Source organism: Lytechinus variegatus, chromosome 8 (genome assembly GCF_018143015.1).
Source record: "Lytechinus variegatus isolate NC3 chromosome 8, Lvar_3.0, whole genome shotgun sequence".
NCBI lineage: Eukaryota > Metazoa > Echinodermata > Echinoidea > Temnopleuroida > Toxopneustidae > Lytechinus > Lytechinus variegatus.
The window spans coordinates 21,107,246-21,179,334 of NC_054747.1; the positions used below are offsets into that span (position 1 = coordinate 21,107,246).

Genomic DNA, 72,089 nt, shown 5'->3' on the forward strand with positions numbered 1-72,089 from the left:
TGCATCTTTGTGATTTTTATCTCATCATCGTCATCATTATCATTATTTACACTGTTCAATTATCATATTTTGATACTTACAGAAAAAGGAAACAACAGGAGCTATCACAATGACTTGGTAAGGCGATTCATCTTGTTGAATCAATCTGACTGACGTCGAACTGTTGCCATCCGCTCCTGGAATCCCAAATGCAACGCATGTGTAAAGGCTTTTACTTATATGCCCTACAATTGATACACTCTTATTTTTTGTCCCGTCTGTGTTGTTCCAAGTTTGCGTCTGAAGAGTTTTAACCATACCTGATCCATGCTTAAAGTAAAGCCCAATATCTGGATAATATCCATTTGCTTCACATGTTATAGTTTTTGATGAATCTATGGTAAAAATGCAGTTGCTGTAGTCTTCAGTTGTCGAGCATCCCCCAATAGTTGGAAATGGTTTCAGTGGTTGCGCTGGTTTGTAGAGAAAACGAAAACCCAAAAATGCCACATGCCTAAAAATGTCTATTTTAAAAACAACGGGAAGGGTTATTGATTCAACTCAGGTAAGGTACTCTAAAATAATAATAATAATGTTGATATTCAGCTTGACATTTTTTTGCGAATCTCGAGCAACTTGTTGAGACTTGTGACGGCGGACCTAAAATATTTGATGGTGTCAACAATCAAACACAGAGACTTTGATAATTGCTTCTGCATAATATGGCACGCTCAAATGGCCTCAGCTGCAAACCTCTTAAAAATTAAGAAAACATGATACAAGAGGCAATATTTAATTATGAAACTTTGTAAGCGGTCGCAAAAGTAGTACTATATTCAATATAGAATACTAACTGTGGCATTAAACATTTAATCAAATCAATCAGTAGTGATATATTGATTTGACACGATAAATTGTAAAAAAGGCTTTCGACACCATAAAAGTAGAGTTTGTGAGTGTGCTCCCTAATTATATAGTAAATTATAGAAAACATTAGAACAAAAATATTGATTACAAACACATTTGCAATGATAAACTAGAGAGCTTTGAGATAACTGTCTCCATTCCTTGAAATAAACTATATAGCAGTCTTCAGGTTCCTAACTGTGGAAACGAAAGTACGTACTTACCAAACACACTGATGTTGGTGGCACTCTGAAAAGATGCGTAAGTATAAGCCTCAAACACCACGCAGAAATACTCCCCTCTGTCTTCTAAATCAACATTTGTAATATGGAGAGAGTAGTCGGTGGTAATGTTAAACCGTCCTTCTTCGTTACCAGGTCCCCATGATTTATCATGGTATTGGCCAACCCCTATTAAATGTACCGAAGAAGAATCAACAGATGCCTTCCTCCAGGATACAGCTTTGGGCCTTATATTCACCTTGCAAGGTATTGCACCAGCAATTCCTTTCTCCAGATTGATATGAGCCTCCGTTTCCAATGCATGTTCTGGTTGGAAAATGAATTAGTAAATTGACTACATTACGTTTCTATATGAAGTGCTAGTTGTAGATAAAATGTCTTTATATAAAAATGGTTTCAAGAAGTAGGCCTACAGGGGTCATAGATGTTATTATCATTATTATTATTATGACGCCCAATTCTAGCTATTAGATATGCCTTACTGTATCAAACATTGTGTCGAAAACTTTATAAATCATTTCTGTCAAATTTTCGTGAATGTTTGTATGAAAGAAAATTCTGTATCTAACATGTCTAAGAAGGATTCGCGCATCTGTACATGTACAGTATTTTTTGTATATTTTCTATTTTTTTATTGAAATTTTCATTTTCTTTAAATTTAGAGCCAACAAGTTCCTCAGACATATAAACAATTCACTGCCGATTTCACAACATCGCAGGGGATGCGATATGCGCGAGGTACCGGGTCTGGTCAGAGCTCGGACCCTCGCGCAAGCGATGTTTTGAAATCGGCAGCGAATTATTTATACGTGTGATGAACTTCATGTTGGCTCTAAATCACCAGTTTTGAGACTGATAGAAGCACTTTGTGTAAAGTAAGAATATTAGTTTTAATTGTTTTTAAAGGTCGTGATGTTGGATGAATTTTATATCCCCCATTAAATCACACCTTTGTCACTCGAAATAGAGATCGAGTTCACGGTCTCGAAGTTCGGGTAAGTGGAGCATAGTAAAGTGGAGTGGAGCCTGCACGAACTTCGCCCGAGGGCTCGAGATACTATCTGCCTTGCCCTGGACCAATTCGACAGCACCTCGTCCAGCGGGTTACAGGAAATCCCAACACTAAGCGGCTTAGAATTGGGTTTGTGTCTACCCCTGCACTATTAGTAAAGTTGATCCTTTCTACCTTCCGGTGGCATCAGCAGTAGCACAAAAGCTCAGCTGCAAACTCTTATTTTTTACTTCTTATGCAAACTTCACTTCACTTTAATTTAGTCTCCTTGGAACTGGGCCCTCTGGTCGGTGCCGATGATCTCTGAGCTTAGCGAATGAAGAATACTACATAAATAGGTGGATCTGAGCTTCATGCAAGCAGTTCAACATTGCTGTGAAGAAAGGCACGCTGGAGCAACCAATAATCGTCATTGGAACTGAGAACGTTTTCACAACTTAGCTCCGACATGAGGTATTACCATTTCTCCTTGTGGAGAGGTTCCAACGATGGCATCAGCAGAATATTCGTACTGGAGATTGTCCTGATTATGTCAAGGTACCTATGGAAGGAAACCTGTAAGATTGGTTCTGCAGTTAGTTACCATTGCTTCGGAGATGTTGACTTAGTACAATGGTGGCACTCTATGTGGGGTTAATCTTGTACCTCCATTCTTTTACTCAAATGTAATGTGAAATATCTGCTGAAGCTCCATGGGCTTGTAGCAACGGAGTGCGATATGAACGGCAAAGGTTAGGACATGCATTAGATCATACAGATTGTTGATCTTACAATCAATATAATGCTACCTTAGACATGAAGTTTATTGATGTTCAGTGTATACATCATAAGGGAAAAGTACTCCTCCTTTCCTAAATCTTTGAAGAATGGGGGAGGAGGGGCCTACATGTACATCTACGTCATGCTCCCGGAGCCCCGTGCTTGAGCAGCCGTGGTAGAAATCGGCAACTGTTGGTACCAGCACTGGGATGGACGGGTCACTGCTATCTTGGAGAGGAGACCATGTTCTTGATGTGGGCAAACCATGTTGAATACTTTCTTGGCATCAAGTCGAGCTGTGTAAAGAGGTTGGTTGGATGACTTGTAAAATTAAATGGCAAGGTCTAGTTATTCTAGTTATTTTCCTCAAAGCGTACTGCAGGATCTTTCTTGATGGAATCTGTATTGCAGAGGGTCTGGAATTAGGTGATGCTGCACGTGTTGAAAAAAAAATGGCTCGACCAGCAACTCTAACAGATTCCCTAAGACAGGACTTAGAGTGATGCTTCTATAATTTCCTAGGTATGTTGGATCTTTGTTCTCACCTTTGAAAAGAGGCATGATGAGACCATCTTAGAGACTTGGATGGACGTACTTCAGATATAACATCCAGTTCATCGCCATAAGGATAAGAATCCGAGTGGTATCGCCTTTGAATTTTTGGTGTTATGAAGAGATATTGTCCTGACCGGCAGCTTTGCCAGGCTTTAAAGTAGAAATTGCTGAAGACAGCTCCTTCGAGGTAAAGAGATGCTCAAGCCCTTGTGCATGGTATTGTTAATGGGGGAGCAGGTTCACAAGATAAGCTGGATTTAGAGCTTGCGCAATTCCATAATCAGAGGGGGTGGCGAGATCCTCGAAGTGTTTATTCCAGCCCTGGATGATATCAGGCCCAGAATACCTGTATGAGAGAGCTCCAAGATTGAGTTGGTGTACTCTAGTGCTAGGATCTCGTTCTTTACTCGTTAAAACAGCTGTTCGTCCTGCTCATGGGCTTCCTCAATTTTTGACAGAAGACTATTCCTGCAGGCAGTTCATGCCAGCCTAAGCTTGGCTCGGAATGCTTTCTTCAGATTCTTTAAGCAGATAACACATTAATTCCATTACTCCTGTCTTCTCTAAATCTTTTTATACATTTCAGCCTTTTTTTAGTTTTGTTTTTATATTCATTTCCCTTGTGTTCTTCCTCCCCCATCCCTTCCCCCTCAACAACCCATTCCACCATCCCCGCCCCAAACCCACCAAACCACCACCCATTAGCCCCTCTCTCTATCTGCATTCAGAAGTTTTGGTGCTTCAGGGTTTCAGCATAAACAAAATGTTTGCTACATTGGTGTTTTGAAGACTTTTGCATTACGCTAGTTGTACAACATGTACAATTCAGACTTATTGAGATTCATGAATTATTTTGTTGCGTCTGGCGGCTACCCCAAACCACCAAAATTGTCTGGCACTATTTCTTTTTCAACGACCCTAATGCTAAGCAAGAAAAATATCCCTCCGATTTCAGGAAGTTTCCTTTTCTGCAAGGTAGCCTAATTTTTGGAAGTCCTTTCCAAGGCCCTCCTGACCACACCAACCACTAACGACCAGCGATGCAGAGGCACCATGTGAACTCTTTAAGAATGTCCGATTAGGCAATGACAGGTTGCGAAACTACAAATACATGTATTCCGCGCCTTGTCATGATGTTGTTTAGTCATAGTAAACGCCTGGTTTGAAGATGATAATGCTCGACAACAATAACTGGACCTTCATATGAGGTCAAAGGACCTATATTGAGGTTTTCAAAAGACATGTCCGTTGTAGTTTTGACCATGATCGCAATCATGTTCGAATGATGTAGGCCTATATGCAGATGTTATGATTGTAATATTACTTCACACATTGAATCAACATAGTCTATGTAATGTATAAATTCACTTACTAAAGAGAGTAACGTCAGTATGGTTGTATATCAAAATTCCTCGCTGATTAGAAACCCGGCAGATGTAACGCCCCTTGTCGGTATCCTTGACATTCTTGATTATCAAGGAATAATTGCTGTCTATGTCATAAGTACCATCGTCGTATCTCGGACCAGATTTGGTACCCTCGTACCATATTACTAGATGATATGCTTCCTCGGGAACATTTCCCTTCAGCCAAAAGACTGCAATAGGATCTTTATCGAAACGGCAAGTTAATACTCCAAGTCTTCCGATAACTAGGTTTCGTTTTTTGTCCGTGTAAACCTTCCCATCAGGTACTGCCAGGGATCTAGTATCTCGGCCTATTGAAGTATAAAAATAAACAACAGACAGAACGCTAGGATTCCGATAGCTACTAAGGAAGTGTTAAGGGAGAATGAGACGTAAACACTTTGAAATCCCAAAACACTTTATCTGAATCTGATAAAGTTTAACATCACATATTCCTAAAACAAATTGATATGCTGACTTGGTAACCTAGTCGATTTCGATTCATTTCAATTTAATAATTTTCTGTCAGTCTTATTACTTGCTTTTTTATGAGAGCTGCTGTTTTCATCTAATCATGATTTTATCGTACTTCATGACCATTGGCTGGTATAATTGCATGACCACTTCTTCTAGTCCACTCATTTTAAATTTTCACTTGGAAAAATATCCAACGTGGTACAATACTCCTTTTTATTTAGGGGGCTATTACCACTAGCGTACCTAACGAGCCACAATCCATGCAAAGGATTTATTTAATGCCCCCCCCCCCCCCCCGACGAGCTTGAAGACCTTTTTTTTTGCTTGTCAATATTTGTTGGCTGACGGTTTTGCCTCCCCTGTGGAAAATCCTAGGTACGCCACTGGCTATTACTTTTATCTTCTTACTTAAAATATTAAAAGGAAGTGTTTGGGTAGTAAATTAAACTTGCGGAGAGTTCTATGGGTTTTCTTGTCATGTATAAAATTATTGGATTTCGGATTAAACTTGAAGGGAAGTAAATTCAAAAATTTAATTCTCACCTTTCAGATAAATCTTTGGCCCTTTTTATATTTGTTCTTATGCCAATGGCATTATTCCTTTCATTCATGCCAAAATCTTGATAATTCAACATAAAATACCCATACTACATAAATAAAAAGAAAAAGGGAGAAAACTTCCCGGTCAAGGTATTTCTGACAAAAGCATCACTTTTAATAGATAGGTACCACGCGTCATAACTTATAACAATGAACCAGACCGTTGTATTGTAGGTGAGGAGGGATATATTGTTTTTTTCCTCTCCCTTTTTCAATGAACATCCTGCATCTGCTGAAGGATAATTGATTTCTGTAATAACTGTAAAGAAAGTACCAATGGGTCCCCAACCTAGTGGTTTTGAAAGTAAGTGTATCAAACAAAACTACGAAAACTACACAACTAGCAGAAAAAGAGGCGTCGATAGGGAAGTACATGTATGTGGTTGTGCAAAAACTCGAACGAAACTGGTCTACGGGTTTGCATTAATGAAAACGAAATACACGAAGATCTAATTTGCAAACATATGAGTCGATTATCCAGAACGAAGAAAATGAAAGAGGTAGCAGTGCAGAGTCATGTTCATGTCGGTCGCTCTTGAAGGTGGTAAGACTAGTGCACGCCCCAGCGTCTCCCCCCTCCCAAGACCTACTTACCGATATTTATTGAGCAGCTAATAGAGAATACCCCTACAAGCGAAAACAATATAACCTGTCGTAATCCAGTCATTCTGTCACTTCTTCAGATCAAAAGAAGAAAATAAGAGTAATGGATGGTGATATTGTATCAGTTCAAATCGGAAACTGTACACTTGGTAAAGTTACCCCTCGAACTTATCGCCAAACCATTAGACGCGAAATGTCATATAAAACGCTTTCGGGTTGAAGTACGGACGTATATTGCAGCAATGGACTAGATTATATGGATTTATAATGATAAGCAATTGCACGACGGTGCAAAAATTCTGCACGTAATCATAAATGTATTTATATTCATGTATATTGGATTTTAACTATCAAAAAAAAATGAAACCTTAAGCAGTGCAAAGACTGAAGTATGCGCTTTTTCACAAAAAAAAATATCTACAAGACCTTGTCACGTGTAGCATATGGTGCACGAGCTTTCTCCGCATCAGCACCTTCTCTCTGGAATAATTTGCCGTTAAATCTAAGAATTATACAATCACTGGAGACCTTCAAATCCAAACTGAAATCTTATCTTTTCTAACAGTATTAGTTATTGGCACTTTGACACTCATCCAAACTTTCTCATTTTTTTCCTATTCTTGTGCGCCTCGGAATATAATATTCCTAGATAGATGGCGCTATATAAATGCCTATTATTATTACAAAATAGAATCACAAAAAATAAATATCATGAATAAATATTAAAACACAGTACATAAAGCAATTAAGAAAATGTATCATAAATGCATAATAATTAAGGAATTGGGAAAATAGAACAAAGGTAAGAGTGGTGGGGAGGCAACCAGACCCCAAAACTGACCATTGGAAAGAATCCCAAATCATTCCAAAGAAATCAAAACCACGCACAAATCTAAAAATGCTTTAATTGACAAGTCACCAAGGACACAGTACCGCCTTCGCTCAGGAATTTGAACTCAAATCACGTGTGAATGGTACGATGATTCTATGTACGTATTGTAATTATCGTTACAATGATGATTCTAGATTCTCGTCTTAAAAAGGCCCACAGTTCGGCAGCCAAGGGGGTAAGGCTGCATTGGAATGTCATATTTAAAAAAACAAACTAATTTTGACTGGTCAGACCTTCTATTTGAACAATCTACACGCTGGAGCTTTGTCAGCATTGAGCAATTCGAGCTAATATATGCGAAAATCCAAAATGGCCGCCTAGAATCCCCAAAATCTGGAATATAAAGATTTCAGGGGGTAGAGAATCCAAACCTAAGGTTATTTCTGGCATATGACCATACTTTGGTGTCAAAATATACAAAAAGTGGCCATTTTCCTAGATGGCCGCCATAAAACATGCACTATACTGTTTACTTACTTTATGACATATAGCTAGAATTTTCAAAACATGGAATATAATGGTTTTAGAGGCCGGAAAGTCCAAATATGAGATGATTTTAAGGGATACAGTACGTCAATGCTTTGATGTCGAAATATAAAATAACGGCCATCATTCAAGATGGCTGCCTTAGAATATTATATTGTTTATAAACTTCATGATAAAGCATACAATTCCATAATGTAAGTAAACAATATAATATAATCTATGGCGGTCATCTTGGAAAATGGCAGCTATTTGTATATTTCAACATCAAAGCATAGTCATATCCCCCAAAAAACATCAGATTCGGATTTTCCACCCCTGAAACCTATATATTCCAAACTTTGAAAATTCTAGGTATGCTAAAGTGAGTTAACAGAAAATCCAAGATGGCCGCCGGTGGCCATTTTGGATTTTCGCGTAGATCTCAAATTGCTTAATACTGACAAAACTCCTGCATGTAAATTATTCAATTAGAAGGTCTGATCAGACAAAATAAGTTAAAAAATATGGCATTCCAATTCAACCCTAACCTCCATATCAGGGTTTATCCTGAACATCCCCGCCAGGTCTCGATGATTTGCCCAAATACTTCGTGTGTCTCCTGTGGCTTCCTACGTCGTGCTCTCAGCTGTGCTAGAAATACATCAGCCTTCCCTGAAGGACCGAAGCGATGTTTAAGTCTGTTGACCAACTCCTGATATGGCAGCTCCATCTCATTATGCTCCGCCAAAATTTTCAGTGCCGGACCCCTAAAGCTAGCTAACAGGAAATGTGACGCCTGTCTATCGGTCCACTTGATGACGGCACATGACTAAAAATGCTCCAAGTAATTAAGGATTGGAGCTTTCCCGACGAAGCAATCTAGTATCATGTATTATTTTGTACTAATGTCATCCGTTGGTCCATTAAATGATGGTCGATTATTAGATAGACCATGGTAGTCGTCAATTCGGCCTGGAAGTTGATAGTGTGCTTAGGCAGTTTCATCCCTTTCTGAAAACCGTTGGTACATATGATGACTAGATGACTCAGGAAAGGAAGGCCGGGGATGGGGCGCATTGTCTCGAGGGCTCTGCCGAATTCTATCTTCTGTGTGGACAGATGTCTTAGGCAGGTTGTCAAATGCTTGGTGGAAGTTTCCTATTGGTGGCATGTGTAGATAACTGCCCGAAGTTGCTGAGTCACCCACAGTGCTTTGCGCAATCTCTGCCTGAGGTATGGTTGTCCTCCTAATCAGTCTTCTCGGTTGAAGAGATGGTTCTGTTTCTAGCACTCAGTCATCCATAGCCGATGTCCTAACACCAGTGGAAGGCATGATAGCCATTCCTGTATTACCAAAATGTTGAAAGACCGAAATACTCTGCTGTGAGTGACAGCGTAGCAGTGGAGGCGCAGATGTTCGTTGCAAATCAGTGAGTTGTTCGTTTATTTAGTAATATGGTATACAACTTGTGGGATCAGCTCCGCAGGTTTCAAATGATAAGCAGGATTCACCTGTATTGCTTCATGTTCAACAGCTTAGACAATGACTCAGACAATGGTGCTCGTCAACTGTTGTAAGCCCACCAGTAATTCTCCAACCAGCTTTGAACTAACCAGTCCTTCTCCAACAAGTTCTGCATCAACAAGTACCTCGCCAACCAGTTCTGCACCAACCAGTCCTTCTCCAACCAGTTCTGCACCAACCAGTCCTTCTCCAGCTAGTTCTGCACCAACCAGTCCTCCAACCAGTTCTGCATCAACGCGCCATTTACTATAAATCAGTTCTACACCAACCAGTCCTTCGCCAACCAGTCCTTCACTTCCAGTCCTTCTCCAATCAGCGGCAATTCCACTCCTGAAATCACGCTTGACGGCCTCGGATCGAACTTTCAGCTGACTCGGTTTTCTTGTCAGGATGCCACGGTGGCTGACTGTCGGTTGCATTCGTTTGGTAAAAATATATGATCGTTGCTGATGGTTTATAGAAAAGACTGAGTACCAACTATCACCAACCGTCGACGCTTGCTTGGTTTAATTCTCCAGTCAGATCAGATCATCCGCCGACTGCAGTCGATTACCTTTCACGTCTCACTTCAGTCAATCGACTTCCGTCGACCATTCATTCATCAGCATTCGTTCCATACACCAATCACTTGCACACTTTCCAGCACTCCAAATAACGTACTCCAGAGTGAAAGATAAAGTCTGATCTCTACCTTTAATTTCTCAAAGATCAATCAGCGTACAGAACAAATTTAGACCCAAGAAAGGAAGGGTGCAATATGTGCAATGGGCAATGTCTTAGAACAGTATCCTACCAAACGATTGAGATTTCTCACATTTACCCATTTACTAATACTGGATTAAAAACAGTTACTAAAATGACTCCAATAGCTACAATAACTTAACTAACTTTTCTAATTAGCCTGCTTTCACAAATAAAACAACTGTATTATACTAAGACAACTATTCTGACAAATAAATCAATAAAACAATCCATGACAACTCCAACATGTTCATAAAATATGTATTTTTTTGTTAATTTACAAAACGCCTACACTTACGATTTCCGTATAATCTACGTTTACAGACTCAATAAGCTCTCTATGACATTAAGATAGAAACACGGTTCGTTACAATACAATCACTGCTTTTGCTTGCATAGCTATGGCATTTATTTATTATATTTATTGCATAACTGTTTGCAATATAGTATTTTCTTCTTTTTTCTTATTTAATTCGTGTTTTAGTTCACAACACTGAAATGGAGTATATACAAGGCAATGTATTTTGTAACGTCATGACTAACTCATAAAGTTGCATTTACGTAGTTGTTATCTTTTCAATCACAATGTTATACGAGTGTCTGTATATTGTAAATTTAATTTGCAACTTGTTTTTTCATTTGAAATGGAATGTAATGAAATGAAAATAAAATGGAAATCTATAATTTATTGTTCGAAATAGAACTATACGAATAGAAATGTTCCGAAAATTCAATTTGAACAATTGATGGTGGGCCCGGCAGCCACTGTGCAGCGTCAGACTTACGAGGCTCTATTCTTTAATGTTGAACGCCAAACAGGTTAGCAACTTCCATCTTTTTTACATCTTTTGGTCTTTGCCCATTAAGACACTGGTATCCAGTTCACTCTGAACTTTTTTGGAGTACTCTGTGGGCTTTTAAGGAAAATGTTTGAGAACCCCTCTTATATACCATACAGGCATAATGTAGATCTAATAAACATCTTTGGAAAATCATATATTTTGATTGCAATTTATTTGGTTTATTTCAGTTCTATCTATACAAATAAGATTAACCTTTATACAAATAACTGTATAAATCAATACTAGTCAATCATAAACAAGAAAATGACCTTACACTTTCAATTGGTAATAGCAATACAGACAATATACAATAAACAAATATTGTACAGAAATTACATACATATACATGTACGTATGTATGTATATATTATATATATATAAACCTCTCAAAAGAGTTTGAAAATCTGTGTTTGGCCATTAATTTCTACCTACTTCCAATGGTAAACAATGCATTTGTTACATCATTCGAAAGATAATTTAATGTTCTTTAAAATGATACCATGCTTGTTATGATCATTTCATCACGAAAAAAGCAGGATTCAGATGTGTTGGATGAGGTCTGAATTGTAAAGATGCAAAACCAGCAAAAAGGGTTTGGAAATCTGAGTTTAACTACTCCTTCCTCCCAACTCCCAATTTTCACACAATGCATATTTGATATCATTCAAAAGATAATTTAATTCACTTTAAGATGATACCATGCTTGTTATGATCATGTCATGAAAACAGCAGGATTCAAAAGTTCTGGATGAGGTATGAATTGACAAGCTGCAAAACGAGCAAACATAGTCATGAAGGGTCAATACAGAACATGGTTCTTTTATCTGTGTCAATAGAGATGAAAATCCATTCAAATCAAGCCCCTGCTTCTGTAGTGATGGTTCTGTGAGATAACATAGTTTGAGTCGTGGTTTGAAATACCCATGCATGTCTGTTTGTTATGTTTTCCTTGTGCAGAGGTGTGTTTGATTCCATGCTAATGTTGATGTTATGGTGCATGAAAACAATTAAAATAAATTACTGAGAAACTCACTCATCACCACGGAAAAAGAACAGTGACTTTCAATATTGCGCCATTTTGCAATTTTTGAATTTTGACCTTGCCCCACATTTCAAGGCACTGCACCTCCATGTGAATGGTAATTATATCATATAGGGTATCATTTGAAAGAAAATTAAATGATTTATTCATTGATATTAATTACACATTGATATTTACTAAAAACCCATGAGGAATTATCGGTCAAATAAAAAAAAAAGCCGCTGAGACACTCAACTCATCACCACGGAAAAAACAGTGACTTTCAATATTGTGTCATTTTGCAGCTTTTGAATTTTGACCTTGCCACACATTTCAAGGCACTGCACCTCCATGTGAGCCATAATCATATCATGTAGGTTATCATCTTAAAAAGAATTAAATGATCTTTTCATTGATATCAATAACACATTGATATTTAATAAAACCAAAGAGGGATTATCGATCAAATTCAGATTTCCAAACTTTTTTTGAGGAGTTTAGTGTGTGTATCATATAGGCCTACTGTTCAGTAATTTTTTATAGGCGACACAATTTAACACGAATTACTGTGCAGTGATAAATCCATAAGTGAGAAGAAAAATAGATAAATCGAGGCGGGGCAGGGGAGAGAAAGGGGGAAAAACAAGAGAAATATAGATATGAAGAGAGCGCACAAGATATCTTACACTTACATTAAAGGACAAACAATGTTATACTGCCACTTAATATTCACTATGCACATGATAAATGAACGGATTAAACTAAAACAACAAGATGGTTCGTGAACCGATTATCGCGTGATTTCGCAATTAAGTAAATATGAAATGTGATCTTTTGGCCCCTAGATGACCTTTTGAACTTAACGTCTTCATGAACACACACGTGGTATTACCCTAGGATTATTTTTTTATCAAGGGTTAATACAGCCGATGCAGAAATAAAGAAATGAGAGCATGTTGAAAAAAAAAAATGGAAACAGGGTTTGACATGAACTCATATCATTTGGCGTATTGCCCGCTAGATGACGTTTTACCCCCATCATCCTCATGGACATAAAAGTAGTAGTACCAAAGTATCAAATGTACAACATGTAAACACACATGTTTTTTGATACACAAATAAACAACTGAGAAAAAGATGAACAAGAACTCGACCTTTCGACCCATAATTGACACAGAAAAAAAGAGAAGAAAGTTAAGTATGACCCGTCGACCCCTAGATGAGCTTTGACCCATCATCTCAACAACACACATGTGGTATTACCCAATTATCGAAATTGAACAAATGGGAGTTAATTGAAGAAAAGCTTAAAGCAAGGATAGACGTGACCTCATCTGAGTTGACTTTTTGATCGGCATATCACCGTTGAACCCATCATCTTCATAGAAGTATGTGTGGCATTACTCAAGGTGGTATTACATAATGGACGAGGTGTAAACATTATTGATGCAGAAAGTAAGACACGAGAGCAAGTTGAACATACTAACATAAGTGATCACTAGGTCTCTGCCAAAGTTCGTTGAGGCGAGCCAATAAGTGTTATAATGTAATCGTGAATATATTTAAATACATGTTAAAACTTGATTGAAAATTTACAATAAGAAAATCAAAATGAATGTAGCTCATAACACATAATTGCATTTCATTTTGTTGTGTGTGTGGCCCAGACGTTATCAAGAACCAATTGAAACAATCAATTTTTTCCAAGCAGCAACGTGGTAGCTTTGGGCATTACTATTGACAGATATGAAATATATCTCGCTACATTTACATTTTAAAATGTGCGTTCTTCTAAATTTGATGGTTAGAATAAAGGACAGAACAGTTAAATTAAATGCTTTAATTCATAAATCATATTCGTATTTTCCTACATTGTAGAACATTTACTACTATCATTACTACCTCTTAAGATTTCTCTTAGAACTATGAACTTTTCTTCGGTGTTAATCATTGCGAGAAGGCGTGCAGTTCCTGTATGCTCATCCTCTATGGCTTGATGTCTACGATCATATGTATTCAGTTCACTCGTGTCCATCCCAAGCTCCTTAGCAAAAGGTTCGATGTCCATCATTAGGAGATCATATGCCGTATCCTCGATTTTCATTAGAGCAAGTGCCTTGATCTCTTTAGCATCGAGATTTGTATATGCTTCAGAAAGAAAATAAATTGGATAAGAAAAATGAGGTTGAAAGAAATAGAAAAAACATCAATATTAAGTGGTCAGCGACTTTGCGGTATTTCATTTATTAAACACCACGTTGACACTCACAACTCAGTAATGTGTTGGAAATGACCGTCAAATCGTATTGAACAGGCGTGATTGGCATTTCGAGGAACCCATATGGAATGTCACATATATATTCTATTGATTGTATAACATTCCAAACTCTAATTCCATCTTTAACTTTAATGAATATTAACAGTGTCATTTAACCCACGAGTCTATGAGAAGTGTTTTACAGAATCACGTGAACTCTTGTGACTCTTAAGGTCAACATGAAATTTTATTTTGGGGTGGGTTTCATTTTTTGTAAAAAATATTAGAAAAGTAATATTTTAATTCAAATAATAATAATACATGAGTTTTGCATAGCGCACTTTCCATCTTTATTAGATGCTCAAGGCGTTTCAAACACTAACAAAAAGATATTTACGTAATAATACATGTCTGAACAATAAGTCAATGTCTATCAAAATGAACTCTTTATACCCCTTTTCCACTAGGGCCAGGACAGCGTCAGGACAAGGCGCGGAATGTAAAAATTACAATCCGCGACCCTTCCGCAACCTGTCCGGACATTCCTAGGAGTGTCCGCTCGCTGTCCTAAACCCTTCCTGGTGTTCGGGAAATCAAAATTTGTCCGCATCCAAATTTTGGTCGAAACCAAAATTTGGACGCGGATATTGAATTCCTGACACCTTCGGGACCCTGTCCTGACGATGTCCTGATGATGTCCTGCCCTTCCTAAACCCTTCCGCGTCTTCCGGAAACCAACCGCAATCAGGTCAGCTTCAAGAAGGAAAGAAGAAGCCATGCGGAATGTTTCAGGAACACGCGGATTGGATTAAGAAGGCAAGCGGACAGTTTCAGGAACGTGCGGACAGGAATAAGAAGGCAAGCGGACTGTTTCAGGAACGTTCGGACTGGAATAGGAAGGAAAGCGGAATGATTCAGGAATGTGTGGATCCAATGCTAATATGTATGGAACGAGTACAAAAGTAGCAAAAACCATTTGCAAAAGCACTAGATGGGGGCAACGGGATAATACAAGACAAGAAAATTACACAAAGTAAAGAAGTACGGGGTCAAGGGGCCTAATTAGTATTTACTAAACAAACCTGAGAACCTAATATTACAAGCAGTGTTTTAAACATAATTACGCGAGCGCAAAGCACGAGTTGATTTTTTCTTTTTCTTTTTTTTTTTTGGGGGGGGGGGGGGGTTACAGACTTGAAGGAGGAATATTTCAAGCATTTACTACTGATTTGAAAAGTGGACTTCAAATATTTCTTGCAATAGTTATAAGCTGGCAATGATGCGAGCAGATTAATTTGTTCTGTACTGAACATAAAAAGATGTTTCATGCAATGTTTGATTATGAACTAGATTATTTTAATGTACTCGACTGAAAAAGGACCGTATAGGCAGCGCTTGACTTTACAAATAGGACAAATATCATAACAAAATTAATAATACAGGTGCAGATTTCAAACTGAAATTCAAGTTTATGTTCCTATTACATTTTAAGCACTTTGTTTGATCATATATGAGGTGTCATTAATAAGAAATGATAATAATAAATGAGAGCAAGTTTATAAATATCGCTTTTCTCAGAACGGCTCAAAACGATTTACCCCAGGATTCATTTCAATCCCACATGAAAAGTGCACAGTTTCCACACCCTGGGAAGCATTCCTTGCATTCATCCCAGCCTAAAAATGGCGCTGGCAAATTCAAGCATACAATAACTTTCGCTTCCAACCGGGTACCCATTTAGCACCTGGGTGGAGAGTGGCAAGGTATGGAATACGTCTTGCCAAAGGACAGTTTAGCCCGCGGTGAGAATCGAACACACAACTCTCCGTTTACAAGGCGGGAGTCAGAACCACTACACCACGACTCTTTACAAGAAAATGGGCCTTCCTGAAAAAAAGTCGTGCACAGAGCATGTTTCTCATAAACATAGAATATGAGCGCGAAGCGCGAACTTACTTCTTTCAAACATCAAGGACGAAAAAAAGACGAAAAGACCTAAGTATTTTTCGTAAAAAAATGAACAGCGTGCACAATCTTCTTATGATTAAACTATTGAAAGTATGAAGCGCGAAATGGACCATCATTTTTTTACAAATTGAACTAGCTCCCCCCCCCCCGTCTGCAGGTCTGTCAATTTCTTCACTCTTCTTCCTTTTTCCCCTCTTCTTTGGTTACTCCATTTTTCCTGTTTTTACGCAGTCAATAGGGCGTAGCGATCGCATTCGGCCTCCTGGAATTGCCCATTTACATTTTCTTTCTTAGTCTATTTCAATTGGTACAAGAGGAGGCAAAGGCGATTAGACACTGGATTCACATTTTCGTCTAAAAATTAAAACTGATATTTCTAATCTTACACTTTCATAATATCGACCAATTATTTTCTGCTCATTATCGCGATTTTCTTTTCCTCGATTCTATTTCACCTTATTTCATTCATCTCCTTCGTTTATTCCTATTTCTATTGTGCTGTTTGTATATCTCTTTAATACTGGGAGGGGTAAGCCAGCAGCAGGGAGAGGAGGGCCGTATCACCACGACACCCCCTTTTTCTTTTCCATAATATCATTTTTTAAGTTTCCCTTTCCATTTCACTTATTTTTCTTCTTTTTGTACTTTTTTAAAGGGTGAGCAAGACCACCTCACCCCTTGATCCGCATGTGCCTGTCGAATGCAATTTGCATCCTAACTTCCTGTTTTCTTCCTCTGTTGTAATATATGATTATGTATTAATTTGTAGAAAAATTATAAGTAATGTTATAAAGAGAGCCCCGACTTTGCTATGAACATTTTAAAGAACTTTTTATAAAGTTTCCTTAGTTGAAAAAAATCAAGATCCGAGATAATTTATTGTTATGTATAAAAATGCACAAAATCTGCTTTCAAAAAGTGAAAACTACATTACACCGCTAACACACTTTCCTTTATCCTACATATTTCAACTATCAAATAATGCGAGCGCGAAGCGCGAGCTGAACAGTTTTTTACATTCCGACCTAAATACTGGTCATTCTAAGCACCTTTTAAAAAGCATGAACAGGAAAGGAGTATGACTATACATTTGATGTGAGCCCGAAGCGCGAGCCGAAACGAAATTCGACATCTCACGTTTTGTAAATCAGGAAAAGGATGGATAATATTCCTACATTAATAATAATATTTGGTAATCTGATCTGAAACTGGCACAAGATTCGTATCTAAATAAACATGCGTGCGTGTGTATAGATCCAGACCTAGAATCTGGACATTCTAATTACATTCTTCATTATACTGTTAGAAAATTTATCCTTAAAATAAAAGAAGTTCCTGCAGCAGAGTCTCGAGAACACCTGTAATCTTAGCGAATTGCGTAATCTTACAGGAAATTGGTATTTGGTGTATGCAAACTTACATATTTCCTTGAATAAAACACCCTTTTTCCTCTTTTTAAACAGACCTGTTCTGTTGAATTGCAGAAAAGTTCCTGTTTAATGAATTTACAGAATGATTGTGTTATCGCTTTCTGCATAATCTTCTGTTTATTTTCTGTAAAATCACGTTTTTTTTAAACAGTGTATAATATCAATAATAACAGCGCGATGAGCGAGTTAAAGATATTTGAATTTCCGATCTAAAAAAAAAAGAATTTAAGCGCAGTTACGAATTGGATATGGATCTCGCTTGATTAATGATGCGAGTGCGAAGCTCAAGTTTATATTTTTATCATTATCATCATTATTTTATCATTACATATATTTTGAGTTGCGACCGGGACATTTTGAGGACATTTTTTGTCTTCATATGACTATGATGACTATCTTCCTAGGCGAGGGATGAAACTTGTCGATATTCCATTCTGAAAAAACGGACAATGATTATTAGGAAATCATGAAAATATTGTTACATTACTTATTAATCTAATGAGGGCGCGAAATTGATATTAAGGTCAGATAAATGGACATTTTGTAACCAGGAATAAGATGCATGGGTTGATATATTTTTAACCAAAATAATGCGGGCGCAAATTGCGAGCCGAAAATTTTGATAAACTCTCATGAAAGAGGAATTTAAAATAATTTGTTACTATTGATATACATAACTCCCCAATCAAAATGCAAGCGAGCAGCTTTAGCTGATACTATTCACAATCAGACCATCCTAAAAAGGGATATTTTTCAAAAAAATATGGAATACACGAAGAGAATAGTTATTTGACAAATCAAATAATGCTAGCGCGCAGCGCGAGCGGAAAATGTTCATATTTAGACCATAAAATATAGTTATTTTACAGAAAACTAAAAAATGTATTTGTAAATCAAACAAATTGAAAACTTAATGTCCGAGAAATGTTTTGTATATTTACTTCAAAACTTGATATTTTAAGCTCAATATAAGTCTATTGAGCAAGTTATAGATTAGGCAATGCGAGCACAAAGCGTGAGCAAAAATTTAACATAGTGACATGACCCCCCCCCTTATTTAATTTACTCGTCTTTCTCCTCTTGTTTTTCCTCTTCATTTTCTCTTCTCTTTTCCCTTCTGGTTCTTTTCCCTCTCTTTCCATTTTTTTCATTTTTTGCTCGTTCCAAATATTGGGGAGGGGGGCATTTGATATCAAATGCCCCCTCCTTTCCAAAAAGTGAGGGGACGCGTCGCCCCTGTCCCCCTGGGATGTCCACCAATGTATACAATTTGATTTGAAATAAAAGAAAATCCTATATAGTCTTTGTAGTCGAAGAAAACCCAAATAACACCCCTAAATCCATTTTTAAAAAATACATGAACGATAATTTTCATGGAGTATTCGCAAGTTGTCCTATTGTCCTAGTCCGTGATTTTACCACTCGTGACGTTGTCCTAAATGTCTCCGGTTCTGTCCCAATACGATCTGCATGCTGTCCGCACCGAACGCCGACAAATTTATTTAGATAAGCTTGTCCTAGGACAGTCCCAGGAAAGTCCTACGACAATACTCAGACGGTCCTGGTCGTGTCCGAGGACAAGATCATTTGCATAATCTTTTACGGAATTTGGTTGCGGACAGCATGCCGAAATGACAAAAGTTGCTTCCGCAACCCTTCCTGGTCTTGTCCGCGCCCTAGTGGAAAACCTCCTTTAACAGGAATGTGTTCAGGTTGCCCTTGGAGGTGATCACTGAAGTCTGGGTTTTCCAAACTCTGTGGAAGAGAATTCCTCAATATTGGTTGTGTTTTTTTTCTTCATATTTTGGTTCTGTCTCTCATCTACTTTGACTGGTTCGGAAACATGCAAAATAAGGTACAAATATTAGTTAAAGAGATTACAAAACAAAAGCTGAAATTTATGCAGATCTTCCACCTATCTCCTCTACCGTAATAAAATGTAAGGATTCGCTTGTCACTGTTTTCGTAATTGGAAAAAGAGTACTTTTGATGGACTTTCGTTAAGCCTTCCACATACTGTGTGGATATATATATATATATATAAAACTATACAATTTTATTCATACGGCATTTTTTCCAAATCAATTGTGACTATACATCACACGGGTCGTGTGGTCCAGTGGTTCCAGCGTTGAACTCATATTCAAAAGGTTCTGAGTTCAAATCCTCACTCTGCCATTGTCTTTACTTTGATAACAAAAAGGCCGAAGAATAACATCTGTCATCTTGAAGGTCAGCCACTGTGACTGATTAACCTATATAGACAGTGGCGTACCGTGGGTCACGGCATGGGGGGGGGGCACCAGCAAAAATTTTGAGTCACTTAGTTGCCAGGTAGATGCCAGGTATACTGACCTAATAGAAACATTTTAAGGACAGTGCCATTAAACGGATATCTATCTCACTGGTCAAGTAATGCGAGCGCGAAGCGCGAGCTTAAAATATTTGATATTCAGACTTAAAACCCATTATAATCAATCTTTTGTAATCATGATACGAACCTGTCTAAATGATGCGAGCGCGAAGCGTGAGCTGAAATTTTTGTAAACATTGACCCCAAACAGGAAGATTTTAAGGACTATATTTTAGGAATCCATAGAGTATACACATCTCATCATAGTCAACTCATGCGAGTGCCAATAAGCGTTTGCTGATTTTGTTAGAATTACATCTAAACATGCACACAAAGCACTTGTAATCATGATTAACATACCCATCTCACTAATCAAATCTTGCGAGCGCTAAGCGCGAGCTGAAAATTTATGAAATTCAGACCTGAAGAGGGGGATTTTAAGGCTTGTTTGTAGGAATTCACGAAGACCATACGTAGTTCGCTAACCAAATGATGCGAGCGCGAAGCGCGAGCTGAAAAATTTTGATATTCAGATCAGAAAAAGGGACATTTTAAGGACTGATTCTAGGAATTCATGGAGAGCAGACATATTTCACCAATCCACTACTGCAAACGTAAGCACGGACAGGAAATGTTTTATATTAAGACCTTAAAATGGGCCAATCACTTTAAGTAGTCATGAAAAAGAAGCATACTATTGTACATAAAACAATAATAACTCGAAGTACGAGGAAATATATTTGGCAGTTTGGTGTATATTGACTTGAAAACGGGAGGATTTAGTATAACAGGATTATATATCTCGGTAAACAGACAATGCGAGCACCAGGAGCAATGAAGACATAGGCCCTGAGCAAATTATGTTTCACAAAGTTATGAAAAAAATGTTCCTTATGTAATATAACATTACTTGATATGATATAATATAACATTATAATGAACAATAATGTCTTCTTTCCCACTACGTTTCTTTTCCTTTCTCCCTCGTTTTCTCCTTTTCCCCGTTTTTTTACGTAAAATGTTTCCTAGGTAATTGGTTCATATACCAGCTTGGCGTTTACCAGCAAAACGCGGTCCTACTGAGTTTCTACGGTAGTTACAAAACAGTAACAGATATATAGATACATGTATAATGTACTTATTAACGACCTGCCGAATGTAATAAAGAATGGTCAAGTTACAATGTATGCCGACGACACAACATTATTTTTATCAGGATGTGATATAGATAGTATGAAATTGGCTTTACAAGAAGATGTAAATGCTTTAAACCAATGGTTAAAATTAAATAAACTGATTCTCAATGTTGAAAAGACAAATATGATGATTCTGGGATCAAGACAAAGAATGAACAAACATAATAATTCAGATTCAGATATCTCTATCACGTTTGATGGTAAAGTAATAAATAAGGTTCACTCCACTAAGTGTTTAGGTGTCATAATAGACGATAAACTTCTTTGGCATGATCATGTAGAACACGTTAGTAAAAAAGTATGTGCTGCTCTCGCCATACTGAAAAGGGCTAATCCATTCATTGATGTTACCACTGCTAAACTAATCTATAACTGTTTAATCCAAAGTCAAATTGACTATTGTTGTGAGGTATGGGGTTTAAGATTTATCACACAAACAAATCAAATAATAAAACTTCAGAAACGTGCTGCCAGAATAATACTCAAAGCAAACGTCCTCACCCCTTCTGATCAGTTATTTAAAACACTTGAATGGTTCTCCTATCCCCAAAGAGTAATGTATTTTCGATGTATATGTATATTTAAGAGCTTAAATAATTTATCTTCCGACTTTTTTAATGAAAATTTTAAATTAGTATCCGAAAAACATAACGTAAATACAAGATCCGCCTCCAATCTACTACTCGATGTCCCAAAATGCAATACTGAATACTATAAATGCTCATTCATTATTTCCTCAATATCAATGTTCAATTCCTTGCCCCTTCATTTAAAAACCCTATCCACACTCTCTAGTTTTAAAAAAGAACTGAAATCATATATAATGTCCAGCAAATGTTAAAATGTCAATGATTCTTGTACCACAAATATTTTAGTGATTTAATTTTTCATGCCTTTGTGTCTTCTAATAATTATGTACGATTTATATGTTTTTACCTTGTTTTACATTGTATGTTTTACCACTTGTATATACATGTACTGTTTTTATGCTTTTAGGGCCCCTCTTGATACCAGCTTTTGCTGAAAGGGCACCCTATTGAAATATTGTTTAATAAATAAATACATAACCCATGAAGACGAAACATATTTCAACAATCAATGAAAACCCAAAGCGATAGCGGAAAATGTATGACATACCGTTTTAAAATTGAACATTCTAAGAACGTTTAAAGTACACAACCGAAGAATCAAAAGTATTTTATAATGACTTTTTGTGGTCATCATTGTAAAGGGGAAGTATTACTAATCAGATATATAACTTCACTTTTTAAAATAGTGATTAGAGTTTGCAGAAATCAGCTCTCAAAAATGACTTATTTTCATGGCATATTTCTGCCTTCGTCCGTCCTCTGGCGAGCTCCAGCTGAGTGACGTCACACCAAGAGCAGTGAGCAGCTGAGCTGACAGCAGCCCATTGAAGACGATCTTTCCAATCAGCCTTTTTTGCTCTTAGAACTGTTTATTCCTCTCAAGATTGGTCTTATTACATAGATAAAAGTTTGAATTTTCTGAACAGTAAAATGAAATGCACATTTAACATATTTTGGTAACCGATAATTAGCTTAGAAAAAATTATTTGTTTTCAAGAAATATACGTGAATAAACAAAGCATATTTTCACTTAGAAATCATGCTTGCATCACATTGATATTATTATGAATATAAAGCATAGAAATTCGTCTTTACGACTGAATAAAAATTATGAAATTTAATTACGTAGCAAGTTCAGGAACCACAAAAAAACACGGCAATATCCATCGCGAAATGATTGGAATTGCAGTTGGATTGCCGAAGCATTGCGAGGCAACAGCAGCGAACGCACTTTGTTTATATATTATTATGAACCCGGCAGAGATAAAGACATGGTCTATGGACAAATCTGTACGCACGTAGGTTTTTCTTTTTTAATGAGTGCAGTGATCCTGGTTCGAAACTCGTTGATTATTTTTTTTTTTTTTTTCAAAATTATATCCCTTCCCCGTTCCTACCAGCTCTTTTTTCTTTTTATTTTCATGTGAGATTCTATTCAGTCCTGTATTTATTAAATCTTACTTCTTAATTGCTGCTTTTGATTTTCAAGTTCTTGATTAGACTCACTCACTGACTGGAGTGGAGCAACACAATGACGACTGCAGTGGACAAAATCGGTCTTTACAGTCCACAATTCAATAAAAACGGGCAAAGGAACACAGTTCTGATTCAAGTTTGGTCTGAAGTTGTCGAAAACAGAAATTGAATATCACATTACATGAATAAGACGGTAAATTCGGAAGATATTGAACAGGTCAGTAAGGTGATTCAGTGCATGATGCACAGAGAGATGATGAGCTCGTCGATTGTGTGACGTCATTATTCTCGACCGTTTTCGGCTGCGTGATTGTCGGTCTGGGGGGCTGAGAAGGGTGTCTAATAAATTTCATTTCTTGCATTTCCACGACATCTATAAGACTTTTTAGTGACATATTTGTGTATAAAAAGACAATACCTTTCCATCCATATATAATTTGTCTATAATCATCACTTTCGTGAATTTTCTTCGTGTGTATACTTTAACTCTTACTGTGCCAGGTCCAATACCCCTCTAGTGCCAGGGATATTCGAGGAATCCTAAATTGACCGAAACGTAAGCAAAGTCTGATTTTAAAACGGTCATAACTCTTTACCCGTACGTTGTATAACGAAACCTTCTACACATGAAATGATGCATGGTTCATGGACTTTATGATCATGTTATGACCTTTCAAATTTGCGTTTGGAAAAATTGAGAAAAGATGAAATATTTTACACCGTTTTTTTCAATAAGTAAAACCTAGAAAATTATGATTTCATGAACATTTCAAAGAGTAAATAACCCAAGGAATTGTAGAGATACCAAGAAATTAAGAAAATGATATGAAAGTTCAATGTTTACCCTTTCAAATGACGTATCTATTGATGTAACTGAACAAACAAAAATGTGAAAAATAATGCTCTTTTGAATGAAATACTATTTTGCTATTCAAGTTATTTCCTCTGAAATACGAGAGGGTTTATACACACACAATTGAAACCATCCTTTTCCAAAAAAGGGCATTGTCGTCGATCAAGTGACCAATCACAGCACAGCTGCGATCCCCACGCAAACACACACAATAATATATTAGAGCCATGTATCTTCACAGTGCAGCCAACCGTACCCTTACATTCGTGTAGTCTTCAAAACAAGACCCTTGTTTATTTAGAATGCGCGGTATTCCGCAACAAAATTATTGGTGCAGAGTAAATCTTATGTCATTTCTATTCTTGCCAATATTGTCGTAATGCAAAACATGCTTTATAAAAATCGTAACCTGGATACGATTTGTGGTGTTCGATGCACTCAACTATATACTGTTTTGGATAATGTAGGCGATTTCTATCCAGTGTCGGCAACAAACATTTGCGACCCACTCAACTATCGCTCTATAGCATGAATCAGTGTAAAGTTTGGTCATATTTTGTCAGGGTCTATTCGTCGTACATACGGGCTTTCATACTGTAACAAAGGCATTGCCAGTCACAAGGAGACAAAATATAGAAAACTAAAGATGATATATTGAAATATAGATAAAGAGGGATCGGACAGATTCAATACTAATACCCCTTTCATAAAGTAGCCACCTGTCTGATAGCGACTACACGTTATTGTTCATGCCACCAAGTCATGAACAATAGATGCCCAGACTCCCTTTTATGAGGAATGTCTAATCCGCGCTCCCTCCTGACCTATTATCGAGGAAAGTAATTTAGCACAGGATGTTCATAGAAATTGGGCCGCGCGCGCGTCTTTTGATTTGACAATTGAATACTTTCAAAGGTTCCGATACGAACAATAGCTTTTCTCTCCGTTGAGATCAAGATTAAAATTCCTCTGTCGCTTTCCCCAACACCTTCCATTGACTTATTGCCATTAAAATGCATAATTTTTATTCAAATATTTGTTTCGACTTTAAGACATTTAGCATCAACAATATGCTTCAAATTTCCTGTAATCTAAATGATGATGATGATAGGGATGATGGTAAAGATGTCATGGATAATGTCGAGAATGATAACAAGAAATCAAGGGGGAAACAGCACACCTCCACCACCACGACCACCACAAACACTGGCATCGTTACTTCCACTTATCAAAAGCACCAAGAAAAGTAGTTTAAAATAATTAAATCAACTTGTAGCTGAAGCCTATTTTGCATATTTAGAAATAAAGGATAAAGATGAAATTTAAGATTGAAGAAATGTATAGGCTATAATCCTTGACAAATCAAACATACAGAAAATTGAAAGATAAAAGAGGGAAAAGAAATAACGAAGCGATGGGGTGTGAAGGTAGAAATTACTAACAATTTGTAGAAAATTAGATCTTTATCATTTGTTGAACCTTTGTTTATTCAAATAAGATGTTTGTAATGGATCATCTATCGGAAAAGTAAGATATTGCTTTCGACAATATCAGAGATTATATTTACTACACCTCTTATTTGTGATATCGATAATTACCCCATCATTGAAACTATCAATGTAGTAAAAATTAATTTTACTTCCCCTTTCCTGAAAAAAAATGAAATGGACATCATTTGCTGTTCAAATTATATATAAGTGACACCACTAAACTTCTTTATAACGTGCATTGTCAATATTTTATTCATGCGGTAGGACTTATGCACAATCAACATACTCGATATGTTAGCACATTTAACATTTTCAATTATCAAATTTGCTTGATATATATTTTTTTTTCATTTCGTAGTAATCCAGTTTATGCTACCAGATTTGCCATATGAGCTCAGCGTGTAGGGATATATACCCATTATCTTTTTGCTTGCAAAAAAAGAGAAACAAAAGAAAGCGTATTATCGGAAGAAATGATACATTGATTGATATAAATTATTTCTTGCTAATAAAACAAATGAGGAAGAATAAAAAACGCATTACGGAAAATACATGACATTCACAGAATTTTGTAAATAAAAGATCAGGAAAAGTGCGTTTACTCGCTTGATTCGCTCACTCACATTTATCTTTTGTTTTTTTTATCTTCCTTACACCCATCATATTTTTAATTTCGCCCTTGCCACATTGACAACATATATTTTGTTGATGATCAAAATAATATTTAGGTTTCTTTCCGTTACCGATGCAAATTTGATGTTTATTTTTTCCACCAAACTTGGTTCGTTATTTGGTGTTGTTATCGCATTTGCTTCATTCCTTTTTTTTTCATTTAGTAGTATATGATATCAGATTTGACATATGAGCTCAGCGTGTAGGGGTATTTACCCATCATCTTTTTGCTGGCAAAAAGGGAGAATCAAAAGAAAACGGATCATCGGAAGAAATGATACATTGATTAATATGAAGTATTTCTCGCTAATAAACAAATTAGGAAGAATGAAAACAAAAAACGCATTGCGAAAAATGCATGACATTCACAGAATTTTGTAAATAAAAGATCACACACATCATACTTTTTATTTCGCCCTTGCCGCATTGATAACATATATTTTGCTGATGATCAAAATAATATTAAGGTTTCTTTCCGTAACTGCTGCAAATTTGATGTTTTTTCCACCGAACTTTGTACGTAATTTGGTGTTGTTGGATTTAGAAAAACCGGCTTATAACCCTGTATGCGACGAAAAGGAGCAAAGGAGGAACATGAATAATCGTTTTTTGTCATAGAAGCTTTCAGATTTCATCATGAGAATGTATGTAATTATATTATGTAACTCCCATGTTGATACAAACTGTCAAGTGTGCATGCTTCATTTTTGTAGGCACTATAGCGCCTCTCCATCACACTCTTTCCCCTTCAGCAGATCTGAACCTGACAGTTAAAAACAAAACGTACACTTTCTTTCTTGAGTATTATACTTCTTCCAGCAACAAAACAAATGTCATCATTGAAATAAATATGCACTGGCATAATTGACAAACGTATTTTTTTTAGGTGACATCAGATCATGTCGACCAGTTGCATAAATCCGGTTCGACCAAGGTGTAGATATTTTGTAGGTGTACACAAAATTCATATCGCAAAGGTTATATTATATTATATAATAATCATAACAATAATAAATGAATAAATAAACAATGAGTGTGGTGATTGCAGTGCGACGAGAGTGGGAAATGACAGCCTTCTTTACTCATATATTCATAACGAGAACAATTTTGTGAGAATGCAAAAAACAAAGTATAAAACCTCCCCCCCCCAAAAAAAAAAAAATCTCCCCCAAACCGTGCACATTTGCAGGCACAAAAAAGCCTCGACACAAGAATACTACCATACCGGCCTGCAAAAGACCAAAGCGATAGCTCATGAATATTCATGTAACAATAGCGAATGGGCGAATAGTGCTGGGTGAGGAACATCGTACCGCTCTGTCATTGGTCAATTCCGAGCTGAATGCCTTCGCACACTCGCCTTTGCTCTGCCCATAGAAGTACGTGTATTGCTACACACAACCGTTATATCACACGTTTCTATAGGGGAAATCCTGATTCAGATCGCGGCAATATCCAAAATCAACTCTTCAAAATAATGATGCAAAATTCAATTTTACTCAAAAAATGTCTATGTAAACCACTATTTTTTATATGATAAAATGAATTGTGAATTCCTTGCCAGTATAACAACATAAAATACACAGAATATGGTGCTGATTTTCTGGCTGTAAAATTGGTTTAAAAAAAAGTTACTTGGGCACAAATAGCTGCCACCGGCAAGAGTGGCCTATGGTCACAAATAGCTGCCAGTGGCGCTTAAAGAGTTAATAATCTTTAACATGATAACTATACAGTGCGTATAAACAAACGGAACAGATTTTAAAAGTCTATAAAATTTTTGTTTTAAATTGTGATCTCTATATTTTGGTGTCAATAGGTGCTCTGAAATCTTATCCTTCAAATGTAATTAAAATAATTTAGTTTCGTTCATGCTTGAGCGAACGCGGAATGTTTTTGTCTTGGGTTAAAACGGAGGATTGAGCCAAAATGGCATAAAATGATCGCATACATTCGTAATTCCGAAGCTTCGTAATTCCGAAGGTTCGGTTATTCCGAAGGTTCGTATTTCCGAAGGTTCGTAATTCCGAAGGTTCGTAATTCCGAAGGTTCGTCAATCCGAAAACGAAATAAGGTTCGTAATTCCGAAGGTTCGTTAATCCGAAAACAAAATAAGGTTCGTAATTCCGAAGGTTCGTTAATCCGAAAACAAAATAAGGTTCGTAATTCCGAAGGTTCGTTAATCCGAAAACGAAATAAGGTTCGTTAATCCGAAAACGAAATAAGGTTCGTTAATCCGAAAATTAAATAAGGTTCGTATTTCCGAAAATGAAAATAATTCATTTTGGTAACAAAAACGATGTTGTCATTACAAGATTACACGATATTATGCAATGATAGTAATAACGATCGATTATACATGCGTGTGTTGGGGCCAAAGCATGTATTTCATTAAGAATGGCGCCCTGATCAAGCATAGGCTAATTTCGATTTTATCTGAGCAATTGCTGCCTATAAGCAAATGGTTTCATTAAAGATGCAGGGGATCAAGTGTGTTGGAAGCGTGCGAGCAACCTCTACATAATAGGATTTGTATTGGAGGGGATGTCATTTTAATAACAGCTTCTGCTGGTAATAAAAATAAAAATAATACTAATAATGATCCTTGTGAAATGTTGAAAGCGCGAATCGCAAGCTGAAACTAGTAGACATTTCATGTAACAAGACATGAAGTGAGCATTCGGAGCATTTTTTGTAATCGTGAGAAAGATGTGTATCTTTCTAAAGAATTAATGCAAGGGCGAGCTGTAATTTGTTTATATACTGACCAGGGGCCCGTTGCATGAAACTTTTTACCTGAGAAAACTCAGGTTGTTTTTACAGGAGTTTTTGCCCTGTACTAAACTCTAAAGTCATAGGCGGAAATCAGACTAACCTTAGTTTTCAGTTTTTACCAGAGTTTTCTCAGGTAAAAAGTTTTATGCAACAGCCTTCAGAAAGTAATCTTTTAAGGACTGCATTTAGTGACTCATGAATAGAATATATATCTCACGAACTAAATAATGAGAGCGCGAACCGCAAGCTTAAAATTTGTGATATTCCAACCTGAAAACTGGACATTTCATACTTTTTTGTAACCAGAAATAGAATGAGTTCCTCAATAAACAATACTTGATGCGAGCGAGAAACGTGAGCCAAATTTTTCCGATTTTCCAACCTGAAAACTGGACATTCTAAGCATTCTTGTAAAAAAAATAATAATAGCTGGGAGAATAGTTTTCAGAACTGAAGTGGCTTCCCTGGGTAAATGATATCTATATCAATATTATCATTCTAAAAAACAAATATGCCCTTCTTCATGTTTTTTTCGAAATAAAATACTCTTTTTAAAGTATACAAGTTAAGTTAAGTTTTCAGGCTGGAATATTGAAAAATTTCAGCTTGCGCTTCGCACTCTCATTCGATTGGTGAAATATTCATCCTAAAGAGGTCACTAAATGCTTTCTTTAACAGGTTTTTTTTCTGGTCAGTATGTTTAAGCTCGCGTTTTGCGCTCGTGTTAATTCTTTAGTTAGATGCACATCTTTTTTAATGACAGCAGAAATCTGCTCAGATTTTTAAAAACTAATTTTCATTTTTCATTGAAATAACCTAAGGTTTAGCTTGTGATTCACGCTCGCAACACCTCGCAATAATGCCATTTTAAGAATAATTGACCACAAAAAACGTTATACAACTTCACCTTTGAATTTGTTTTACCAAGCCGCTCTCCCATTATACTCTCTCCCGAAAAATAAAGCCTAAATATATATTTTGCCATAATAAGAAGTCACTTCAAAAAAGTTTTTCTCTTCTTAATCACTATCAAACACACAATGACTTCAAGCAGATGATAATCTTAAGGTGAAAATATCACCAAAGTGCCCATTTCGTTCGTTCGGCCGCCCTTGCCTTCCCATCCTCATATGATAATTGAACGGCAACAGTGTCCCCCGCCCCCCGCCCCTTGCCTCTGCATCTGCTTTCCCGGTTTTCATTTTTCGGATTAACGAACCTTATTTTGTTTTCGGATTAACGAACCTTATTTTGTTTTCGGATTAACGAACCTTATTTCGTTTTCGGATTAACGAACCTTCGGAAAAACGAACCTTATTTCGTTTTCGGATTAACGAACCTTCGGAAAAACGAACCTTATTTCGTTTTCGGATCAACGAACCTTCGGAATAACGAACCTTTTTTCGTTTTCGGATTAACGAACCTTCGGAACAACGAACCTTATTTCGTTTTCGGATTAACGAACCTTCGGAACAACGAACCTTATTTCGTTTTCGGATTATTGAACCTTCGGAATAACGAATCGTCGGAATTACGCCACAAATGTTCGGATTAACGAACCCTTTTTCGTTTTCGGATTAACGAACATCGAGGTATAGGCAATTTACGTGTTTCGGAATTACGAACCTTCGGAATAAAGAACCTTCGGAATTACGAAGCTTCGGAATTACGAAGTGTAACCTAAAATGATAAAAATGATGGAATGATTTCTTGCTAGTCAACAGACTTCCTCTTAACCTTTTCATTATCTTTGCCATAATTTTCGAATTATGCAGTCAGAATTCGTTTCCAAATCTACTTGTTTGCTAGCTGTTGTTCCTTTTTAATGTTCTCTTTTAGCTTTGAATATTCCTTCTTTAGGCAAGAACAATTTTTTTAAAGAACCGAAGTATTGGAAAGCGTTTTTTTTTTCAAATCCTTTCATTGTGTGCTACAAAGGTTATGGTGCCTTTGAACAGTGGCATACTGATGGGTGGGGGCTCGGGCCGCCCCCCTCCTCCTCCCAATAAAAAAAATCATAACCAAGAAAACAAAAGTGGAATGGAAAATAATAGAAAACATAGAAAGTGAAATATGATATCATTTTCTGAATATTATGTCAAAATCACAAAATTTGATATTTTAATTAAAAAATGTGGAAATTTTTGCTTGCTCGCTTAACAATTTTTGAATACATTTTATCCGATATGCCATATCTTGCTCCTTCAAAATCGACTCAATACATCATTGCCATTGAAAGACGTGAATCTTTTCCTGTTTGTCCTGTCAAGCACATAATTAAACTTGGTGAAGGATTCAATATCCCCTTGAAAATAGGATTTATATCTTTTATAGGTACCATAAAACAATTTGTTTCACATAACAAATAAAAGTGGCATAGAAAAATAACCTTTTATTAACAAATTTCAGTTTGCTTTCAAAAGGGGTTAAGTCCACAATGACACTTTTTGGAAATATATATACCAAAGATTAAAGACAGGTAGATTTTTTATACCCTATTTTATGTTCATATGATAAGGTAAGAACATCATGAAAAATTATTTTTTTTATATTGATATAGCATTAAGTGAGAGTAGAATACGTAATTTTTCTCGGAATGGTCCAAAGTGGACCAAACCCCTTTTGCAACCAAAATTTTCTTATTAAGGCATACTAGTTTCTCATAAGGATACTGCATTAAGTGAGAATAAAATACATTATTTTTCTCGGCATGGTCAAAAGTGGACCTAAACCCTTTTAAAACGAAAATTTTCATAGTAAGGCTAGAAAGCGTGACATACACTTTCGTAATTATAAAAAGGATTCATGGGTATGCATATTTTCAACAAAAATAATGAGAGAGCAAATTCCAAGCTAACGTGTTTGATAATCTCGTGAAAGGGGCTATTTCAAGTAGTTGGTTAGACATTTTAGAATTGATTTAAGTACGTAACTCACGCATCAAAATACGAGGTTATACATTTTTTCATAATAACGGGATACATCCCTTTAATCTTTGCGAATTCGCCCTCAAAAGTCGTCAAGGGGATAAACCTTGGAAAAGGAGATATGACAATCCGATATCCGATAGTATCATGGGCATCGGCCTCGTCTAAGAAGCAGCGCGTTGAGCTTGTTGAACTGAACGCAACAACAAACCAATGTGAGAGGGAGTCGCGAGACGCTGCGCTGAAAGGTTCGAGAAAAGACAAAGGTTGAACCGATTCGGGAACCCACATTGTCTATTCGAAAACGATTTCAAAAGCCAGGACAAGACATCAGGCTCTATCCTTAGAAGGGAAGGAGTCTAAAGGGAAGTTAGAACACTCCACCGGAACAAGCTCAACCAATTGATTCTTGACAAAGAAAAGCGTGGGGATCACGTGGAATCAACGCCACTGCAGCCGAAGTGTCTGGGAACAATGCGTAAGCATGAAGGGTTACGTCTCTGGCCACAGTCCTTTACCAATATCGACGTGCGGGTCCATGAGGATAGGCAGACTCGGATGTCCGCCGGAAGGGGGATCCTCAACCGCAGCGAGTCTACGCCAGAACTGTGATGACGAAGAAGATGCCTGTAAAATGGTTTATTTGTATAAACCGGCAATCTAATGAGATGTCGATTCGAAAGGCCATGTAACCCAAAAGCCGCATTCAGACACGGATCCTCTATATGCTACGTTCCAGACAGGAGCGAGCGAGGTAAATGATCGGCCCTACCCTGTCGGCAGTAGAGTCGGGTGGTCTGGCTGAGATTGTTCTCGCCCAAATAGGTGGCCACTACAATCCCCCGGAGAGGAGCTTATCAGACCGGGAAAAGCTCGGGATAAAAGCCCTGATTGTCCGTGGGAGGGATATCTAGCTTAGAAATGGCTGGTTCCCTACGGACTCTCGTAGCAGTTGTAGCAAAAGTAGGAAACCGCAACCAAAGTGCACCGAGCAACGATAACATAGCGACTACTAGTATTTAAAAGTAAGCTTTCTACCGCCGTGACATTCAGCTCCGATTTTGTGCAAAGAAACTCGACAGAGGTCCGAGGGAAATAGTGAGATTCTTCCCTTCAATCTAAGGGTCCGCTCAGGGGGTAAATGCTAAGGAGTTACCGCTGAAGGCCAGACTCGGGAGCCCGCCGACCGACTGGGGTGAATCCAGAAAGTTGGAGGCACCTGCACATTAACATGAGTTACCCATGCAGGTTAGCGGGCCGGCGATTCAGATGAATTGCTTACTCCCAAGGGTGCGGCATGGCGGGAGTTTGCTTTATCCGGTCGGTGCTCAACACCATTGATTAAAGCTGACGAGGAGCGTGGGTTGCAAGCCCGCAATGGTTGAGGGCGTGCTGAAGCAACATATACAATTGTGACGCCTTGCCAACGGTTATCGGGAGCCTGCCGACATGCCAGGAATGAGACCCGTTGGTAGCACCTGCAAGTTAGCAGGGGATCACCCGTGCAGTTGAGCGGGCCGGCGATTTCGAGAAAACGCTCTCCGATGAGAGAGATGGCGGGTGTCTGCTTGATTAGAAACGGCAGCTAATACTGACGGAGAGCGTGAGGGTACATATACGCACTGCTCAAGAGCATTCTGGAGCAACATAAAGAATTGCGACGCCTGGCTTTCAGCACAAGAATCAGAAAGAAAGTTCCAGCCAGGTTAACAGGGCTTATGACCTAGATTTTTTTTTCTTCTTCTTTTGGAGGCTCCGCCGGGGGAGCTGAAGAAGGCACAAGAGACTGGGGAGAACGTTATATCTCTTATTAGAAACGTCATCCGAATCTGATCATGTCAGATTGACGTGAGCTCGACGGGGTCGAGTTGTCTCTAGCGACTAGGTGCTGGCAGCCCTTTGCTGACGCTCCCTGACGGAGGCTGACAGATCATCGACCTTAGTCTGTGACGGGAAAAGAGTCTCACGCTCTCATCCTGGTCTTGTTGGACCGGATAGCCGGTGGGTCAGACAGGCCTGGAGAAGTGAGATTTTCTCTACAAGTATAACGCTCAAAGGAAAAGGTCCCGACGTAGAATCTTTGGCTATCACCTTTCAGGCATGTGGCCGCAGCGCCACGGTTGCTCCCTATTCGCTCGGGCACATGGATGCGACTCCACAGCTCCACCCTCTTGGGCACGTGGACGCGATTCCACGGTTCCACCCTTTTCCGGGTACTACGCAAGCGGTCTCACTCTGTTATCCTCATACCCACAGCCGCTGATCACGGGAAAATATATACCAGCTGGGTTCTTCCCCAGCGGCGGACGTGGGATCAGGGATGAGTCGGATACGCTCATCTACTTGGTAAAGATGTTAACCTGAAAGCACATGAGAGGGCGAAAAACAGAGGAAGCGTGGGAGGGGTTGAACCAGAAAAGGAGGACAATTCCAAGGTCTACCTGAAGACAAAATTGACTTTAACATTAATATTTTTAGGATAAATTAAGGCGAGCTGAAGCTGAAGACAAAAGATAAGAAGATCATAGTCCTGCACTGTGGGGGGGGGGGATAATAAAAACGAAACAAATGACGTTAACTGATTAAGAACAATTAAGTACAATAAATCAACAAGACAAGGAAGCCCGCCTGAAAGATGTTTTATTAGCCAATTAAGGGGAATTAATTATCGCTAATTAATTAAATAATAATTAGCGTCGAGGAAAAACAAAAGTCGGAATACAATTCAAGAACACTAACTGAATGAAAAAAAATCGGGGCAGACGTAGTAAGAGAGACTGGGTGTTTCAAAACAATATGAATAATGGCGACGCCAAAACATCTCCACCTAGATAAGGGGGAGGGGAGATGAACCGGCGCAAGGAATTCTTGTGTGTTATTGTCTTCGGTGTAACAATTCAGTAAAGATTAGAGGGATGCATCCCAGTTATTGATAGTAAATTGAGATGTCTGATAACTTTATGGAATAAACGAAGAGAATGGATACCGTACTTGGCATTTCAAAATACTAGCGCGCATACTAGCGTTTACCCAGACAATAAACGGGTTTTTTTTTACACATAAAAAAAATTGAATTGAAACAAAATAATAAAATCTCGATGTCCAAGATATGTTTTTATATTGACTTCAAAAGTTGGTAATTTAAGCTCCATATCAGCCATCCGAACAAGGTTTGTATCTCATAGAACATGTAATGCGAGCACGAAGCGTGAGCGCAAACACTTTATGTAGTGGCATGAATTGAAAGATGTCTTCCCCTCTCCTTATTTCATTCACTCGTCTCCCTCCTCCTATTTGTCATCTTCTTTTTTCTCCTCTCTTTTTCTTTTCTTCATTCTCTCTCTCTTTTTCTCTTTTCGTTATTTCCAAAAAAGTGGGGGCATTTGATATTGCCCCCTCCTCCAAAGGGGAGGGGGGCGTTTCCCTCGGGATATCCGTCCATGGGCTAATGAAATGAAAAAAAGGGGAAAATAAGAGAAATTGCAAAAAAGTGATAACGATCTCCAGAAAGATTATCAACTCACTGTTTATAGTACTGCTATTACTACTTCTACTGATGCTGCTTCTGCTGCTATTACTACTATTGATAGTAATAACAAAACAAAATTAAGTAGTTTTATCACTACTACTAATACTACTAATACTACTACTTCTAATATCATACTACTACCATTACTACTTTGACTACTCCTGCTGCTTTTTTCGACTGCTACTATCATGACTCCTACAGTACTCTTAATGCTTTTATTACTGCTACAAATACTACTACTACTATTACTACTACTGCTACCTTTGTACTAATAACACTACTATTACTTCTTTACTATTGCCCCTGCTGTTATGATCGAATTTGTCTTTAACAAAACTTACCAGTACGTGCAGTTGATTTGGCGTCTTTAACGGCTCGTTTAAGTTTACGTTGCTTTTCGGCAATGCTGCATTCCTGTTGTTTATCCCATTTTCTTAGCATGTCCACTGTGCAGAATAGATGATGTTCGTTCTCCTCGAAAATTGTGTCGATGGTAATTTTGCCTCTGCCCTGAATCGTGGTGATGTTTTGATACAGCTTGTTGTTCATTATTTTATTACAATGCGGCAGGGAAGCGTCCTTAGCAAATTTTTCCAATTCTCTTGGGCTTAAAGGGCCTTGCTGTTCGTCGAACACTGTGGAAAGCAATAACTGAAAATTAGGGCATAGAATAGTTATGGCTAAACTCATTTGTACATTCTATTCAATTTCAGAGCTATAATTCATTAGGTATATTTATCAAAAACACTGTTTTGACAAGTGGGCGAATATCTTGTATTAAAACACACTAGCGTTTTGATTTATACGTTTAGTATTTCTGTTTGACAGCACCAGATTAAATATCAGGAGCAGAAAGTGTTGATCCACCAACGTAGAGGGCAGCAACACACAGCAGTGTTGCTATTAGGATTTTCCACTTGATACATGCCAACGAGACCATGAACCGATACAATACACTCAGTGATTATTTTTTTCTAACAGATTATGACAAGAATAGATTAAAAAAATAGAAACACAAAAATATACAAACAATAATACTGTACATTAAAAAAAGTAAACCGTCACTGGATTATTATCATAATTTTTCTTTAGTAAACAGATTGAATAATGTCATCAATAAACTCATCTACAAATCTACAAACACACCGTGTCATATTTTATATAAAGGAAATGCAAGATCTGTTCATGCGATTTTGAATATATTTACCCGTTAATAAAGGTTGATCCTCTCCGTTTACGGCATCTAAAATGAAAGAGGAAAATATTTTATTCAAACTTTAATAACCCAGGATCTATGGTCCCTTACTGTCTCTACTTTCATATCTCATAAGTAATGTAGGCGTCGTTGTTCATTACCCGATGGGTGTTTCATAAAGCTGTTCTTAAATTAAGAACGACTGGTGATCCTTTCTTGTTGTAAATAGTATATACATGGGCGATGGTTTAGCGCGTAAGAAAGGTTCACCAGTCGTTTTTAAAGTTGCACTTATCTTATGAACAGCTTTATGAAACAGCCCCCAGAACTGTATGATTTTGACGATAATGATATAAACAGCGTAAAATACATTAATGAGAGAGGGATCTCATCTGCCTAGAAATAATACCAACTGGAATAAACATGATTAGAAAGTAAAACAGACTTTTTTTTATTCGTGGATGTATCCTCATGAGTTATTTCTCCCAATTACAGAAAGGAAGTACACATTACAACAATTTATGACATGTTAAGAAACGAGTTTCTAATGAGGTTATGAAGCAGGATTTCAGATATTTTCATCCGGTAAATTTCATCATAAATACCATTTACAACTAATTGAAAAGGAATACATTTAGGACAAAAAGTGCAAGTGTTCATGAAGTTATTTGGAAAATCGAAAAAAATAGCAGTGAGAGATAACTGAAACCTTTTTGCGAAGCATTATACTGTACTTACCGTTTGCGAACTTCCGACAGTGAAAATAGTAAATCAGTAGGCCTACTATTATTGACACACTTCCGAAAAATCCGCCACCTGCAAGATGACAAAAGTGGTTAATCTATAGCTTGCTTTGAAATGGGGGTTATATGTTTATATAATTGTTTTATGTTCTGAGTAGAAATGAGGAAATAGTCCAGTAGACGGTCTCATAGGTCGTGTACAAGACCTGGAATGTTTTTTTTTCTTTCAAAAGTTTTTATTGATCGATCGGTACAACAATGATCATTACATCAATCGCATTTACAACGGTAAAGGATACAAAACAATGCAAAAACATACATCACAGTATATGAAAAAGTAGGTAAAAACAAGTTATTTGTATATCAAGGATGTAATAAAAATATTTTTGTCAATAGGGGTCCATTTTTTATAGTGCGATCCTTCAATATTTCTCTGTTTTGCAATGTTTATTTTAATCGGTTAAGTATTAGAAATGAAAGATATTAGCCCTCTTATACATGGTTGTGTGTTTTTACACTTTTCTACGTAAACATATGTTTTGAACATTAGTACCAAATGGTTTAGTAGCAAAACCTGGAAAAGTTGTAATAAGTACATTTTTGTTGTTCTTGTTGTTGTTGATTGGTGTTCTAGATGGGTATTGAAGTAAATTCAGCTTGGTTGTCACCTTAGCAACCTTGGGCATTTTGTCAATTAGCGTAATTGAAACCGGGAAATGAAACTATTGTCATAAATCGATTCCTCGTCACAGAAACACTGAGAAAGAAAATTATTTATGTTATCAGTATTTCTAGTTTAAGAGTAGAAGCATATTACATATTGTACACATGTTACTTAGATGATTATGCTAATTAGGCTTATTAAAAAAATATGCTCAAGGTTTCCATTATGATAAAAGTCATGTACTTAACAACTTTTCCAGGTATGAGCAATTTCTACTGGAGCCCGAGGTTCCTCGAGGCCGATTTTCCTTTATAAATTTTCTTTTATAAGAAGGGTCTGAATGTGCAGCCTACTCATGCCTTGTGTACTGAAGGCCCTGAAACAGGAAGGTTTGTATGTGCAAGTCTTTGCACGAAGGCACACTTGCTGATCAAAGTTTCAATCAGAGTCTGTGCCTGCAGACTAGGCAAACCACCCACAAAACGTCCGTGAATAGCGTGAAAACCTGTTAATTAGTTTTGAAACTTGCAATGAATGGATTAAATACCGATATACATGTAACACGAAGAGATTTAAGACTCACCTGCAAAGACCATCAACAAAATAAGATAAAGCTTCCTCCCTTTGTCGTTGGGTTCTGTTATATTAGGAATAAAAAAAAGAAACTTAAAGTAACTAATGTGTCTCGCCAAGATACAGAGTGAGTATATTTCCTTGTTTGGTATGTACTAACAAGTCTGTAAAAGGCGTATTAAAGGCAAAGATATTCTTTCCCCGTCTTCCGCATTTTGATTGGTAACTTTAAAGGGCAAAATAAAACATTTATCTATCTCTGGTTGTGAGAAATTTAGCAATAAAAATAATTCTTAGTATGTGCATACCGATGCATGAAGCATTCTAATATGCTCCGTTCTATAATTTTCGTTCTCCGGAACGTTCTGTTGCTGTTAGCATGATTAGTGTATTATTGGCTAATACATGTAGTAGGACAGGTCGAATAGTTGCTGTTCGCGGCTTGTCCTGGTTTGCTGCGAAGCTTTCAAACAATAATGGCAACCAAAACGTATAAATATGAAGCCAGACGTGCAAATTTCATAATCACTTTTTGGTGAAATGACAGAATAAACTATGCTTTATTCAAATTGGAATGATTTTAAAAGGAAAAACTCGAATACTTGATAACCATGTACCATAATTAAACGTTTGACTGATTCTATGAACAAATAATTTTCTTCGCTTTTCATCTGTATTAGATGTACGTCGAACCAGGGGCGGAAATCTCTCCGAAAAGGTAGGGGGGACAGGGGGCTGGAAAATTTGACTAGCCAAAAAAAAAGAAAAAGAAAAAAAAGAGGTTATCCTCCAAAAAGTAAGGTCCTCACGTCCTAAAATACACGTTTATTTCGATTTTGAATGATGTATTTCTTACCATAAAAAACACCACAAATAGTAGGGAGGGGGCGTTTGATATTGTGTCCCCCTACTATTTTGAGTGCCCCACTGGGATTTCCGCCCATGCGTCAAACCATTGCGCAATGTAACCATCTGTTTGTGTGAAAGTGGTAAAATAATATTTTAATTCCCATACTTCGAACTAAAACAATTGCCTGATATTCACAATTTCTTTCGGTCTAGCAAAATTTAGTATTTGGACTATTACATTGTCAGAGTGTAGATAGGTCTGGAAAATGTAGGAAATCAAAGAAGGCAAATCGAAAGTTTCTTGACCGTCGGATGTAAATGAAGTTTAAACTTGATTTAACATATTTCCCTATTTCTAAACAAGAATAGCATGAATAGACTCCGATGATGCACGGGAGTTTCATGACGTTTTCTCCGTCGAAAGTTGCTCTGCTATAAATTTCGCACACTAATCGAAAAATTGACTTTAAAAATGATTTTAATACTATCCCGTACATATAACGTAACATACAACCATGTTGCAGCCCTATAACCCTACAGCTTAGACGAAATAAAGCCCGGAGCAAATGTCCCAGGTGCAAATGTCGTCCCTCTGCACGGGTTACCCCCTTTTTGGCTAGATTAATAAAGAAGAATAATTGGCATTATCAATAGTAAACACAATTATTGCGTAGACAACCTTACTTGTAGTTGGAGACATCTGTGGTGAAGTCGACCCCGCCAAACGCGTAGTTGACAGTGATGTACTGGTTTGCTCTAATGTTTAAAACAAAAAAGTAAGACAAAGTATAAACAAAATTACGCCGCCACGTACACATCCTCACGCCTATCCACACGCCTAATGACATGTATCCTAAAGTTGGCAGCAGCTTACAGTTAATTTAGCACCGAAATATTCCAAATATGCAAAAAAAAACAACTTAAATTTATGTGTTCCTTTTTTTCTTTTCATTTATCTACATATATATGTATATTTTTTTTGCTGATGAGCTAAGAAGCTCACCCAATAAGTAGTTTTGGAGAATTGCACATTTTACAGAATCGTCAATTTTATTACTCACGAGATCACTACGTTAAGTTTAAAGCGCTATTTCTCAGTCAAAATCCATGTAAATATCATCAAATCCTACAGTATAGTTTATAGGAATCGAATACTTCAGATGGAGAATTCATTCATAGTGCTTTCGCTTGCTCTTTTCAGACTAGCAACACCTTCAGATCCTAAAACAAAATGTGAAAGGTGTCATTCAAAACATATTCTAAACAATCTAAATTTTTATAATACATTTTAAAGGTCAACAAATTGACGTCCTATCCGCGGGACGGAGTTTTTTCCAATGTAACATAGCCTGCATCTATGAAACAGGGGAGAGACGTTTACACACAACGCACTGGCTCAGTCATTAGCCCGGGGTTGACTGGAACCAATATTTAGTTCGACAGGCATACACTTCACCGACTGAGCCAACTTCGCTCTCTGATTCAAAATTAAAGATGTAAAAGAAGGTAAATGCTTAAGAGGTGTACATATAAAAACAAGGGCTCTTGTGCCTGTTTTCAAGCTATATAAAGACGTTTATATATATATATATATGTGTGTGTGTGTATGTGTGTGTGTGTCTGTGTTGACAGGACGAGTAAAGACGAGTTATTCACTTTGAAAAGCTCAATTGTTTGAAAAAATATATTGTTTGGGTGTAAATTTTCCTCTTTTACATGAAAATGATAGACCTTCGTCATCCAGCAACTATAATTATACTAACACTATCCTGACAGCCTCAGTTTGCTTACTGTTTGACCGATATTTGAATGACATTCAAAATATATACCTGTCTTTCTAAATGAAATGAATATTCTACTTACCAGCACTTGTCGTAGCTTTCTCGGTGGTTACTTTAGTCGTGTGATCTATAAATAAATAGGGATAACCCAGAAAATATTCAAGCACCGATTTCTAAATCGGCATCTTCAATATACAGCACATAATTCAGATAGATACCGCAGCCTTTCTCTTTGTTGTATACCGTTGCATAATGTCACCCCAAACACTCGAAAAAGAATATGAGGGAACACAACTTTTGACAAATTTCTGAAAGGTCTGTAATGTAATTGCAGCTTGTTGAGAACATTTATGCTCGATACAGCCTGTTCACCTCCACGGGTTCACCTCATATATATTTGTTGGTAGTATGAAAAGAAAACTGGTCCAGAAGCACCACATGGATGTATCTTCTAATCCATTATAACCCAGACTAGACTCGTGTTTTTTGTTGTGTGTTGACCAATGTGCTACGAAATCAAACATTTGTCTTATCTGTGTGACAGCATTTTACCACGTTTAAAGGGGCGGTCCGGGCTGAAAGTATTTATAACTTAATAAATAGAGTAGAATTCACTGAGCAAAATGCCGAAAATTTCGTCAAAATCGGACAACAAATAGCAAAGTTATTAAATTTTAAAGTTTAGTAATATTTTGTAAAATCAGTCGTCATTAATATTCATTAGGTGGGCTGATGATGTCACGTCTCCACTTTTTATTTTGTATTTTATTATACGAAAATAGGTTTATTCAATTTTTTTCCTCCAAGAACTGGAAAAATTGGATTCACAACTGATTTAGTGCATTAGATATTTATTGCTGCAACTTATCTCATTATAAGGGATACATATTATTCACAAATGTATGAAATAATGAAAAAGATATGATTTTACGTAATAACATAAGAAAACGGAAAGTGGAGATGTGACATCATCAGCTAGCCTAATGAATATTCATGACGACTGTTTTCACAAAATATTGCTAAATTTTAAACTTTATTATTTGTTATCCGATTTTGATGAAATTTTCAGTGTTTTGCTTAGTGAATTCTACTCTGTGTATTAAGATATAAATATTTTCAGCCTGGACAACCCCTTTAAAGCATACAACGGTCTTTGTTTTTGCCCTTTACCATTTTTGGCTGCCCCTTCAGTCAATGTCTTCAATCGCAATAGTTATGTAATTAGTCACCGGTGATCACTTTTATTTTCTAAATCATCAATCTATTGCTCTTCCCTTTACGACATAGGGAACTCTATAGTGACTGAACTTGAACATATCTTGTGAACATGTTTATAAGAAATGAAGGGCATTAACAGTCCGTACGTAAAGACCATATTGGGCGCTGCTTAACCTATAACGAGAAAGGGAAATCGAGTACATTTAAAATTAATTCGATACATTAATTTGAGTAGGAAGAGGAAAGTATATCAGTATACTAATACGAATGTCGATGACTTTATTCGATGATACATACTACAAAGGAAGTAAAAAGTCAAGCAAAAGAAAGAATTTATAAGTCCGAACATGTAATTTAAAGACAAAGATGATGCTAGTTGACAATAATTTATTGCATAATAATAATATAATTCATAATATTAGGACATCATAAAAAGCTTCAACATATATATATTTTCATTTGTTTCAGACTGATATTTTCCCTACTTTTATCTGCCTTAGCGTCGGTATACTTTCTGCTGAAATATGAGCTTTAGAAAAAAAAATCAAATGAAGAAACATCACAAAATTTCCTGACTATCGGTTATCAAGGGCACATTTGTTTCATTTCTGTAAATGAAGTATTTAGAAATAGTGGGAGAATACACGAAGAATTCACTATGAAGAGTTAACTTTAATTTTGACCTGCACATTGGTAGAACGATTGAAATATAATTAAAGATAATTCTGCTGGGTAGAGTACCCCACTTACCAGCACTTGTCGTTTTGTCATTCCTCGTGGTGGTTATTTCGGTCGTATGATCTATTAATAAAAGAAAAGAGAGGGAGAGAGATATACTCTAAAAATGTTCAAGTACCGATGTTTAAATTGGCTTCCTCCCTGTACAGTTCTTGTACAGTGCATATCACATTATGATTATAACGTCTTATTGCCATAAAAAAGATGGATATTGTTTACTAATGCAAACAAGTTTCGGAGCATGCACCAATTTCAACCCACATAGTCATAATTTGGGTTTAACGTTCAAAATACTGCCTGTTTGCCTCTTATCCTAAAGCCCCTTTTACACCTTCACGGAAGCAACACGGATCATCCCCAATTGTCAAACCGGGGTCATCCGTGTACAGTCCGGGACTACCGTGTACACTCCGGCTACTCATCCGGCGCCATCCTTGATGTACCGGCATGTCCGGGAGAAAAATTGAACATGTTCAATTTTTCATCCCGGAGTACACGGACTGATAATCATCCGTGTTCATCCTTGTAGCCTGCTTGTACATCCGTGTAGCTACCGAATGCATCCGGGAGGCTCCTTGTAAGAACCGGGTGATCCTTGTTGATACCGGCTTTATCCGGGGTCAAATGTTTGTATTGTTTGCGTACATGAACAATAGTCCGTATTCATAACCAAGCACGAGCATGCTCCAGATGCTGCATCACGGATGCAACACGGATCATCACGGATCTCAGTCCGTGGTGATCCGGGGTGCCAAATTTGTATTTTCCTAGCATTCCCGGAGTGAGTACGGAGTTAACTGGTTATTAACACGGATATGTACGGAAAAGTACGGAGTCTACAAGGATAGGCAAGGTAGCAATAGGGATCCTGTTTGATATGCTCCCGGAGCCAACACGGAATACCCGGATGATCACGGATGTTACTGGGTCTTTACACGGACCTTCACGGTTGCTCACATTCTGTACTGGGATATATCAAGTGCATTAGGCAAGTATTCTGACGATAAAATACATAGAAAAATTGACCTAAATATTATATTTAAGGGCCAAACAATTATCATAATGATACAAATGCTATTTGTACCCAAAATGATAAACTTTTTAGGTGTAATTATCAAATTATACATAATATTGCAAAATATGCATAAATTTGCATAATTAATTAGCCGCAAACAGAAATAACAAATTTTCCCGAATGGTACATGTTATGTATGCAGGATTTTGCAGTATCCATGTCGATGAAAGCGAGTATTATAAAAGAATATTGTAGAAATAAGATTTTAAATGGTCAATTTGGCAGCCATTTTGTTTATGCAAATTAGGTGGTCAAGACATTAAAAATTGGCTTGGGAACCGGTCTTATCAGATTCAGCACCTTCAAATTAGGTGAAATAGACCGGTTCCCAACTTTAACCCCAAAATGCTCCTTGAATTCAAATTCTCCCAATATTGGTCTTGTCTAGTTATGAATACGGACTATTGTACGCAAACAATACAAACATTTGACCCCGGATAAAGCCGGTATCAACAAGGATCACCCGGTTCTTACAAGGAGCCTCCCGGATGCATTCGGTAGCTACACGGATGTACAAGGAGGCTACAAGGATGAACACGGATGATTATCAGTCCGTGTACTCCGGGATGAAAAATTGAACATGTTCAATTTTTCTCCCGGACATGCCGGTACATCAAGGATGGCGCCGGATGAGTAGCCGGAGTGTACACGGTAGTCCCGGACTGTACACGGATGACCCCGGATTGACAATCCGGGATGATCCGTGTTGCTTCCGTGAAGGTGTAAAAGGGGCTTAAGCTTCATTCTAGTAAGATGCCAGCGACAAGAAGTGGTAAAGCCCCTTTTACACCTTCACGGAAGCAACACGGATCATCCCGGATTGTCAAATGTTTGTATTGTTTGCGTACATGAACAATAGTCCGTATTCATAACCAAGCACGAGCATGCTCCAGATGCTGCATCACGGATGCAACACGGATCATCACGGATCTCAGTCCGTGGTGATCCGGGGTGCCAAATTTGTATTTTCCTAGCATTCCCGGAGTGAGTACGGAGTTAACTGGTTATTAACACGGATATGTACGGAAAAGTACGGAGTCTACAAGGATAGGCAAGGTAGCAATAGGGATCCTGTTTGATATGCTCCGGAGCCAACACGGAATACCCGGATGATCACGGATGTTACTGGGTCTTTACACGGACCTTCACGGTTGCTCACATTCTGTACTGGGATATATCAAGTGCATTAGGCAAGTATTCTGACGATAAAATACATAGAAAAATTGACCTAAATATTATATTTAAGGGCCAAACAATTATCATAATGATACAAATGCTATTTGTACCCAAAATGATAAACTTTTTGGTGTAATTATCAAATTATACATAATATTGCAAAATATGCATAAATTTGCATAATTAATTAGCCGCAAACAGAAATAACAAATTTTCCCGAATGGTACATGTTATGTATGCAGGATTTTGCAGTATCCATGTCGATGAAAGCGAGTATTATAAAAGAATATTGTAGAAATAAGATTTTAAATGGTCAATTTGGCAGCCATTTTGTTTATGCAAATTAGGTGGTCAAGACATTAAAAATTGGCTTGGGAACCGGTCTTATCAGATTCAGCACCTTCAAATTAGGTGAAATAGACCGGTTCCCAACTTTTACCCCAAAATGCTCCTTGAATTCAAATTCTCCCAATATTGGTCTTGTCTAGATATGAATACGGACTACTGTACGCAAACAATACAAACATTTGACCCCGGATAAAGCCGGTATCAACAAGGATCACCCGGTTCTTACAAGGAGCCTCCCGGATGCATTCGGTAGCTACACGGATGTACAAGGAGGCTACAAGGATGAACACGGATGATTATCAGTCCGTGTACTCCGGGATGAAAAATTGAACATGTTCAATTTTTCTCCCGGACATGCCGGTACATCAAGGATGGCGCCGGATGAGTAGCCGGAGTGTACACGGTAGTCCCGGACTGTACACGGATGACCCCGGATTGACAATCTGGGATGATCCGTGTTGCTTCCGTGAAGGTGTAAAAGGGGCTTAAGCTTCATTCTAGTAAGATGCCGGCGACAAGTAGTGGTAAAGCCCCTTTTACACCTTCACGGAAGCAACACGGATCATCCCGGATTGTCAATCCGGGGTCATCCGTGTACAGTCCGGGACTACCGTGTACACTCCGGCTACTCATCCGGCGCCATCCTTGATGTACCGGCATGTCCGGGAGAAAAATTGAACATGTTCAATTTTTCATCCCGGAGTACACGGACTGATAATCATCCGTGTTCATCCTTGTAGCCTCCTTGTACATCCGTGTAGCTACCGAATGCATCCGGGAGGCTCCTTGTAAGAACCGGGTAATCCTTGTTGATACCGGCTTTATCCGGGGTCAAATGTTTGTATTGTTTGCGTACGTGAACAATAGTCCGTATTCATAACCAAGCACGAGCATGCTCCAGATGTTGCAAAAAGGGACGAAACTTCATTCTAGACAGATGCCGGCGACAAGAAGTGGTAAGGTCCGTGTAAAGACCCAGTAACATCCGTGATCATCCGGGTATTCCGTGTTGGCTCCGGGGGCATATCAAACAGGATCCCTATTGCTACCTTGCCTATCCTTGTAGACCCCGTACTTTTCCGTACATATCCGTGTTAATAACCAGTTAACTCCGTACTCACTCCGGGAATGCTAGGAAAATACAAATTTGGCACCCCGGATCATCACGGACTGAGATCCGTGATGATCCGTGTTGCATCCGTGAAGGTGTAAAAGGGGCTTTAGGTCCGTGTAAAGACCCAGTAACATCCGTGATCATCCGGGTATTCCGTGTTGGCTCCGGGAGCATATCAAACAGGATCCCTATTGCTACCTTGCCTATCCTTGTAGACTCCGTACTTTTCCGTACATATCCGTGTTAATAACCAGTTAACTCCGTACTCACTCCGGGAATGCTAGGAAAATACAAATTTGGCACCCCGGATCATCACGGACTGAGATCCGTGATGATCCGTGTTGCATCCGTGAAGGTGTAAAAGGGGCTTTAGCACCGCATAGAAATTCCCTTTCTCCATGATAACCCGGACCAGTTAATAATAATAAGGGTTAACGATTGTGTGTTCGCTGTGCGTTGCCCGATGTGCTGGCAAGTTTCGGATTTGATTTAGTCCTGAAAATCAAATGGCTCGATTCATTTACTCGCCTTCCTCCTTAAGGGTCGTAAAACCTAGCCCCATTATATTTCTATAAATTTCTTTTATATGTGTATTCGTATTTGTCTGGATTTGAGAAACTAAAATTGTATTCCCTAAAATCATCCGAAGTTTCTTTGAGGTCTAGAGATGAAGAGAGAGAGAGAGAAAGAGAAAAGGTAAAATCGTCTATGGTAAAAGTAATATTGTTTTTCTAACCAAACTTTTGTCTGAAAATGTGATTTAAAAGATACATTGGTTGAAGGAATATCATATTTACCAGTACTTGTAGTTGTGTCACTCTTAGTGGTTATCTCAGTCGTTTGGTCTAAAAAAAGAAAAGAAATGGTGGTCCTTAAAATATTCAAGGAGTGTTAATTTCTAATGAAATGTTAGAATATCAATGTCCGGACCCTGAAGTTAATTTGAAATTATTTTTGGCAAACTAAAAGTGCCTGTTTTCAAGCTATATAAAGACGTGTATATATATAAATATATATATATATATATATACATATTGTAAAGAAATGGATGAAGAGAACAATTGTAGACGTAGCTTAAATCAAGGTTCCCCAGAGCTATCTACCCTTTAGAAACCTTGATTTAAGCTACGTCTACCATTGTTCTCTTCTTCAATTTCTTTACAATATTTAAATAAAAGAGTTGTCAAAGCTGTTGTACATGTATAGCTTCACACACACACACACACATACACACACACACATATATATATATATATATATATATATATATGTGTGTGTGTGTGTGTGGGTGTGTGTGAGGGTGTGTGTGTCTGTGTTGACATGACGAGTAAAGACGAGTTATTCACTTTGAAAAGCTGAATTGTTTGAAAAAATATATTGTTTGGATGTAAATTTTCCTCTTTTTCATGAAAATGATAGACCTTCGTCATCCAGCAACTATAATTATACTAACACTATTCTGACAGCCTCAGTTTGCTTACTGTTTGACCGATATTTGAATGACATTCAAAATATATACCTGTCTTTCTAAATGAAATGAATATTCTACTTACCAGCACTTGTCGTAGCTTTCTCGGTGGTTACTTTAGTCGTGTGATCTATAAATAAATGGGGATAACCCAGAAAATATTTGTATATGTGTATTCGTATTTGTCTGGATTTGAGAAACTAAAATTGTATTCCCTAAAATCATCCGAAGTTTCTTAAAGGTCTAGAGATGAAGAGAGAGAGAGAGAAAGATAAAAAGTAAAATCGTCTATGGTAAAAGTAATATTGTTTTTCTAACCAAACTTTTGTCTGAAAATGTGATTTAAAAGATACATTGGTTGAAGGAATACCATATTTACCAGTACTTGTAGTTGTGTCACTCTTAGTGGTTATCTCAGTCGTTTGGTCTAAAAAAAAGAAAAGAAATGGTGGTCCTTAAAAATATTCAAGGAGTGTTAATTTCTAATGAAATGTTAGAATATCAATGTCCGGACCCAGAAGTTAATTTGAAATTATTTTTGGCAAACTAAAAGTGCTTGTTTTCAAGCTATATAAAGACGTGTATATATATATATATATATGTGTGTGTGTGTGTGTGTGTGTGTGTGTGTGTGTGTGTGTGAGGGTGAGGGTGTCTGTGTTTACAGGACGAGTAAAGTTTTGGCAAACTAAAAGGAGGACAATTTGGCCAATAGTATTATTGTAAAGCGGTAACATCAACCCCCTAACGGTTTCTGAAGCTGTCCCCGATAACGTATACTAAGTTCTTACATTGCAATGATTTATTCCCCGCTTTTGATTACTGATTGGTTTCCCTCTTCAATTAGTATTTTTCTCGCGATGGATTAGTAAGTCGTGATTTAAAAAACCCGAAAAGAATCATATTATTCTGAAGACTTTAACAACAAAGGGAGAAGTACAGTGGCCCTACCGGGACATGTCTTTTTTATGGGAAATTCATGCTTGCCATTAGACATCCTTACCTAATAAGGTATACCAAACCTAATGCGATTTTTCGACCTATACTAAAACGATATTGAAAAGAAAATTCCTGTTGATTGAAATTGATATTTTACTTACCGGTTTGTGTAGTTTTATCATCATTGGTGGTTATTTCAGTCGTTGAATCTATAAATGAAGACAATAGTACAAGGTTTCAAGCGCTGTCAAATCTGCAGGATACTACAAGCTGTAGATTTTCTATTTCCTGTGCATCTTTGCATCCACTACTTTTAGTCTAAGCACTTCAGAAGGTAAGACGTACATTTTGCGTAACAGCAATGGCAATATCTGCAAACTTCTTTTACATGTACATTTAAGGCTACTTCATTCCTAGTAAAACTAGACGGTTTTTTGCCTTTTTAGGTGTAAGCTTTAGCGTGTCTCCTCTTGGAAAAAAGTCCACTCAGACACATTCTATTAAATTGCCAGGTGTCTCCGGTAGAATTACTAGAAGGCTTGTATACATGGAGACACAATGAGATCTTAAAGAAACTGAACAACGTCCCAAAGAGTACTATTGAGATGTTGTCAAATAATTGTCGACCTACAGAGACACAATGAGATGTTCAAAAAACTGAACAATGTCCCAAATAGTATTATTGAGAATTTGTCGACTTATTGTCAACCTACACAAACGGCTAAAGTGATATTCAAATATATAGATATTTCTGATGGGTGAAAAGAGTACCTCACCAGCACTTGTCATTTTATCATTCAAGGTGGTTATTTCAGTCATATGATATATCAATAAAAAAATGTAGAAATTTACTGGAGAAAATATTCAAGCATTTATGACTAAATTGGCTTCCTCCCTATACAATCCTTGTACAGCGCATATCACATTGTGATAATATCTTAATGCGCCTTAAAAATTGATATTGTTATTGAAATAATGTAAACAAGTTTGGAAACGTGCACCAATTTCAACCATATAATTTTTTTTCTAAACAAACTTTTATCTGAAAAGGTAATTCAAAAGATACATAAGTTGAAGGAATATCATATTTACCAGTACTTGTAGTTGTGTCACTCCTAGTGGTTATGTCAGTCGTTTGGTCTAAAGGAAAACAATAAACGGGCTTTTAAAAATATTCAAAGGGAGCTGATATGTAAAGAAATGTTAGGATAACAAAGTCCCGACGCAAAAGTGAATTTTATTTGTTTTTGGCTGACGAAGAGGAGCACAATTTGGACAATAATAATAGTAAAGCGGTAAACGGGATCATCCCTAACTGTTTTTCAAGCTCTCCCTGATAAAGTATTACTAAATTATTACATTGCAAGGGCTTTTATTTCTTTTCCTTACTAATTGGGTGACCTCTTCAATCATTATTTTCTCTCGCGATGGATAATGTAATCAATCATCGGTCGTGACTTTAAAAACAAAACGAATCATATTATTTTGCAGACTTTCACAACAAAGGGAAATGTACCGAGTCCACACCGTGTTAAGGCATTGAAAATTCTTACCTAATAAGGTATAACAGAACTTAATACAATTTCTTCCCGATCTACACAATAACTGCTAAAACGATATTCAAAAGATTATTCATGTTGATTGAAATGTATATTTACTTACCGGTTTGTGTCGTTTTATCATTATTAGTGGTTATTCCAGTCGTTGAAGCTGTAAATATAGACAATAGTACTTAACAAAATTCAAGCGCTGTCAAAATCTGCCTTCTTTAGCACATAATCTAGGTGGATGCTGCATGCTGTTTTTCTTTTTTTTCTGAGTATCTTTGCATCTACTACTCATAGTCTCACCACTTCAGAAGGTAAGACGTACATTTTGCGTAACAGTAATGGCAATAGCTGCAAAATTATTCTACTTGCACATTTTAGGCTACTCCATTTCCAGAAAAACAAGATGTTATTCGTCTGTTAAGGCTTAAACTTCAGCGAGTCTCCTCTTTGAAAAAAAATGTCCACTCAGACACATTCTATTAAATTGTCAGGTGTCTCCGGTAGAAGGCTTGTATACATGGAGACACTATGAGATCTTGAAAGAACTGAACAATGCCCTAAGGAGTACTATTTAGAAATTGTCGACCTACACACACTGGTAGCTATAACGATATTCAAATACACAGATATTTCTGATGGGTGAAAAAAGTAACTCACTTACCAGCACTTGTCGTTTTATCATTTTTGGTGGTTATTTCAGTCGTATGATCTATTAATAAAGAAATGTAGAGATATACTCTCGAAAATATCCAAGCACTGATGTCTAAATTGGCTTCCTCCCTATACAATTCTTGCACAGCGCATATCACATTGTGATAATAACATCTTAATGCGCCTTAAAAAAATGATATTGTTATTGAAGTAATGTAAACAAGTTTGGGAACATGCACCAGTTTCAACCAATCTTCTACCATATAATTTTTTTTCTAAACAAACTTTTATCTGAAAAGGTAATTTAAAAGATACATCAGTTGAAAGAATATCGTATTTACCAGTACTTGTAGTTGTGTCACTCTTAGTGGTTATCTCAGTCGTTTGGTCTAAAGAAAAAAAAATAAATGGGCTTGATAATATTCATAGTAAGCTGATATATAACGAAATGTTAGAATAACAAAGTCCCATCGCAGAAGTGAATTGAAGTTTTTTAGTTTTTTTGCTGACGAAAAGGAGGACATTTGGACAATGGTAATAGTAAAGCGGTAAAGGGGGAACATCATCCCTAACAGTTTCTCAAGCTTTCGCAGATAAAGTATTACTAATTTCTTATATTGTAAGGGCTTTTATTTCTTTTCATTACTCTTCAATCCTTATTTTCTCTCGCGATGGATAATGTAATCAATCACCAGTCGTCATATTAGAACAATACGAATCATATCATTTTGCAGACCGGGTCCACACCGTGTTAGGCCATTTAAAATCCTTACCTACATGTAATAAGGTATAACTTAACTTAATACAATTTCTTCTCGACCTGCACACTAACTGCCAAAACAATTTTCAAAAACATATTCCTTTTAATTGAAACGTATATTTTACATACCGGTTTTTGTAGTTTTATCATCATCGGTTGTTATTTCAGTTGTTGAATCTATAAGTGAAGACAAGAGTACTTAACAAAATGGCAATAGCTGTAAACTTGTTCTACATGTATATAGCCTACATTTTGGGCTATTCCTTTCCCAGTAGAACTAGATGTTATTCGTATGTTTAGGTTTAAACTTCAGAGAGTCTCCTCTTGGAAGAAAAGGTTCGTTCAGGCACATTCTATTAAATTGTCAGGTGTCTCTGGTAGAAGGCTTATAAACATGGAGACACGATGAGATCTTGAAAGAACTGAACAAATTCCCAAAGAGTATTGTTGACGACCATTTTGAAAAACGCCCTCACTGGTTTAACATTAACGATACAGCCTGTTACCTCATGTATTTTTTTTGTTGGCATGAACAACTGATCAAGAAGCACCTCATGGAAACTACTCTTTTTCAATTATAACGAGGACCACTTAACGATTGTGTGTGTTTGTTGTGGGTTGCCCGTTCTACTGGCAAGTTTTCTATTTTTCTTAATCCCAAATATCAAATAGCTCGATTCATTCACTCGCTTTGCTCCTTAGTGGTCGTAAAACCTTTCATCTATGCCCCATGATACATTTATAAATTTCGTCTTATGTCTTTTACATTTTATTTTCTTAAGTAACTTAAATTTGATTTCCGTATCATTATCTATAATGAAGGTTAAGAGAGAGAAAAAGTAAAATCTTCTACCATAGAACAATTTTTTTCTAGACAACTTTTCACTGAAAAAAAGTAAATTAAAAGATACATCAGATGAATGAATATTATACTTACCAGTACTTGTTGTGTCACTCTTAGTGATCTCAGTCGTTTGGTCTAAAGAAAACAATAGTTGGGCTTTAAAAATATTTAAAGGGAGCTGATATCTAAAGGAATGTTAGAATAATAAAGTCCCGACGCAAAAGTTAATTTGAAATTACTTTTTTTTGGCCGACGAATATGAGAACAATTTGAACGATAGTAACTGTAAAGCGGTAAAATCATCCCTAACAGTTTCTCAAGCTCTCCCTGATAAAGTATTACTTAATTCTTACTTTGCAAGGACTTTCATATTTTTCGTTATTAATTGGTTGCTCTCTTTAGTCATTATTTTCTCTCGCGATGGATAATGTAATCAATCATTAGTCGTGTTTTAAAAAACAAAGCGAATATTATTATTTCGCAGACTTTCACATAAAAATAAAATGTTCAGTGGCCCTGCCGGGGCATGTCCTTGTTTACGGGAAATTCATGCAGCCCATTAAAAATCCTTACCTAATAAGATATAACAGAACTCATCACAATTTCTTGTCGAGATACACATTAAGTGCTAAGCCGATATCTGAAAGCATATTCCTGTTCTATACTTACCGGTTTGTGTCGTTTTATCATCATTTGTGATTATTTCAGTCGTTGAATCTACAAATGAAGACAATAATAGTACTTAAAATATTCAAGCGCTGTCAAAACCTGCCTTCTTTAGCACATAATCTACATGTAGGAGGATGCTGCATGCAGTAGATTTTTTTTTTCTGAGCATCTTTGCATCTACTCTGGGAAGGCAGGGTAAGTTGAGCCAATATTTTGTGTTTCATGTTCGAACTTATATGGTTCATAATCTTGTAGAAATAAGTACCTTGCCCTAAAATCTATTTCTTGGGAAACAATTTTTCACCTATAAAACATGTAAACCCAAACTGAAAATCACAGTCACCCTTGAAAAAAAAGATGCCAAAATGGCTCAACTTCATGAGCCAAAATGGCTCAACTTGCCCCACTCATTGAGGTAAGTTGAGCCACCTTCTCGGGTAAGTTGAGCCGCAAAACCTATGTACAAAAGGTATTGGACAGGATCCAGCAAGACATGTTTGAATTTAAAGTCCTGTCAGTTGGTAGTTCTCTATGATTAATATCATCCCCTAAAAGTAAATCAACTGTCTTTTGAATTTAGTCTTTTCTGCCTGCATATCCACTGCTTGTCAGGTTTTTGTTTATATACATTCATTACCGTATGAATTACCATCGATTAACTTGCCCCATTTTGGCTGGCTCAACTTGTCCCAATTCGAACTTAATGTGATATTTTCACATCAACATATTTCTTATGCATCCATAATGTAAAAGACTATGACAAGAACGGGCATCCATACCTGGACTAACAATATTGTTCTATCTATTATATCTAAGGATTCATTTCGGTCAAAACCGCTTTACCTATTTCACACTTAAAAAAAAATGCGACTGAAATTTGTATTTTTCCCTCTGAAAAATATTTGTTTTGTTTCTATATTGAAAACATGGTGATGGGGTAAGTGGTTATGCAATTGGTCATCAAGATATGGCACTCCCACCATGTTTGACCCATTCATTATCGGCCTCGGGGTGGTGGGTAAACTTACTTTTATGCTCAACTTACCACACCTTCTGCTACTCGTAGTCTCACCGCTTCAGAAGGTAATACGTACGTTTTGCGTAACAGCAATGACAACAGCTGGAAACGTCTTCTACATGTACATTTTAGGCCACTTCACTCCTAGTAAAACTAGATGTTTTTTGTCTTTTTTATTTAAAATTCATCGAGTTTCCTCTTAGAAAAGAAGCTTCAAAAAGGCACATTATATTAAGTTGTCAGGTATCTCTGGTAGAAGGCTATTATACATAGAGATTCAATGAGATCTTGAAATAATTGAGCAAGAGTACTATTGAGAAATAAAACCATACAAAACCACAAAGCTCTCCAGTGAAGCTCGCATTTGTGAAGGCTGGAACAAGTGCCGGAGCCAACAGGAAAGCTAGACCACACACAAGTAGGCTCTTTGCGTAGCAAGAGACTGGCAGTTGGTCTCAGACTTGGATGAGCAGATGGCCTAGTGAGATTGAGACTACCGACATGCAACCAGATATGGCACCTAGTCTGGTCAAAGCAATCCAAGTAAGTCATCTTCTGTTTATTGATTGTGCCATTGGAGAACAATGAGACGGCTCACGAGTACAAGATATCAAAGTATACCGGACTTATCACAAAATACAAGGAGAGGGGATGGAAGGTAAACTACTACCCATGCAGTGTAGAGCGACTGCAGAGGATATGCATCAAAGTGTCTCAATTTCTTCCTCTCAAGGATGGGAATAACCAACCGAAGAAAGCTGGCTTTGGACCTGATGGGGATAGCTACAAGGCCCTCAGCCTGGAATCGGAAGAGGTATAAAGCCAGCTTACCAAATGAGCAGCTAGAGGTTGCATGCCGTCTTGATGCTGCTGGTCCGCATCCTTCCACATAGCCACACTACCGAGGATAATGGCCCGAAATGGCTGGGAAGAGGATCCTGCCTGAGGATCCAACTGTTCTGGATGTCATTTTATTTTGCACAATGTATGCTTTGATTATTTCTGAACAAATTTCCGGAGTTCGTAAAAGCCTAAATTAAGAAAATTATCAATGATACCATTGATATCAGTCATGTCAGTAAAAACAGCTATTTATGATTGCTGAATGGTGAATTTTACTTACCAGAAATGGTCGTGGTATCGCTTTTGGTGGGTATATCAGTCGTATAATCTGTATTATGAACAACCAATAATAACCACCAATATAAATTCAAGTAGCAAATTTATTTTACTGCGGGAAGACCGTATTTACCTTAGTTTGACAATGAATTGGTCAATCAAAAAAAGGAAATGTCATAAAAATTTATCTAAAGGCCCTGCTCACATTCCTTGCGTTGGCGAGTTTCTAACGCTTATTCTCAATTACTGAACCAATGCAAACTGTTGCAATATCAGGTGATTAAATGACCAAAATATTTCATCGCCTTAAATGTTTTGCATACTGTCTCTTTTTTATTAAACTTCAAAAAAATACGTGGCAGGTTTCAGTACTTACAAACATTGGTTGTTGCTCCGGTTTGGGTCGGCAATTGAAATGTCGGATCTGTAAGAAAGAAAAAGGAGGTCCATAAAATATTTGAAGATTTGTGACATTAATAAATGAATAGATTCTTTCCCAGTTAATCTATTTTATTTCCTTCTATATATACATTTGATTTTCACTGGGTCCAATAACATTAAGCATTTTGGTTTTTCGTCAAGTTGATTTTCATGATTGCTTGCATTAGACGATGTGTATAAGGCACTGATCCGGGGGGGGGGGGCAAAGACGCTTTCGAAATTAGAATGGCGCACCCGAAGTGTATTCATTTGAGAGCGACTCCTTTTTTCATCTTTGTTGTAAAAAAAATCTGAAAGCAATAATTATGTAGCTCTTCTTGACTGGTGTTTCCTAGGCTTGTCATGTTTTTTTTTTTCAATCGCACCCCCCTTCCCTCTTAAAAATCAGCCTCACGATATATCACTAAGCCCTAGTAAGATATAGACGCTTCGTACATCAAGAAAGGTCCCTGTCGGGAGGGGGGTGGGGGGGTGGACACGGTAGGTTTGGGAGGTCAAAAGCATTGGGAGGCCCGTGGACTGCCATGTTGAGAGTGGAATCGAAGGTGCCCCATGAACATGTAGCTACCGAGAAAATCCATGATTTAGTTGCCTGGAAAGACCGTGTTTGCGCCGTGAGTATCTTTGGCAGTCCGTGATGTCTTTTTAGCGTTCGTTTGTTGTTGTTTCAAAGTCAATCTCTGTCATAATACAGGTTTACTTTTGGACAACAAGATTGACAAAATATGGATAAACGAGGAGCAAAGTCATGCGTATCCATAACTTATGGGCTTGAATTAAGCTTATACTTGTGAATACTGTGTTTATTCGTGTTGTACTTAAAAGTTATATAGTTATATATATAACGTTATATATATATAAAAACATTTTATTCACGTTCTTGAAATGACCATTTTCATCATTTATTTTTCTTTTGCATATTTTAATCCTTTATTAAACCTACCATTAAGCTGAACTAAACTTGTCGTTCACAATTCACCATTGGTCTATCATTAACTCTATCGGCCTACTACACATTCTACTTCATTGTTCTACAGTGTATGGACAAATGGTGTAAATTAAATGGTACACCAATAGTCTAGAGTGAATGGTAGGACAATGGTGTATATTCAATGGTAAGCCAAAAGTGTATAGTGATGGTAGGCCAATGATGTACAATGAACGGTAGTCCAACGGTGTACAGTAAATTGTAGGTAAATGGTATACTGTGTATGGTAGGTCAATGGAGTAGAGTGAATAGTAGGCCGATGGTATAGAGTGAATGGTAGGTCAATGGTTAATAGTGAATTGTAGGTCAATGAGGTACAGTGAATGGTAGGTCAATGGTGTACAGTGACTGATAGGTAAATATTATATGCTGTATGGAAGGCCAGTGGTGTACAGTGAATGGTAGGCAAATTGTATACAATGAATGGTAGTCTAATGGTGTACAGTGAATTGTAGGCGAATGGTATACGGTGAATGGTAGGTCAATGTTGTATAGAGTATGGTAGGTTAATGGTCTAGAGTCAATGGTAGGCCAATGGTATAGAGTGAAGCGTTGTGGCCCAGTGGATTAGTCTTCGGACTTTGAAACAGAGGGTCGTGGCTTCGAATCCCAGCCATGGCGCAATTTGCTTCAGCAAGAAATTTATCCAAATTGTGCTGCACTCGACCCAGGTGAGGTGAATGGGTACCCGGTAGGAAGAAATTCTTCGAATGCTCGAGCGCCCGATCAAGGTAGCCGTGCTAAAGCCGGGGTTATAATAACAGGGCCCGCTGGGAGAACAGTTTTCGGAACTGAAGTGGCTACCCTGGGTAAATATGCCGCAATTATTATTATTATTACTATTATTAGTGAATGGTAGGTCAATGGTTTATAGTGAATCGTAGGCCAATTGTGTACAGTGAATTGTAGGTTAATTGTATACAGTGCATGGTAGGCCAATGGTGTAGAGTAAATGATGTCGGGTGAGAGTTTGGCCAATGGTGTATAGTTGAACAGTATATGGTGAGAGGTTGGCCAATGTTGAACATTGAATGATGGATAAATGGTGAAAGGTAGGTCAATGATGAACCTGTCTATAGTGGCCATGGTAGATCAATCGTGAATGGTATTTGACCAATGAATGGTAAATGGTGCTCATGCTTATGGTAATAGTAATGTCCCAGTAATTAAAATCAGTTTGAATGGTATACCATTGGTGTTTGAATTGTATACCAACAGTGTATCAATGGTTTATAGTGAGTGGTATTCTTTTATATTTCATTCATTTTTTATAAGGGCTATCCCGGGCTGCTCGGAGCTCAGGCAGATGAGGGGCGGCAGGGCATGGAAAGTATGAGGGAAAAAGTACCGTTGATAACGGGCGCTTCGTAAGCAAATTTGTACAAAACCAAACGGGGACTTGATTTCAATGTATCAGCTGTAACAGAGATTACGATGGAGAAACAGGTCTTGATAACCAAAGCAGGAATTGTATGACCTCGGGTGCAGACCATTATTTCTTAAGATGGAGGCCGATAATGATGATCATGATGATGGTGGTGGTGATGATGATGGTGAAGAATTTAGTTTTTTCATGGTGCACCATGTATTCTTTCGTGGGCATATATTGGTCTTGAAACAAGGCCCACCCAAACTCGACGTTTCTAGAAGTGTGCTCTTGTCAACTTCAGAAGAATGAGCAAAGATTGTGAAAGCAGGCTATATATATATATATATATATATATTTATATACTCTGTCAATGTGCCATTTGCACGGTGTCTTGTAGAGTACATGCCTTTGATTGGCTAAATATGAAGTCACACGGACCTGAGTGACGGCACAAATGATGGACTTGCAAAACATTAAAAAAGGAAATTGTCGCGTACTAGCATTCCTGCTAAGAATCGCATGAATTACAAAAAAGGCCAACTGTGCCCGTATAACTTTAAAATCTAAGCGTGAAATGTGTGTAAAACATCACGATAGGCTCCACACAATGGTCGAAGGTATCGTGCGGGGGGCTAATTAGTATTGATTAGCCTCTTTGTCAAGAACGGTAAGCCATATATGGCTAAATTGAAGGTCACTCTCTTGAACAGTTTTATGTTCCTCAATCTTCAACGTTTCTCTGACTGTCCGGTGGAGCCAGTAGGGTGCCTAAAGTGACCAGTCTATTTTAATCCCAGAGAATTGGGTGATCACGCGTGTCAGCATGATCAATGACTGCAGACTTGTCGCTCCTGCTATGGACCTTGTGTCCCTTAATGTGAGTGTGAAACGAATGACCCATCTCACCAGTGTAAACTTTACCAAATTCACAGTGAACTCGGTAAACGACAGGAAGATGCTTGGAGTGTAGTGACTGCAGATTGACGGCAGACTAACTCCAGACAGGTCCTAGCGTATCTAAGGGTATTTTACAATGCGCAAGCATGTTAAAGAATGAATCCTGCTAGGTCCCCAGTTACTTGTCCGGCTTGTGCCATCACGTCGGGTCATCGCGTCCGGTCGGGCAATCGCATATATACCCGACCCTTCGAGAAAAGGGCCACCATGATTTTTAAAACGCCCGGTCCAATTTACCAGATCATTCGAGAATTTGCTATAATTTTCCAAAAAAAAATGGGTAAACGCGGCCCGATCTTTCTGGAATTTAGAATACTATACCCTTTTTCTAGAAATTGAGACATGTTGCTCGGCGACGCGCGACGAATTCGATAACACAGTACATCTATTGAAATGCACGTCACACGACAAGGAATAGCTGAGAGGGTTTTTTTTACCGTATAAAAATCACAGCAACATAAATTGTACGAGATATTAAGAATAATCAAATACAAATAGTTTAAAAAGGATACGGATGGATCAACCGATTCAGAGCCAATGATACAATGGCTCTGTTCTTTCGAGAGATCTTTACCGAACATTGGTGAGACGGAAGATCAGTTTCGTCCAAAGTTTCGGAGTTGACGAAAAATTGCATTATCGTTTGACAGGAGTCCTTGATGAAACGACTGTTCTGATGCACACAATTTTGACAACGGTCTATTGGTTGTTCTTAGTCATGGAGGATATTTGAAAATACATTTCCTTAATTCATTTTAATTTGAATTAATCGTATAATTTATGTCACCACATCTATTCTATTCTATTGTAGTATGCTGTATACTTTGTATATGTTACAATATTATGCTGAATCAAATAGTTTCAAAAATCCACTTTCTCCTGTGTGCTCAAAGTATTATGTAAAATTACTGGGAAATACACAGGAAAAGTAGCACTTACCGACCATGAGCGCCAATATTATGAAAAATCCAGTTGCAAACAAGGCAAATCTTTTTTTAGATTCCATTATTCTTATATTTGATAGTCGACAAGGCACCGACAAAAACATCACATTTGATCTTCAAATAGGAAATAAGGTATCACCGGCGTGGATGATGAACAAAATTTGTGTCGATGTTCAGCTGTTTGACAATCCTTGTTAAATTATGATAGAAAATAGTTTAATAAAGAAAAAAAATATTGGACTCAACACGTACATAGCGCAATAAAACTCACATTTTCAGTATTCGTTATGACGGTAGTAAATAATTATTATCAACATGATGGTTTACCTTCATTGCTACCATAAAATATGATCATCATGTTTGCTGACAATGATCGACATATTTATATGACTGATACATAAGCATTGCAAGCAAAATCTTTTACTTCGTTATCAACAGATTTATGGTCTATCCTTAGTAGTCAAAAAACTGTAAAAAAAAAAAAACCCAAAAAACACTGTCATCCTACAAGCATTATTTGATTAAGTGTATGATGGAAGCAACCGTGGGGTGCGTAGGGCTGAAGACTTCCATGTGTCTCCCTTATTTTCGGAGGTCGTTTGAATTTGAAAAGAACCTTACATATCCATTGCGGTAAATTTGCATAATAAAGTTCACCATTCTGCACATTAGTCCATTAAACTACTGTTGTTTTTTGTTGAAATGGAGGAAGATATATACCTTGTTTTAGATTACGTTGCAGTCTGTCAATCCATTACACGTATGTAGACATTTCCAAACATTAAAAAAAATCGTCTATGGTTCGGAATATTGGATTGGCAGATTATGATTGAAAGAATGGAACTACTTTCTGCTGATGATCACATTGGTAGTGACAGACAAAATAATTTTTTGTTAGAATTTCGTCAGGATAAGATTGTCAGTGTCTTGCATGTGGTCTTGGATTTTTATTGAATGTTCCATTAGGTTCATTTTCAAATAGATAAGATGAGTTATGTAATCCATTTTTGGTACGTTTAATTTCCTTGCAGGGACCTAAAGCACGGGATGAGCAAACATGTCATTGCACGAAGTACACGGATTGCCTGAATCCATATTCGATTATTGCAAAGAGCGCCATCAGTAGTACTTCCTACTTCATTTTAATCATTCATTTTTCGTATTTCCCATTTATATTTGATTCTAATAAACAAGCAGCAACAATACTGCATAACTATTAAATGATAGACTACTGAGATTAGTTTAGTCAGTCGAGTTATAAAGTAAGATCAGAGAAATATGATGAGACCTACATAATAAGCAAACTTGTAACCCTGCAGGACCCCGTGAGATAAATTATGAATAATTGATTATGAAAGACGGATAAAATTTGTTATCTTGATTATACTGATTTGATTTTCACTTAAAAGCAGAAAAATGGATATAAAAATATCTAAGAATATAAAAGTAAAAAAGACAAGGACGTACAAATTATTAACATTTGTTTAAAAAAATTATTTGCATTCTTCCAGCCTACAATATAAGAAATCCCAAATTTCTTCTCTTTGCGATTAAACTGTATTCAAGTGAGAGCGTGCAAATAATACCTTGGTCACATTTACTCTACGGCCGCCGTACGGCGAGTCGAAAACAGCCGATTTATTCATTTTTATTCCAACCACCTATATTTAGCTGGTACAAAAAAAATGTTAAAAAGGCTATTTTCGACTCGCCGTACGGCCGCCGTAGAACAAACGTGACCGAGGTATTAGAGCTAATGGCCAGGAATCTATTTTCTTTTATAAATGTATTCTCAAATGTTGAAGGGAACGGGATTAGAAATAACGACGAATTTGAAAATAACATATCGATAGGGTAAAATCATAACAGGAGAACCCAAAGTATTTGGGAGTTAATGAAATAACGAAAGTACTCAACAGTCAGACAGTGTCCAGTGTATTTTATTGCTATTCTATTTACTTGAGATCATTGGTAGTAGATATTGATAATGACATTCGCATTCCTATCAAAGACCCCCTTTTCAAGATTTCCTGTTTTTCCTGGACATGCTGGAGGAATTGTGTCTGTGTATGGAGTGGATGATTCGGATGTTACCAGTATGAATTGATAAATAAGACACAAGCTTGCAATTGATGACATATTAGCGGGACTGTTTTGAAAACACCTTCTGCCAACCGTCACCCGCAAGCTCTTTCTCCAGAGGAGATTTTATTTAATTTAAGTCAAATGAAATCGGGGAAAGCGTTGACGAACAAGACGCATGCGAGGTCACCAAATGAGTTTCCCTTGCTACATGTTGCCCAAACTTCATTTTCTCATTTAAACCATCCATGTTTAAACTAACTTGACTGACTAGCTCGGTTGACCTTCCTCTTAATTCTAAGCTGCAATCTCCCTCCTTTTTTCATTTTTGTCGTAATACCGAGCCATTATCTATACTGGAATAAAAGTAGATAAACTTCGATCATTTAGAGTTTGAATTTTGAAAAGTAAACATGATAAAGATGACTGCATCATTTATGATCTTATGTCATTAATTCAGCTAATTCAAACAAGGTCACATTAGACAAGGTACTCACGAGTTCTGAGTCACGAAACCATAATTGTTGAAGTAGCAGTTTCGCTGATAAAAATAGAGAATACAGTTTTATGATTGTGAAAGCAAATGATATTCACATTAAACAGGTGACCTCCGGTACTTATAAGCCACCCTAATCATAGTGTTAATAAAACGAAGCGGTTTTATGACAAAGTGATATTAAAGAGAAATTCCAGTAGTTGCAGTCACTGGCGGCGGAAGCCAATAAATTTAGGGGGTGTACACATGTAAAAAATAGGACAAGCGCCCAAAAAATTTTTGACAAGCAAAAAAAAAAAAAAAAAGGTCATCAACATAAATTTTAGGGGGGGACAACACACGTTTCAGGTGGGGCCACGTGAATATAGGGGGGGACGCAGGAAAGAAAAATTGACAAGGAAAAAAAAAAAAAAAAAAAAAAAAAAAAAAGGTTATCCAAAAAAATTTAGGGGGGGGACACGTTCCCCCGTCCCCCCCCCCCCCCGCTTCCGCCGCCTATGGTTGCAGTAAACACTGATTTCACGAGAAAGTCTGTAAAACAAGGCTTAATTGTCAGTATATCATCGAGGATCTAGATCTGGTACAGTTGCATTAGCTGAACTTTGTGAAATCTTGAAATCTATGATGAAAAATGTTCACACCGAAGATCCCCAACACAGATAAGCGCATGTGGGACAATGTATAATTATTGCTTAGAGCGTCGGGCCCGATGCCCTACCCGAATCCTGTGCTTATTTGCTGATTTCTCAGCAATTACACAATTTCTTCCAGAATCCTTTGGCACATGCGTTATACAAACAGACACTTTGGTGGTCATTTCATTGGATTCTGCACGAACTCATTTTGTTGTCGTTACCAAAACTAGCATTCACCTTTAAATATAAAAACAGCTATAGATTAGTATTCTTGTGAGTAAGGGAAGGCAAGAATGTGTGGGCGTACGTGTTTGTGTGCGTGCATGTATGCAACGACATAACTATTTTGTTAAGTACACCAATAAAAATGATATGTCTTGATTGATGATCTATTTTTTATGTATATCCATGTCTTCTCTAACAATTCTTTTAAGCCACTCTATATATATTTATATACAGCGCGTCCCACCCCAAAGAATTGCGTTGACTTATCATGATTTAATCACAAATACAATGGACAAATGACGTATCATTTAAGGCTTAGAGTCCCCTCTTTCATCTGGTATAACATAGAAGATTCACGCATGAGTGAGTAATAACAATAGGAAGAAAGGATACCAAAAAAGTTACTTGGTGGTTGGTTTCTGGGATTCGAAAAGAAAATCACATTTTTACATTTTCAATATCATCTCTTTTATTAGATACCTCAATCGCACACCGCAATGGCAATCGCAGACCTTCCCTATGATAGTATTTTTTGATAGTGAAAAAAAAAATAAATGAACAAAACGGGAGAAAGGGAGAGAATAAAGAATAGGATTGTAAGAATGCGACGTATTAATAAGTCGTGTAAATCTTTATTATATCTGTTATTCAATAAACAAAAAATTATTCAATAAATAAAAAACAATAAAGATCATCTCGTTCTCACTAAAAAACATTATGGCGCCGCCTTTTCTCCTATGCATGTTTTTAGATATGAGCGAGGCAAACTAAACGTCAAAACAAACAGGTGTTTATTTCCATTATAAAACATAGCTGCTTAAGACTAACTAAATCATTTTAGACATGCAGAAATAAGATGTGCTATCATTCATCAAATCGATTTCTTCGTAACTCTTTCAAAGACCTACACATTATTTAGATATATACAGTATATCGATCAAGTCTATTTGGTCACTTTCAGGCAAATACTGCACCTGCCTGTTCTAGGCAACATAATGTAATTAAATACGTGATATTAATTGTATTGATTGGGTAGTTATAAACAGATCACATGCACTCAGAAAACGGTAGGTGCAAAAGTTAAATAGAAATTATTGCATAGGAATTTTTTTTTGATCACCGTGTAAAAAAATATCCATCAGGCAAAATGAGCCCAGAGTCCACATTTTGTAGGAGTTTGTAGGGGTATATATTAGATTTTATGAAAGAGCGCCAACAGTCGATAAAAGGCCAGTCAGGATTTATATCACTGTGATTTCTATGCCACAGCAACATTGGTGAATCGACTTCAAGACCGCTGAAATGTATTACGTTATTTCCAGTGGCATCCAATCGGTCGATTTTGAACAGTTTCGTTGGTGTGATTATGTCAAATAGTCTGCAGGCACAGACTAATATTTGACACTTCAACCAATAACAGGTCTAGAGTAAAGACTAGACTCTGTAGAGCCAGCTACAGTTCATAGTGAATCTAGTCTCACTACTTCAGACTGCATTATGGACTATGCGAATAGCGAAATTAAGGGTTTGTGCCTGCAGACTAGTATCATGTTAAGAAGGGTGAACTCAATTTTTTTTAGATTGATCAGGTTGCGAGCAGAGCCCACTGAAGAAATTACTTTGTTTTTTTTAGTCTTCTTTGATCGAATCTTTCCATCTAATTTGGAATTGGTCCGTGACCAGTCTTATGGATTGACTTCCAATCTACATGATTTAGACAGAATATAAGAGGTAGTAATCTTAAATCTGTTTATAAACTTTTTTTTAACATAGACGAAACGCTCTTGTAAGAATCTATAAAGAGGAGAATGGCAAGGAGAGATGACTTAGGGTTCAAGAGTAAATGGGTTTATCGCAGGAAAAAAAATGGATTGACTAAAACAACCAGATTTTGACAGATGTTGTGTAACGAAATGCATTCTGTTGCCGTATTGTTGGCATAACGTGTAATACTATGTAGAGGCGATTAACTGTTGGATATGATTTTTTATTAACACCTGTATTCAAATACTTCCACACTTCTTTTGATTTTACGGTGCATTTTATATTGCATTTATTATTGGCGGGCTATAGGGAGAGACTGTAAGTCAATTGAGTCAATGATTGACAGACCGTTTCCTTAACCAAACATAGGAAATGCACGTGATTAGCCAAAGATAAATGCATCATGATTAAAAAAAAATGATCGAAGTTTACCTGCAATAAATGTTCTCATCCTGTAAATGTTTGCTTTAGGGAATAACTCACTTTATCGCACTGATATTATAACGATGTAACAACTCGTGAAATCTACCTTTCCAAACAAAAAGATTAGAGTTATTTATTTAAAATTACCATGGAATGTGTACACCACCCTAAGTTATATTAAATGTATGTCGCAAATAATATGCGACCAGCCTTCCTTTTATATATATATATATCTTTGACCTGTGTCAGTAAGAGATTTCCTACTCTACTTTATTCACATCTAGTCCATGTTATCATGTATCCCCACATATAAAGAGTAATTATCCATTCGATGTTAAAAGTCTATTTAGATCAATTTACCATGCTTTATTTTATTTATTTAACCACGTATTGTGATAAAAAAAATATGAAATCTAATATCATATGAGTTCGGGTAAGAATGTCTAAGTTCCTCAGGATCGGACTCTGTCCTCACCTTACCGCTTAAAAACCTATTAGAAATGTCAAAATTTAGCAGATAGGGTCATTCTTTTTATAACTTATTTCTCTTTCAACCGAAAACAACCACCCAAAAATAATATTCTAAAGTAGCTTTCTGATCAAACACAATGCAAGCGATACCCAATATCGATGTTTACCTAAATTAATAAAAATGACTGTTGCTCTATCCAAATAACAAAATGTAGTTATGAGAAGTGTATTTGCTGCAGTTCAAAGTAAGTCACTGATAAGAAATATGTGAAGTAATGCTACCAAATTCCTCATCCCTACTTGAAATGTGAAAGTTTGTTGTGCCTCCATCACGGTAATCTATTATAAATATACTATGGGAAATTCATATCAAATGAATATAGATGTGTACACACACTTTTTTTTTTTAATAATATTTTATTTTTCTTCCTCTTTCAAAACAATAAGTTGACAATCACAATTCATATAAATGAAGATTCTTTGCATGTATACAAGCAATTAACAGTCAAACAAATAAATATATCAATATCAATTAAAGTACAAATATTTTAAAAATGATTACAAATGAAATCAAACCGCCATATTTCTCTTCTATCATGTCTATAACAAATGAAACTTTCTTTTTGTAAGAGAGAGAAAAAAATACCTCAATATCATGTTAATATCAAAATTATGTCAAATCAAATAAGAAACTCTACAAGCCTTCAAGAGGAAGATTACATATATATGTTTCACTCACCCACGCACCCCACTCTCCCTACTACACAATATACCACCCCCCCAAAAAAAACCACACACACACACGCCCTCACACACACAGAAGACCCCCCCCCCTCCCAGGCAGCAAACATACCATTGCACACTCGCATTCACACGCGAACACATACCATTACAAACTCACAACACGAGCAGACACATCACACCTGTTTGCATTCAATGTCTCATTCACCTTCAGTTCTTCCCATTTCTTTACATGCAAACTCAATTTTCCCGATTTTATAGCCAAGCATTTTTCTTCCTCCCTACGTTCTGCAATATATTTTTGTATTTTATGGCAGGAAGGAACCTGACTATTGGTTCTGGATTGGAAAATGGCATGTTTGATGAAAAAGATTATATATATATATATATATTATTTCTATTCGTACTTCCAGATAATCCCAAATGTATATCTCTCCATTCTAAATCTCTTAATTCAGATATACAAAAATATTTAATAAAAAATTCCCATAGAGGTTTTACCTTAGAACAATTTAGAAAGATATGCATGTATGATTCGGTTTCCCTGCCACAAAAAGAGCATAAACTGTCTTTAACATACCCAAATCTCAATAACTGTTCTTTGGTATAAATCGCCCCGTGTAAAAGTAAGAACTGGAATTCTCTTTGTTTCCTAATCAACGTTGTGCTCCTGGTTTGGGAAAACCTATTATACATTTCAACATCTGTAAAATTCAAATTAATGTTTTTATCTTTCAATGTTAAATTATACGTTTCCCGTAAATTTTCAACAAAACTATTATATATCGTTTTTGATTTTATCACCTCAAAAGTAGTTTCCAGCTTACTGATATTCAAATTAACATTGAAGTTCTCATCGTCAATCTTTATAAATTTAATAGAGCTGTAGGCATTTTTCCAAGTAGTTGGAATAGCATGTACTATATCAATAATGTGGAGCAGTTCATCTGCAGTTACCCCAAGATTTTGAAAATAAGCCACAGGTCTCACAACCCCGTTATCAAAAATATGATCTACAGTGTAAATTCCCTTATTATAAAGATCAATGTCAAAAATCATTTTACCTCTTACACATATTCTTATTATTAAATATAATCGGATTTACTTCCTCTTTTGTATATCTATATTTTCTCATATCTTGCCAAGCCTTCAGCATTTCAGAATAAAATTGTGGCATTGTCTGTGTTAATTTGCAAAAATCAAAATCGCATAGAAATAACAATCTCCCACCAAGTGATCTAAAACAGAAATCAAAATACAATTTCCACCCAGCATCGCGTTCCCCGTATAAAAGACGTTTCAGCCACATTAGACGTTGGGCCTTTATGAACAACTTAAAATTCATCATTCTTAACCCACCGTGTGAGTAATCCTGATACATAATGTTTCTCTTTATACGGTCTTTACACGACCATAAAAACTCAAAAGTGATCCGTTCCACCTCAACGAACAACACACACACCCTCACCCTCACTGACACACACACACACATATATATATATAAAACGATAACGAACATAGTCAGAAGTAGGGCAGTGTTTCCATCGATTGACAAGGTGTGTATGTGTGTGTTTGGAAGGGGTGGTTGTTTGATTGTGTGTGTACTAAGGGTTCAGGACAACAACATTATGGATTTGTTAACACATTTTGAACTTTAACGCACACTAAGTGTTTCAGCTCGACACATCCCATTCTCCCTAAATAGAAATGGAAAGAAGAACAAATGTAATTTAAGTATTTTAAAAATGTCTTTTTATTGACCATGATACTACAAAAACTAGATATCTATAATATTTACAAGACGTATAAAAAACAAAGGGGAAATACAAATCCGAAATAAAACGCCAAAAGTCACAGGCTTGATTACTGTGATTACATACATGTAAAAAGTTTAAATTTGTAATACATCAAATTACAGACAAAATAAAATGATAATAATGATAACGGTATATTTACCCAAAGCAGTCACGTCAGTTCCGAAAAATGGTTCTCTTAGCGGGTCCTGCCATTACTATTACTTTGAGATATCTTTTAGTAATGTTGAAGGAAAGCATCCGAACCAAATAAAATCTTTCAGTTTGAAATACATGACGATAGTGTTATAAGAAGATACTTCCAAAAAAAGGATTTACACAAATTAATAAGACATTATAATAGATGGGAAATATGTATCTTCCTTTGAGAAAGTCATCTCTAAAAATATGAAGTTAGTTTAAAATAAGACTTGATACCATGTCAATAAACATGACAAAGATGATACTCATTGGAATGTCTTTTTTCTCACTTATTTTGATACTCGTAAATTTTTCTTACGCGAATTTCAATCTTTTTACTCAATTATAAAACATACAAAGAAGTTTACATTATTTCGGATAATTATATCATTCACGTCAAGATTTCAGATTTTATTATTTCATATTTCCGGAAAAGTATCTACAAGACTGACTGCGATATGAAAATATTATTTTCACAAGAACAAAATGTGTAAGAGATAAAAATGTGTATAAAAGTATTCGCACTAGACCATCTTTGCATTTAATAAACCCATTGCCCATTTAACATCACTGCAAGCATTGGGAGAACTGTAAACAAATAGTAACAACTGAACGTCTTCAAATATGAATCAAATTCCAAGCGCAATGGCAAACTACTAGGTTCTATTCACATTCAATAGATACATTGCCCATTTCACATCATTACAAGCATTATGAGAACTGTAAAAGAATAATTACAGCTGAACGTCTTTAAATATCATGAATCAAATTCCAAGTGCAATTGCAAACTACACACGTAGCGTCAACACTTAATGCTAATATTTGTTGCAAATATCCATATCTGCGTACAGGCTCATTGTTAATGGTACAATTGAATACTTGATTAAACTGCACCATAAAATACACATCACAAATAGATCCCTTGTTTTACAGTTTTACGAAGAGATACAAAAATACCAAATGATTTAAACAATCTAGATCATTGAATTAAAGTGATAAATATCATACATACAAGGAAAATCACCGAATTCTATGAATGTCATTATTGTCGGACTAAAGCATTTCTGAAATGAATAACCATTTGTTTTATGAATCATTTTTTTTTGATAATTCAAAAAAATAATTTGTCTAAAACTATGCATATAATCACTCGTTTCCGTTGAATAGTTCTTTTTCAGAAAAAAAACCTAATACTTTATTGCTCCATCAGGGTCCCGTTGCAAAAAACTTTTGCCTAAAAAAAACTCCGCAAACAAAATTATGCCATTGAAAATCACACATTAACAAACTCTGCCAGATTTTTTTTGCGGCAAAATTTTTACGCAACGGGCCCAGGTTATGTAAATGTACATTGTTTTTTACGGAGTTTCAACCTTTTCCCGATGACAAAGCTTAGCAAGTACTCCTTGCCGTTTCTGCTGGTTACAGCAGCTATTCTTGATTTAAGACGGAGGAATAAATAAAGAATCTCATTTTGCATCATAGGCGTCTGTTTTTTAATGCTAGTATATGATTAGAAGTTCCTGAGCAAAGTCAAGAAATCCATATTTTACAAGTTTGTCGGCTTGATTGACAATGTGAGCTTGGTTTTGTACCATATGACTCTTAACACCTTCTACCACTTTCGAAATTTTGATCGATACGGACCCATCTTCTGGAATATATCTTGATCCTTTTCCGGTGAATAGAAGTCTGCTCCAAATGGTCTCACTAATAGCATCAACTGAACCTTGACCTTCTTGGAAGCCCTTCTCCATACCCAACGCCTCGGCTAACTCTTTCAATCGACGGTTGGCTTTCACCTTCTTGACAATGTGATTGAGGAAGGAGAGGCTGATTTATTCTGGTACGAATTTACCTACAAATAACAAAGATATTGTTTGATGTTAGCAGTTTAATTAATAATCAAATCAGAGTTCAACTATTTTTTCCAATCAGCAATATTAAAAAATAAATATGGTTTATATAGGTTAATTTGAATTAATGTGACAAGAAGCCCCGATGAAGAAAAAAAAGGAAGGGTAACGGATGAGGAAGGGAAAAGAGTGGTCTGGGCCTTGTACGTTCTATAACACCAATGATGGGCCGTCTAGCCCCTTTTAAATTTTTTTTTGGTGCAGTCCTAATAAATCACCCATTTCTATCTTCACCATTTAATACACGAAAACGACTATAATTTTATCGAATGCGGTAAATTACAACTGTTAAAAGATAAGGAGCTATTAAACTGTAAGGTCTGTTTTCAATGAATCTCTCCATGTATTTGCTGTTTCTCTCTTCTGAAGAATTACCTTCGATTACTGATCTCGCCAGTTCACGTTTCCCCGAGTCCTGTAGACATTTTATAACTGATGCTCGTTCACTGATGGCAGAAAAACGTATTTTTTCTTTCCATATCTTGAACAGTGTAAACTCATCCGGAAAGTTGCCCAATGAGGAGCTAACATCTTCATCTGACAGGTTTAGTGTCTTCATGATCTCTCTAAGATGCAGACTAACTTCAAATGTTCTGACACAAGGTTCAAT

At 36.9% G+C, this 72,089-nt stretch overlaps 1 protein-coding gene across 1 annotated transcript; it reads right to left on the bottom strand.

Moving 5' to 3' along the window:
- Nucleotides 1–13,396: 13,396 nt before the first annotated feature.
- On the bottom strand, nt 13,397–49,480 carry LOC121419554. The gene is made up of 11 exons (XM_041614010.1): nt 49,435–49,480; nt 48,569–48,613; nt 47,813–47,860; nt 43,315–43,365; nt 41,429–41,473; nt 40,250–40,321; nt 38,727–38,780; nt 37,475–37,552; nt 36,749–36,784; nt 35,883–36,176; nt 13,397–14,173 (listed from the first exon to the last, which is right to left on the bottom strand). The coding sequence occupies exons 1-11, from the start codon at nt 49,478–49,480 to the stop codon at nt 13,893–13,895; spliced, it is 1,050 nt and encodes a 349-aa protein (XP_041469944.1). The 3' UTR covers nt 13,397–13,892.
- Between the last annotated feature and the right edge of the window lie 22,609 nt (nt 49,481–72,089).

What these genes read in the sequence shown, in the direction of transcription:
- LOC121419554 (XM_041614010.1), bottom strand. Translation starts at nt 49,480, where the DNA reads ATGTCTAATGGCAAGCATGAATTTCCCATAAAAAAGACATGTCCCG. An exon ending in TGACAAAACGACAAGTGCTG is followed by an intron (nt 41,474 to 43,314) that starts GTAAGTGGGGTA and finishes ATTTATTTATAG; the next exon opens with ATCACACGACTAAAGTAACC. An exon ending in CAAATCAACTGCACGTACTG is followed by an intron (nt 14,174 to 35,882) that starts GTAAGTTTTGTT and finishes TTCTTTCTGAAG; the next exon opens with CATATACAAATCTCGATGCT.